The sequence below is a fragment of the Blastomyces gilchristii genome, assembly GCF_000003855.2.
Source record: "Blastomyces gilchristii SLH14081 genomic scaffold supercont1.2, whole genome shotgun sequence".
Taxonomy (NCBI): Eukaryota; Fungi; Ascomycota; class Eurotiomycetes; order Onygenales; family Ajellomycetaceae; genus Blastomyces; species Blastomyces gilchristii.
Genome location: NW_003101681.1, coordinates 4090954 through 4163042, shown reverse-complemented (window position 1 = coordinate 4163042; position 72089 = coordinate 4090954). Strand labels below are relative to the sequence as shown.

General features: G+C 30.3%; 4 protein-coding genes and 1 pseudogene across 5 annotated transcripts; 2 read left to right on the top strand and 3 right to left on the bottom strand.

The window, feature by feature from the left end:
- The first annotated feature begins 21848 nt into the window (after positions 1-21848).
- BDBG_16347 lies at positions 21849-21937 on the top strand (annotated as a pseudogene). Its single transcript has one exon. The product of its transcript is annotated as a tRNA-OTHER (tRNA).
- A 25075-nt stretch (positions 21938-47012) lies between these two features.
- Positions 47013-49749, top strand: BDBG_01274 (ubiquitin-conjugating enzyme E2-18 kDa). Its single transcript, XM_002628320.2, has 2 exons — positions 47013-47999; positions 48155-49749. Exons 1-2 carry the CDS (start codon positions 47750-47752, stop codon positions 48406-48408), a joined length of 504 nt encoding a protein of 167 aa, XP_002628366.1. The 5' UTR covers positions 47013-47749; the 3' UTR covers positions 48409-49749.
- BDBG_01273 (meiosis-specific topoisomerase Spo11) lies at positions 47523-50779 on the bottom strand. Its single transcript, XM_031720267.1, has 6 exons — positions 49982-50779; positions 49717-49892; positions 49557-49643; positions 49415-49495; positions 49266-49337; positions 47523-49187 (listed from the first exon to the last, which is right to left on the bottom strand). Exons 1-6 carry the CDS (start codon positions 50274-50276, stop codon positions 48687-48689), a joined length of 1212 nt encoding a protein of 403 aa, XP_031576373.1. The 5' UTR covers positions 50277-50779; the 3' UTR covers positions 47523-48686.
- A 5644-nt stretch (positions 50780-56423) lies between these two features.
- On the bottom strand, positions 56424-56999 carry BDBG_16346 (uncharacterized protein; the record flags this gene model as incomplete). The annotated part of the gene is made up of 3 exons (XM_031724314.1): positions 56424-56620; positions 56720-56892; positions 56995-56999. 3 exons carry the CDS (start codon positions 56997-56999, stop codon positions 56424-56426), a joined length of 375 nt encoding a protein of 124 aa, XP_031576372.1.
- A 102-nt stretch (positions 57000-57101) lies between these two features.
- BDBG_16345 (uncharacterized protein) lies at positions 57102-57287 on the bottom strand (the record flags this gene model as incomplete). Its single annotated transcript, XM_031724313.1, has 1 exon — positions 57102-57287. One exon carries the CDS (start codon positions 57285-57287, stop codon positions 57102-57104), a length of 186 nt encoding a protein of 61 aa, XP_031576371.1.
- Positions 57288-72089: the final 14802 nt, after the last annotated feature.

The window sequence follows — 72089 nt, the reverse complement described above, 5'->3', positions numbered from 1 at the left end:
AGTCAGTGCAAGTTCTCACTAATTATACAAATCTGTGTTACTTCTTAATAATAAAAAGCTTGATAGAATGTCAAGCCAGGTGAGCAGAGCTGCTTTCAGAGTATAATTTCTATATCTGATACTATTCAGATCAGTTTAATCTTACTGATATATTATCTAAACAGCCTGATTATAATATTGTTGATAAGAAGAAGAATTCTATAAAAGAATCTCTGTTATCACTGCAGAAGAAGCTGGCTGCAGAGAATTGAGATTCTCTGAAGCTCAGAAACAGTGCTGATAAGACAGCTGTGTAACTCAGTATAAAAGGTGAAAGAAAACTCAGATCTCTGCAGAGAACTGATACTGAATTATTATTATTATTATTATTATTATTATTATTCTTCAATTATAGATGTATGCAGTTAGAGACTATGACATCTACCTGAGAATCTTTAGATCTCAGGGTTTTTCCTATATCTATGAAGTCAACTATTATACATTTATCAATTTCAGATATGTAAAATTGGAAAATTCCAGCTCAGAATATAAAAACTATTTACAAATTACAGTATTTCAACACCTTCTGATACTTTGAAATCATTTGAAAATATCATGACAAAGGAAAAGAGAACATAGTCTTAAAGATAGACATATTAAATAGATAGATAGAAAAGAACAGAAAGAAACAAGTACAGTAAAGAGAGACTATAACAAAATAAAATTATTAAAAGATAGTATATAGCTGTTTTAACAGACTATATCTAATCAATTTCCACCTCTTCATATTCAGATACTTCTGAATTCAGCTATTTTCTTATAGCTGCTTGAGTTTCTGATAGAAAGTCTATTAAGTATTTAATTCCTGTCTCAGTTGAGAATAAGAACCTCATATTTAATTGATTTAAATCATACTTCTTCTTTAATCTAACTCTGAGACTATTGTATAATGCACAATGCATTGCAATATGCTCAGAATTTTCATTCACATTGCAGAATGAGCACTCTGTTAAATCAAATCTGTCATCAAATCTTTGTATATAGAATTTGAAATAACCATGTTCTAGTTTCAGCTGAATTATAGATGAGAATATTTTCTTTTTACATTTAATTGAACAAGATTTTTACTTTGATTTTATCTCAAATCTTGAATAATGTATACTCTTCTTTTGTTTCTGTCAGCTTTCATTTCACTTGTTTAAACAAGATTCTTTTATCTTTCTCTTTATGAAAGATCAGGACACTGTTTTTTGAATAAATCTGCTTAATTCTGAACTCTTTTTTACAGCTGAATCAGCCAATTCATTGCCATGAATATTCATATGAGCAGAAACTCAATGCAGATGAATTATTAGCTTTGATGTTCTTCTCTTTTGAATTTTCAAAACAGAGTTTAAAATCAGTTTAAGATTCATTTGATTATTATGAATCTGACTATTTCTAAGTCTTTTTAAAGCAGCTTGACTATCAGAGAATATTCATGCCTCTTTCAAACTATTTTCTCTTTTATAAGATTTTATTTCAATGAGTTTAAAAGCTTTCACTATTACAAATAGTTCAGTATTAAAGACTTCAGATTCACAGTCTAAATTTCAGAAATCTGAGATAAAATTAATATTATCTTTAGTATAAGCAATGCCTGCGCCTAATCTATTCAAATTCTCATTTTTTAAGTCATCTGAGTAAATCAGAATAGAGTCTTTTATATTAATTGTAGAGATCTTCTTCAAATGCTGTTCATATTCTCTCTCTTTAGATAGTATACTTATTTGTAAGTCTATGAGAGATTTCAGCTTTTCTCTTTAGAGAGATATCTTCTCATGATCAATTTTCTCAACATTTAATGAAGAAAATTGATTTTTAACAAGTGAACATAGTCTATACAGTTGAGAGAGGATTTTCTTTAAAGCATTATTCTCATTTCAATCAAGAAATCTATTTCAATTCAGTTCATTTTCTGAGTTAACTGATGAAAATGAAGAAGAGACTCTTTCTTTAATTATATGATTTGAGCTCATCTTCATGACTCTCAGAGCATAGTTCATACAGGCCTTTTCAAGTTGAATAGCAGAAGATGGAATTGAAGCTTCAATTTCTATTGCTTTAATAGAAGATGATTTGAATGCTCTCAGAATTCTTCTCAGAGCTCTGTTTTATAGACTTTGAAAGAGTTCAGTAAAGTTACCTTGTTTATTTCTCATAGTCTGAAAGAATAGACCTCTCTCAGTATTTGATAGTCTGATTATACTATTCAATAGTCTCTCTGCCTTGATGATTCTTTGTTGAATATGATATTTAAAATTCAACTTGAAGTTTAATCATACTTCTAGTCATTTGATATTCAAACTGGGTTTAATCTCTTTATTCAAAAGAGTTAGACTTAGTTCTTTCTCATTAAACCTGGGAAAAAAGTGAATTAACTCAGTTTTATTCATATTAAATTGAATTAGATTGATATCTGCTCTAATAAAGATTTTCTTTGCTACTTTCTTAATCACTTCTAAATTCTCTTTGATTGTCTTTGATCTGTAGAGTAGATATAGAATTTGAAATAACCATGTCCTAGTTTTAGCTGAATTATGAATGAGAATATTTTCTTTTTGCATTTAATTGAACAAGATTTCCACTTTGGTTTTGTCTCAAATCTTGAATAATGTATGCTCTTCTTTTGTTTCTGCCAGCTTTCATTCCACTTGTTTAAACGTATAATTCTTTTAGATATAAAACAATTAACTCATTTTATTAGAGAAAGTGACAGTTTTAACATCTTCAAAGTGTGAATCATCTTAGACTTTGAAACATGATCAAATGCATCTTTTATATCAATAAAAACTGCAGTTGAGATTAGGCCTTCATGCTTTGTTACTTGAATATCATGAATAACTAAAAGAACAGTGTCAATTACAGAACATTGTTTTCTATCTCTTATTTATTCATTAAATAGAAGAGAATCACTAATAGAGCTTATAAAAGATAATCTAGTAGCTATTATCTTTTCTAGAATTTTTTCTAAACAGTTCAACAGAGATATTACTCTATATAAATTAGAAATTGAAGCTTTTCTATTAGATTTTGTAAGAATTACTTCAGTAGCTTCTCTCCAGCATTCAGAGTGATAATTATTTTTTAAGAGATTGAAAAAGAGCTCAAAATATTCATTCTTCAAGTAGAAATATGTGTTTTGAATAATCAAGTGATTAATTGAATCAGGCTCTGCAGCAGTTTTAATTGAACTTGAGAATATTGCTGACTCTAGTTCATCACATATAAGCTCAGGCCATTCCCAGTTATTTTCATCAATATATTCATGAAATGACATATTCTTCTCTTCTAAATGTGATGAGTTTTGAAAGAGAATTCTTATAAAAGCTTGACATTTTTTCTCAAAAGAGTTTGCTGTATACAATTCATTCTGAAATTCATATTCTAAGGTTGAAAGCTTTGCTACACTTCTTGTTTTAGTATAGTTGAAGACTTTAAAAACTTCTTTTTCTTATGCTTCTTCAAGAAATTTGTTCCAGCAATCTGTTTTGACTCTTTTAATATCTGAAAAATATTCATTTTGAATAACTTTGAACTCTTCATCAGATATTAAGTTATTCTTTCAATCTCTCTTAGCAGTGACTAATTACTTTCTTTTAGAAGTGATATTCTTATTTCATCAAGGTTTAAAATACTCAGAAGACTTTTTCTTTGAAATATTTTCTTCAATACTTGTTAGAAGAATAGATGTAATCAATTTTACTCTATTCTTAAGCATTTCATTTGAGATATCTTGACTTTGATTTCAATAGAGCTCACTCTGTCTTTCAGATTTCAGCTGTTTTACTCTTTTCTCAACTACTTTTCAATCAGCTTTTTCAAAGTTATACTGATTAGAGAGAAGAGGATTTTCACTTCTTTGTTTTTCACTCAGTTCAATATCGAATTGAATGATCTCATAACCTGATTCTGAGATTTCATTTGAATCAATAAACCTGTTTATAAGTCTTTTTTTAATTAGATTTTATGATATGAAAGTTAGATTTATAATAGATTTCTGTTTCATGCCTTTTCTAAAGAATGTTTGTTAATCAGACTTGTTAACTAAATCTATTAAATGCTCAAAAGTTCATTTAATCAGTTTATCTGCTCTTACTGCTCTTATACACTCTGAGTTTCATTAGAGATGATGTGCATTGAAGTCTTCTGCAATTATAGAGTTTTTTAAGAGAGTTATATTCAAAAGTTCTCTGTCAATTATTCAGATATTATTGTTTTCTTTCAATGACTTTTCATTATAGATATTTATAAGTTGAATAGTATCAAACTTATTCTCTTTATCTATAATATCACTCACTAGAATATCAGTGTCAGATATGATATCAAATCTCAAATTAAATTAATATCTTAATCTTTTTCTCTCATAGATCACTACTCTTGATTTTATCTCAGATTTTTCAGGAAGAAAGCAGTAATAGCTTGAATGAGAAATGATGTACTTTTACTCAGTATCAAAGTTTGATTCTTGAAGAAGTACAAAGTCAACTTTTTATTCAAATACAATCTGAAGACAAGAATAAATACAATTTGAGTTTCTATTCACATTATTTTGAATAAATGTGATTTTTGAAGAGTTTTTAAACTTTTTTTATTATTTTTGTTGTATATTTATACTAAAAGAGAGTAGAGATAGAGTAGAATCTAATCACTATCATCAGATAGTAGATTATAACTATTTTGAAAAGTAGGAATCTCAACTGCTTGTATTATATCTAGTTTATCATCAGAGTCATTTCTCAATTCTCTAATCTTAACAGAAGTTTGAGAATTCAAATTCTGTTTACACTTAGCTGAAGAACTAAAGTTTGAAGATTTAGATAGTTGAGAATTTCTTCTTTTTAAGCTTACAGTTGTAGATTTACTAGCTTGACTTTTCTCTTCAGTTTTAGATTCACTTTGAGCTTCATCTTTTCTCTAGTTCTTCTGAGTTCTTGAAGTAAATACACATTCTTTTGAGCTAGATGCATGTTTTTCTTTGCAATTGAAGCACTTAAGTAGAGTATATTGACATATTTCACCTCTTTTTAAGCATGTTTCATATTTATGCTCACTAGTTTTGTGATCTCTAGCACAGAATGTGTATTTTGAGTCTCTGAAACAAGAGATTGTAAAGTGTTCATATCTTTGACAGTTTGAACACTGTGTTTGAGCTTTGAGATTCATTCTTGAGTCTTTGTATTCATGAACTCTCATTTTCAAATCTGCTACTCTTACTTCAGAGATTCTTGATTATTCAAGTATCTTTATATATATTAGAACAGAGGCATTTCTTCTGCTCTGTCTGAACTCAATTGAATTAAGTCATACAGACTCTTTTCTCAGTTGAATAGAATTGTATTCTTCTAATTCATTTTTAAGAAGTAGCATTTCTTCCTCACAGTCAAAGATTTCAACTGGAATATTATGAAGAATAAATTTATTTCACTTTTCATCTCTCTCAGATAGAATTATTGTGTTTAACAGAGATTCTACTGCTGAGTTTCAGAGATTCTCATTCTGAATAAGAAATTCTGCACTGAATTCAGACATTGTGATCAGAATGATGAAGTTTTCAAAGAAGAATGACTCAATTAAAGCTATAACTGATTTTTGAACTTTAATATCAGTCATTAACTGAGAAAAGAACTGCTGATTCATTTCATTTCTAATTCTGAAAATGAGATTTGAGTTTAGCTTATTTCTCTGCAAGATGTTCTGATTTGAGACTTTGAGAATAAGTCTTCTATTTCTGAAGATTTGAAGATTTTTCTCTTTTTGTATTTTTTTCTTCACTCTTCTATTAATAGAAGTATAAGCAGTATTCTTCTCAGTTTTCTCAGAATTTTGAGCAGGTTTTGAGACAGCAGATTTAGAGACAGTAGATTCAGCTGCTTAAGCATATATTTTCTTCTGATTTAAAGAAGAAGAAGAAGAAGAAGTAGAAAAGAAAGAAGAGCAAACTGAAGAGTCAGTGATTATATTAGAAATTTTCAAAGTTTTTAGAACTGTGTTTGAAATTCCAAGTTTGAACTTGATTACTTCCTGTAGTTGTCTAGTCTGAGTATGAAGAAGTAACAGAACTTCTTCATTTATCTCACTCAGATACTGCTTTTCAAGAATCTTACTTGCTTTTTTAAGTTTCTGTATTTTAAGAACTTGTTATTTCTCTATTTCTTCTTTCTTTCTTCTCTTCAGAATTTCAATCTTAGAAATAGCATTTGAGAAAGCATCTTTTTCTACATCAACTGAGTGTATTTTTGAACTCATTGTTCTTACTCAATGAAAAGTTGATCAGACTGTTTCAATTAAGAGATTTCTAAGTCTGTTTTCAATTGAAAAGTTGGTCAGACTGTTTCAAAAGAAGAATAAAAGACTTTTGTGTATAAAACACCTGATTTTTTTCACACTAGTTCAGTAACTAGGTTAGATTTTTGAAGATAATCTAATAAACTAAAATTAATTTTTAAGATAAATTAATAAAATCTTTACAATCTCTTTCTTGAGATACAGTGAGAAAAAGTATAATATCAATTGATAATAAATCAGATAATATGACAGTTTTTGAGAGAAAAACTGACAAAAAATAAATCAATTTTTTACAGAGAAATTGATTAAAACTATTCAATTTTATTCTAAATCATTCAATTCTTCTCACACAACAAGTGTGCAACTCAAATCAGTTAATAAAGAGTGTAAAAAAGAATTAAGTATTAATGAAAGCTGTGGCAGGCTGCGCCCAATCAATCATATAGACTATTTCATTCCACTTCATAGATTCTTCCGCTTCACTCTCAAACACGTACACTCTGATTCTCGGTCATTCTCGATCGCCGATCCTCGGCCATCACATATGTGTATAAATATTCATCTCAATCATCAATTTCTACACTTTCTCTTTCTTTCCTTCTCTAATGTTTTTCTCTTTGTTATATAAGACCTATAATATTATACCAATCTATTCAGTGTAGACCTCTTACACTAGAAAAATGTTCATCATCTTCTTATTAGAAATGATTATTCATGCATCATCTCCTTATTAGAGATGATTATTCATTGAGATATCTGAACACATAACAATGTATAAGAAATAGAGAAACAGTCAAACAGTTAAGCAGATACTGAATTCTCAGATAGAAGCTTGCTTGCCAGTTACTCTGACCTCACAACAAGATCTTATAAAGAGAGTAAAATCTTATAAGAGAATTTCAGTGAAAGACTTGAGAGTTCTGACATCTCAGATGTATGAGATATTCATATGATTATGATTTCACAGATATCATACATCTGACAATTAATATAATCATGTCTAATGATAGTATGAGAGAACTCTTAAACATAAGCATAGACACAGTGTCACAGTGACTCTGAGCAATGTTGAAATTATAATAATAACAAATAGCTGATATGCATGCAACTCAATAACATTAATATGAAGAAATTCAATGATTATCTTAATAAGAAATTCTTACACAGACAATTTCAACATCTACAGAATTAAATACAAAAGTACTGAAAGAATACTTAAATGCTTCTGTATATTTCAATACTTCTGATCTCACTCTCTACTCATCATGAAGAATGAAAGTGCTTATGAAACTAAGTATGAATGAAGATGTCATTGATTTGCTAATCAATCAAGGTTGATATATCAATGAATGATTGAAGAATCATGCAAAACAGAAGTTTCATTCATGAATGAAAGCATGTGAATCAGTATTACAAATGTCTGACAATATCATCAAACATCTTGATATTCTGTTTCAAGACACTGCTACGCAACAGAAAGTATTAGATTGATTACAGAGTGTCTGACAGAGAAACACTTCTCTTATAACATTCATCTCTGACTTCAACATCAAGATTCTAGAAGCAGATAATCAATCTTAAGAGAATTAAATGAAGATTAGCATGCTTAAGAAGACATTGACTTTCAAACTCTTACAGGCTCTTGTAAGTGTAGATGAAGATCAAACTTATAAAGACTTCTGCACATAGCTCTGAACATTGAACAACTGTCTTATCAAGCTCAAGAGTATACAAAACAGTGACAGAAGATATTACATTTCAGTCACTCACACATCTGCACTGAAGAATAATAACAATGATACAGATGTTAGGAACTGAGTAGACTTAAATATCTATACATAAGCAAGAGTCTCTGCTGTCTGAACAGACTTCTGAGTCTCTGAGATCACTCTCAAAGAAGTTGCTGATTAATGTGAATATGAAGTGTGTATCAACTGTAACTGATCAGAACACATCACTTTCAACTGCTGATTAATCTATATGTCTTCATACTTGAGAGAAAGATCAGTGTCTTCTTGTTCAAAGAATGAATCAGTGTCTGTTCATATCAATCACATTACATTAGAGGAAGATTCAGAAGATAACTATAAGAATGTCTCAGTAAAACAGAGAAAAGATTAGCTTCTGTTCAAATTCATAAACAGAAGCTTGAAGAGAACAGATAATAACAATTTAAAGACAAGATGATAATGAATGTGATTCTTGTATCTACTGTGATTGATAACATGTATAATATAAAAGCCATGATAGATAGTAATCTATGTCACTATGCAATGATAAAATCTTCAGTTGTAAGACATTATAATCTTCAGTGTATCTTTTTATCAAAATTCTGACTTCTCACAGAATTTGATGATCTGAAAGATGTTTGTATTCATTATATAATGAAACTAAATATAGATGTGAGAGAATATCAATATGAAGATGTCTATACATATGAAGTTGATAATCTCAATTATAATCTTATATTAGAACTTGTCTGACTATCTGAATAAGACATCTTACTGAATACTTGAAACAGAAGCTTGATATTCTCTAATGATAATAGAATTCACAAAGATGATATTCATAAGACTATGAATCTTACACAGATCTCTGTCAACACTTGTAAAATACTCTGAAAAAGAAGTCATCATCAAAATCACTGACAGAGTCACTGACAAGTTTACTGATAGCAGAGTCATGTATCAATCTATTCTGTCAGTCTGACTGATATTAAAAAGACTCTAGAAAAGTTATCTCATGTTACAATAACAGATTCTTGTATAAAACTCTCTCAATAATATCATGAATATCTAGATATCTTTTAACAAGATAATATTATAAACATATCTCTCTTATGAGGTCTCAGAATGAATCACAGTATCAAGTTAGAGAAAAGAATGATAAGAACTCTGAATTATCATGAGATTCTCTTTATAACATGTTCTGAGATGAACTTCTTCTTCTTTGAAAGACACTCAATAATCTGTTGAATAAAGAATTTATATGTATTAGTAAGTCTTTCACTGCAGCTTCTATTCTTTTTGCAAAGAAATCAGATGAAGAACTTCAGTTCTATATAAATTATCAAGAATTGAACAGATTAACAAAGAAAGACTGTTATTCTTTATCTCTTATCAATGAAACTCTAGCTTGCATTGAACAAGCTCAATGATTTACAAAGTTAGATATCATCACTGTGTTTCATAAGATCTGCATCACTGAAGAAGATGAGTAACTTACAGCATTTCAAATATGATATAATCTCTTTGAATAAGTAGTCACACTCTTTAAACTGATTAATGTCTTCAGTACATTTCAGAAGTATATCAACTGAGCACTCTGAGACTTTCTTAATGAATTTGTATCTACTTATCTAGATAACATTCTCATCTTCACTGATAAATTCAGAAAGAAACATCAAGAGCATGTGTAAAGAGTATTACAATAACTATGAGAAGCAGAACTATCAATTGATATTGATAAGTATGATTTTGAAGTCAAGAGTACTAAATACTTAGGTTTTATCGGCCCGGTGGCGTAGTGGTTAACTACGCTACCATGGAGCCTCAATTAGCGGCCTTCCCCCCGGGGAATGAATGTCAAGAGGGGGCAGGTTTGAACCCTGTGAGAGTCATCTTAACCACAGCTTTCACTGTTAAGTTATAAAACAGTATCAGGGGCCCCCGGATGCACTATAGTGAATCATTGTCAAGCTTAAGATGTTCATCCTGAGAGTTCCCAGGCACTAATTCTCACTGATCTTAGGGTTAACAGCCCCCCAGGCACTTCAAGTTAGATCAGTACTAGAGTGATTGAGGTCTAGAGTGTCTGCAGAATAGCAAATCATTGTCAAGCTTAACTGGCCAGGTCTCATCTCTCTCACTCTAGACACTCACTTTCAGGGAATGAGATTTAAAAACTATCTGATTAGAACACTCTGAGCCTAGCAAGAATCTAGATGAGACAAGACCTAGATACTCTTAATAAATGATTAGTGTAAGCAAGACTGTGACAGTCAATTGATAGACTGAAATGCTGAGATTGACAGCTGAAAGATTAGAGACTTAACTAGAATTGAGTAGCTCTGATATTATTCATAGTGAGAATCTCACTTATAAGTAAGCTAGTTACAGAAGCTAGCTGAGTAACAGCTCTTTAGAGAGAATGATAATTCCTGAAGTGAGCCTGAGAGAACAGAGATGGCAGTCAGTTATATAGAGTGTTAAAAGATGTATATAGCTTAAGATGTAAACTGCAGAGATCTTGTTCTGTAGCTTTCTTTACTGTACTTGTTTCTTTCTGTTCTTTTCTATCTATCTATTTAATATGCCTATCTTTAAGACTATATTCTCTTTTTCTTTGTTATGATATTTTCAAATGATTTCAAAGTATTAATAGGTGTTGAAATACTGTAATTTGTAAACAGTTTTTGTATTCTGAGCTGGAATTTTCTGATTTTACATATCTGAAATTGATAAGTGTATAATAGTTGACTCTATAGATATAGGAAAAACTCTGAGAATTAAAGATTCTCAGATAGATGTTATAGTCTCTGACTGTATATATCTATAATTGAAGAATAATAATAATAATAATAACTTAGGTTTTATCATAGAAGCTGATAAGAGAATTTGAATGAATTCTGAGAAGATCTCTGCTATTCTTGAATAAGAGGTCTTACACACTGTGAAAGATGTACAAAGCTTCATCAGATTTACTAACTTCTATCAGTGATTTATATAAAACTTCTCAGATATTGCAAGATCACTTACAGAACTTACTAAGAAAGACTCAGTATTTCAATGATTAGCAGATGCTGAAGCTGCATTTATATAGATAAAGAAGATGTTTATTAATATCTCTCTGCTGATAATATTTAATTCTGATTATAAGACAGTTGTTGAAGCTGATTTCTCTGACTATATAACAGAAGAAGTGATATTATAATATGATGATGAAGATGTTCTATAATCATATATCTTTATATTTAAGAAACTGAGTTCTGCTGAATGCAATTATAAGATCTATAATAAGAAACTTCTCACAATTGTACACTGTTTAGAAGAATGAAACTCTGAACTCTGAAGTATCTCTGAATTTAAAATAGTCATAGATTATAAGAATCTCAAATACTTCACAACTACCTGTAAACTCACTGAATAATAGATGTGATAATCTGAGTTCTTAAGTCACTTTCATTTTATAATACACTACTGTTCTGGCAGTCAGAACTTGATGACAGATGCCCTCTTACAATAAGAGTAAGACATGTCATTCAATGTAACAGATACTCACTGAATGAACTGAGAGCATCAGCTCTTGAATCTGAAGATGCTAGTTAATCAAGATGAAACAGCTCACAGCACTATACATACTTCTCTGATTAGAACTGTCACTGATATCTCCACTTCTCTTAAATCTATATTAGATGAGCTATGACATACAGCAGCTTAAACTAATGAACTTCTCTAAGCACTCACTGAAGCAGTACAATAAGAAGCACTCTGATTTTCTTCAGAATTATGTATAAGAATTAACATCTCAGAATGTTCAATTAATGATAATAACACTCTACAATTCTGTGAATGATGCTGAGTCTCTCACTTCAAACTCTTACATACTTGAATAATGTAAGAGATACATGATTTGTATATAACCGATCATTCAGGCTGTGAATAACTGTATAGAATGATCTTCTGAGAGTTCTATTGATCTGAGATATTAAACAGCATCAGATACTTTATTCAAAGCTGTAATCACTATTCTTTTATTATTTTATGAAAGAACTGTAGAAAAGATCTACTGAAATCACTTAATATTTCTAATAGAATCTGATAAGATGTAGTGATTGACTTCACTATTAATCTATCTGAGAGCAAGAGTTATAGAAACATTCTGATCATCATTGACTGACTAAGTAAAGATGTAATATTGAAACCTTGTAATAAGATAAATGCTGAACAAGTTATCAAAGTCTTCTTACAGAGTTTATTCTATTAAATACATGAGTTATCAAGATCAATAGTACTGAATTGAGATCATCAATTTATGAGCACTCTCTGAATAAGAATCTGTCAAGTTCTTAAGATTACATGCTATCTGTTAACTATCTATCATCTTAAGACTGATAATGCATCAGAATGAATAATTCAGACTGTAAAGAACTATCTTCATAAGTTCTGTAATTACTTATAAAATGATTAGCATGATCTGCTTCTACACACAGAGATTGCTATCAATGAATAAGATGTTATTTCAACAGATGTAAGTCTGTTCTTTCTTACACATGATTATCATATAAAGGTGTTGAATCTTCTAGAGATTACACAGTTCATATCAGACTCTCACAGTCTGATTCAGATTGCTGATAATATAGTAATGAAGCTCTGAGATGCCTGTGATTGAGCAGAGGCCTTCATGACAACTGTGAAACAAGATCAAGAGAATCAAATCAATATTTATCAAGACTTCATTGAACAATATAAGATAGAAGATCTGATATGATTGAATCTTAAGAATATACAAATCACATGTTTATCTTGTACACTAGATTACTATTACATCAGATATAAAGCGATAGAAGTTCTAGATAGTCACAACTACTGTCTTCACACATCATCAGAGATTCATGATGTATTTTATACAAGCTTGCTCTGTCACACTGTTACTGATCTATTCTCTTCTCAACTGACTTCTGACTGACAGTCATCAGACATCATAGAAGAAGATAATGAGCTTGAGTGAGAGATTGAGAATATTCTCAATGAGAGACTCTGCAGCTGCAGCTGATAATATCTTGTGAAATGAGTCAGCTATAATCAACTGACCTGAACTCTGAGTTCTGTATTATTCAAAACAGCAGTTCTTGACTGATGAAAACTGCTTCTGAAAGAAGGAGACTAATGTGATGAACTGCACTCAATCAATTATATAGATTATTTCATTTCACTTCATAGATTCTTTCACTTCACTCTCAAACATATACACTCTGATTCTCAGTCATTCTCAATCACTGATTCTCAGCCATTATATACATGTATAAATATTCATCTCAATCACTGATTTCTACACTTTCTCTTTCTTTCCTTCTCTAACATTTTTCTCTTTGTTATATATGACCTATAATATTATACTGATCTATTCAGCGTAGACCTCTTACAAAAGCTCTTCAGCTACTGAAAAAGTAATTCTTACTTAAAAGAATGTAAAATTATGACAGAAAATAACTCTGTTTTTAATTCTTTGTAAGAATATTGTGTAAAACCCAGAGAAAAACATCTTACTCTTTTAAGAGAAGTAAAAAACTATTTTTAAGATCTTTTTTTTTTGCAATAACTGCTGCAGAAGAATGAGATAGAAACTGCTAAGATATGCACTACTGTATACTCTTCACTAAGACTTTCTCTCTTCAGAGTCTTGATATATAGAGAATATAAGTCTGTTTCTATATAATAATATAAATATTGCCAGCAGGATGTAAAGAAACTGGTTATTTATATCTCAAAATAGAAGACTTTGTCAATGATTATATTAATACAGAGTTAATTCTCAACTTTAATAGAAATCTAGTGTTGCTGTTCTTCATCTCTTACAGAATCTATTGAATATTGAGATATTAAAACTAGATGTAATATATCTCACTGTACAGGAATCAAAGACTCAGTCAGATCTTGAAATATACTGAATTTATAGTTGTTGATGTGCTGTTGACTTGTTCTGTTGACTTGTTGTTCACTGATTATGTATTGAATACTGTTGCTGAGATATCTTTTTGTATTATTCTGCTGAGAATGAGCCAGATTGAGAGAGAGGCAGTATGAGAGTGAGACTTAGTGTTGATGTCTAGATACACTGAAGACAGATCACAGAGATTGCACTTCAGAAGTGTTTATTGATTATGTGCTTGATATTATCACCAAGGTATCTTTTTGTATTTTTCTGCCGGGGATAGGCTAGATTGGGAAGGGTGGTATGAGTGTGAGACTTGGTGTTGATGTTTTGGAACATCAAAGATGAACAGGGTTTTCACAGAGATCACTTCTCAGATATCTCCACAATTACAGATTGGAAATCTTTCAAAATCAAGAAGATTGATGCATATGGCTAGGTCTCTTCACCTTACAATTTGTATGGCAATTTGGCCCGGGGTTGTGGTGTGGTAGGGGAGAATGGGGGATAATCCCACACAGGAGTTTCGAACAACGTCTGGTTCACGTTTGGCTGGATAACTCCACCACCACACGGGGTATGCGGTCGGCGATGGGGTCAAAATGGAACTGATACTGAAGATTATAAGCTTCTCATATCATATCTTACTATCATTGAATTGATAAAGAATGAAACAGTCTACAATCTTTCAATCTGACTACTTTTGAAATTTATTAATAAGTTACAGAAGAGAAACATCTCTACTACAGCTTGAATTCAGAAGTTAAAGCAGAAAGAATCTGATTTAAACTTGAAAGAGACAGACTCTGAGCAGAGCAGTGCTGCTAAGAAATCAAGTTACTGATAACTAGAAAAATGTGAACTTCTACTGCTGAATAATTCAGTCTTTATCTCTTATAGCAGAGTGATGTGTCAGAAGTTATTAAGAATTCATTATAATAATTCTTATATAGAACACTTTAGATTAGAGAAGACTGAGAAGCTTCTAAAATATAAATATATTTAAGACAAGCTTCAGACAGATATTAAAGAGTATATTAAGACTTATAATATCTATTAAAGAATAAAGATCTTATAGTATAAGTAATACAGTGAGTTGATATTACTGTCTGTTTTAAAGAACTCATGATAGAATCTATTAATAAATTTCATAGTTAATCTGCTGAAGTTCACAAGAGTTAAAGAATATAACTCAATTTTAGTCATTATTAACTGCTTTATAAAGATCACTAAATATATTTCTACTTATAAAAAGATTAAAGCCTCTGAATTAACTGATCTATTTTTAAATATTATTATTTATAATCACAGTGCTTTGAGATTATTAATAACAGATTAAGAATCTCTCTTTATTAGTAAATACTGATCAGCTTTTTACTATCATCTTATAATAAGATATCTTCTCAGCACTGCATTTCATCTGCAGATAGATAATCAGACTGAATATTAGAATCAGACATTAGAACAGTATCTTTGAGTATTCTATTTATATTATTAGAATAATTAACTTAAATATCTTCTAACTGCTGAATTTGTATATAATAATGTAAAGAATACAATCTTAAAAGTATCTTCTTTCTATACTTATTATAGATACAATTCTTTATTATTCAGTGATATCACAGATAATATTTCAAAGAGAGAATAGATAGTTAGAATATTGAACAGATATAGAGAACAGAGTATGTCTCAGTATCAGAAGTAAAAGTGAGATTGAAACTTTTAAATAAAATTCATGAGAAGACAGTGAAAAGCATTCACTACACTCAGAAGTAGTAGATAAAATACTATAATTAAAAACATCTTTCAATGAAGTTCTTAATAGAGAATTAAGTATTACTTTCAGCAAAGAATATCAAGATAATAAAACTGTGTAAGAAGCTCAGTGAGTAGTGACTAGAATCTTTCTCAGTAATAGAAGTAATAAGTAAGCAGATATATGAATTAAAATTACTCTCAGAATTGAAATCAATTCATTTCATTTTTCATATTTTCTATTTGAAGCTCTATAAATAATACTTTGAGACAGAGTCATCTTAGCTAAATAATATTGAGATTAAGAGTGATACTGAATATCTTATGAAGAAAATATTGAATAAGTGAATATATTACAATAAGCTTTAATATCTTATAAAATAAGAAGATTATTTATTATCAGAGAATTCATGAGAACTGCTTAAGCATTTGAAAAATACTGAGAAAGAGATTATAAGCTATGAGATAGCTAGTAGAGACTGCTCTGTTACACATTAGAGATATTGAGTAAGAAATACTGTTTAAGACTTCTCATTTTTTTTCAAAGAATTTTTTTAGAGATAATCTCATAGTAATAAGCTGATATTTTATAAACTCTGTAACACTTTTCTTCTATTTTCTCTCAAAGAATTTTTAGAAGTTTAATAAGACTACACAAGTGTAAAATTCCTGAAGTGATTAGAGAAAAGAGATATTTAAAATTAATAAAAGATTAATATTATTAATCTGCAGACTACTGCTATTCTAATGAGATTACAGTCTGCTGAAAAAGTAAAAAGAGAGATCAGAGTCTACTCATCAATAATCACACTCTTATCAAACTTATTCTTCACTATTAAAGTCTCTGATACTGATATCTTTATCTGCTGAGAAGTTAGCACTGCAGTACAGCAGAGAAGTATACTGTAGAAGAGTATAAAAGATGCTTAAAGTATTAACTTATCAATTTATAAAGTATCTCAGTTATCTATTTCAATTGAAGTAAGATTCTCTTCAGTTAGTAATTAATCTCTGTAGTACTTTTAACAGCAGCATCAGCTGATCTCTTCTTAAGATCAGTTATTCTGAGATGTTTTTTTATCTTGAAGACTCATACTTTCATCTTCTTTTACAGATGAGTAAGAGAGATCTTCTCAGTCTTGATAGAATTCATTAATACTTAAAGCTCTGAGACTCTTACTCTGTACTGCTTGAGTATCTGAGCTTCTTATCAGAGCTGACATGACATCTTTCTGTGAGATAATACTTACAGAGAGACAGAAGTTGTTGTTACAGATATAACAGAAACAATGAAAGTGAGAGAAGAGATAGATATATAAGATCTCTTCTTTCTTCAGCTGCTTAGTACAGCATAGATATATAATAATATTAGTCAGAGACTGCACTGAAGCCTTCTCACAGAGAGAAGATAAAGAAACTGTAAGACTCTGTGAACTCAACTCAGTAGTATCTTGAGCAGGGCTTAGATATGTTATGAAAGAGAAACTATGAATTGAGCTTCTCAGAGCTACTATTCTCAGAATCAAGCTCTCTCTGAGATTCTTTTCAAATAATCACACAGAGTCATACATCACTGTGTTGACTGAGAGAGAGAACAGTATTACAATGACAGTGAAGAGAGCAGAGAAAGAACTGAATATAGATGAACTGATTAGCAGAAGAGATAACACTTCACTATAAGATACAGCTGCTACTGTCAGAGCTGTAAGAGATGCAGAAGAAGAAGAAGATGTGATAATAAGAGCAGTACTTCTGCAGCTTATTAACATCACTATCTTCATCTTCAATCTGGCTTTCTTGACAGTCACAGAGGTCACAGTTACATCACAAAGATATTTAATTACTAGAAAATGTCAGAATACATCTCTTATTATCTTACAAGAATGATGCTCTCATACACTCACTATTAAAGATAAAGAGAGAGAGGGAAATTGTGTTATAGAGAAGAAGAGCTCTTTTCAAAAAATTCTATTACTACTGTTAGCTTTGTCTCTAAAACACATCACTTTTGTAGAGAATTTCATATATAGAACAGAATATGATAAATGATCTGTAAAGTCACTTATTAACTATATTTTTCACATTTTAAATCAATATATAAGAAACTTACTTATCACATGTTTAATTTAAACAAAGATGAGAAAAGAAAGATCTACACAGTCAGCAGAAAAACTCATCTATTTCTTTGTATTATATACATCATATACACTGTCAATCAGTTGACAATCATTGCTATATAACAAAGATAACTTCTAATTCAGTAATCTTGAGAGAATCAGAACTATGCTCTTAAAGAGAAAAGTATTATTATACTTCTAACTATGTCAAGACTCTGTTACAGTTTCACACAGCTTATCACTTTTATATGAATGATTTTATTCTATCTAAACTGGTTTTCAATCACTCTATAACATTATTTGAATATATTATAGAAAGATTTAATTGATGAATATAAGAACTCTGCTTCTATATAAGATCAGCAGATTACTCTTTCATAACAGTGAGATACTGCTGAGATATCACTTTAGCTATTCTCACTTATGAAATGAAAGAAGAGTATTTACTCATTATTTATATAGAATAGCTAGATGCTGACTCTTCATCAAAGAAGTAAGTGATTTATTTTTTCTTCTACAGAAATATATACAAGAGTTACTGCATTTCTTATATAATCTTCATAGTATACTAAGTATTATATCTGTGATATTCTTGCAATAACTCTGTAGCTCATGAGCTTGCTATTTAAGTAAGATAGTCAAGCTCACTTATACAGCTTCTTAAATAACTATCTCTATGTGACACTGCTGACTAGTCACTGCTTCGGCTCTGTCATGTTACAATACTGTTAAAATCTTTCATTGAATTCACTATTAAATCTTTCATTGAATACACTATTGAAATCTTTTATTAAATTCACTATTAAATCTTTTATTAAATACATGTAAAAGGCCTACACTGAATAGATTAGTATGATATTGATAGGTCTTATATAATAAAGTGAAAAATATTAAAGAAGGAAAAGAAAGAGAAAGTGTAAGAGTCAGTGATTGAAGTGAATATTTATATGTGTATGTGATAGTATATGCAGTGAAGCTTCAGAGTGAGAGAATTTGTACACATTTATAGCAGCTGAGAATTGATGATTAAGAATGAAGTGGTAGAAATCTGTGAAGTGTAACAGAATAGTCTATATAATTGATCAGGCGCAGCCTGTCACATTAGCCTCTTTCTTCTCATCAGTCAAGAGCTACAGTATCAGACAATGCGGAACTCAGAGTTCAGATCAGGCAATCATAGCTAATTCATTTCACAAGATATTATCAGCTGCAGCTGCAGAGTCTCTCATTGAGAATATCTTTAATTTCTCACTCAAGTTCATTATCTTCTTCTATAATCTCTGGCAGCTGTCAGTCAGAAATCAGTTGTGAAGAGAATGAGTTGATAGCAGCATAGCAGAGCAAGCTTGTGTAAAAGACATTATAAATCTCTAATGATATGTCAAGACAGTAGTTGTAACTATCTAGAACTTCTATCACTTTATATCTGATATAATGATAATCTAGTATATGAGATGAATATGTGATCTGTATATTTTTAAGATTCAATCACACAAGATCTTCTATCTTATACTGCTCTGTGAAATCTTATCAGATATTGATTTAATTCTCTTGATCTTGTTTCACAGTTATTATAAAGATCTCTGCTCAGTCACAGATGTCTCAGAGCTTCATTACTATATTATCAGTAATCTGAATCAGACTGCAGAGATTCAGTATGAACTGTGTGATCTTTAGAAGATTCAACACTTTTATGTGATATTTATGTATAAGAAAGAATAAGCTTACATCTGTTAAAATAACATCTTGATTATTAATAGTGATCTCTGTATGTAGAAGAAGATTATATCAATCATCTTATAAGTAATTACAGAACTTATAAAGATAATTCTTCACAGTCTGAATTATTCATTTCAATACATCATCAGTCTCAGAGTGATAGACAGTTGATAGATAATATATAATCTTGAGAACTTAACAGATTCTTATGTAAAGAGTACTTATAAATTAATAACTCTGATCTGATACTATAGATCTCAGTAATTCATACATCTAATAGAACAGACTTTATAAAAAAGCTTCAGTGACTTATTCAGTATTCATCTTATCACAAGATTTTAATATTATATCTTTACTCAATTAATTTATAATAACTATGTAATTCAAAGATTGCTTGAGCCAGCGTACAATTACAGGCGTACGCCGGGTTCTTATATACTGTACACTAAATTAATTGGTGGCCGCTATGACCTCTTTACATTCATAAGCAAGTTCAGAAGCAGCCGTGTTATCATTCAGCAGTTATACATTCTTTCAAATCACATTCTCTCTCATCAGATTCAGTCACACTCATGTGACTATGACATCTGTTCTAGCTTCATGCAGATTAGTGTGTCACTAGTGTTTACAATTGTGTAATCTATCTCTGATTCAGCTAGCATTCTGTGTACACTCTTACAAAGAAACTTTCACTATATTATATCTCTCATTCACTAACTTTTCTCATTCTTCAATCATCTTCTTTATCATCATCATCATTGAACATTATTATCTTCTTCAAGATTTCTGTCTCTTCTTCTGTTTAACATCTTCTATCTATTTATCTATTATATTGTACATGTTTCTGGCAATGATCTCTTATTTTCATAACAAGTATTATTGTAGTACTTATATCAGATAGTTTGTTAGCAGTAAGTATAACACATTGTGAAATATAATCAGAACTTATTTATCTTCTAACAATTATCAGAATATACTATCATGAATGACATATCTTCTTTATCTTCTTATATATCTCTAACTCTCTTTTCTTCAGCAGATATCTAATTATGTTTTTCTGATTATGTTTTCTGATCATTTTATGTGACTGCAGATACTGATATATTTATTTTAATTTATATAGAATCTTTATATATTGACAGATCTGTGTTCACTGATAATTATAATCTCAATATTGAATTGTTAGTTGAGAACTTAAGAGATATAATAATGAAGAAATTGTCTGTATTATATATAACTGAGTCTTTCATATCTCTCTCTGCTTTCTCTGTTTCTTTCTCTGCTGCTCTCTCTCAATCTTCTATATTTATTTGTGACGGGCTGCGCCTGATCAATTATATAGACTATTTCATTACACTTCATAGATTCTTCCATTCTCAATCGCCGATCCTCGGCCGCTACGAACGCGCGTAATGTATGCTCTGATTCTCAGTCATTTTCAATTGATGATCCTCGGCCGCTACAAACACGCGTATATTCTTCCATCTCAAAGCTCCACTGTGTACACCACCACATACACATATAAATATTCATCTCAATTGCTGATTCTTGCACTTTCTCTTTCTTTTCTTCTTTAACATTTTTATCTTTGTTACATAAGACCTATAATATTATATCAATCTATTCAGTGTAGGCCTCTTATACTATAAAAATATTCATCATCTTCTTATTAGAAAATGATTATTCACACATTGTCTTCTCATTAGAAATGATTATTCATTGAGAGATATCTGAACATGTAACAACATGTAAGAAATAGAGAAATAGTTAAACAGTTAAGTGAATACCGAGTTCTCAGATAGAAGCTTACTTATCAGTTACTCTGATTCTGTAATAAGATTTTACAAAGAGAGTAAGATCTTATAAGAGAATGTCAGTGAAAGATCTGAGAGTTCTGACACTCAGATATATGAGAATATGATTACATATTTAACAATCAATATAATCATGTCTAATAATAATATGGAACTCATGAGTGTGAGTATAGAGATAATATCACAGTGACTCTGAGCAATGTTGAAATTACAACAGCAACAGATAGCAGACATGCACACAACTCAATAACTTCAATATGAAGAGATTCAATAATTAACTCACACAATTTCAATACCTATAGAATCAAATACAAAAGTGCTGAAAGAATGCTTAGATACTTCTATGTATTTTAATACTTTCAATCTCACTCTCTACTCATTATGAAGAATGAAAATGCTCATGAAACTGAGTGTAGATAAAGATTTCATCAGTTCATTAATCAATCAAGATTGATATATCAATGAACAATTGAAGAATTACATGGCCTCAGTGGCCGAATGGTTAATGCGGCCACCCGGTAGCGCCTTGGCGTGGGAAACCAAGGCGCGTGGGTTCGAAACCCGTAGGGGATACATTAAATTCAGAACTCAAGCACCTCAGGTTTCTAATAAATACAGAGGTGTACAAATCACTTTAATGAATCACTCTATGTTTCTGAGCTGGGAAGTTATTATCACATGTATCTAATTGTCACTTCTTTGTATTTTTCTATGTTCTTGTTATCTTAGCGTGGTCTCAACACCTGTATTTCCTCCTGTATAATCAACACTTGACCTGTATTTAACATCACGCAAGGACTCATCATAAGCTCCGCTTGCATATGAGTATAATGAAAGAATAATAATAATAATAATAATAATAATGAAGAATCACATGAAACAGAAGTTTCATTCATGAATAAAAGCATGTGAATCAGTGTTGAGAATATCTGATAATATTATGAAATATCTTGATATTCTGTTCTGAGACACTGTCATGTAACAGAAAGTATTAGATTGATTACAGAGTATCTGACAGAGAAACACTTCTCTTACAACATTCATTTCTGATTTCAATATCAAGATTCTAGAAGCAGATGATCAATCTTGAGAGAATTGAATAAAGATTAGCATGCTTAAGAAGACATTAACTTTTGAACTCTTACAGACTCTTGTAAGTGTAGACAAAGACTAGACTTATAAAGACTTCTGCACACAGCTCTGAACATTGAATGACTGTCTTATCAAGCTTAAGAGTATACAGAACAGTGACAGAAGATGTTATATCTCAGTTACTTATACATTCACACTGAAGAACAATGATGCAGAGATCATGAACTGAATAGATTTAAATGTCTATACACAAGCAAGAGTTTCTGTTGTTCAAACAGGCTTCTGAGTCCCTGGAATCACTTCTGAAGAAGTCACTGATTGACATCAATGTGAAGTGTGTATCAACTGCAACTGATCAGAACACATTGCTTTTAACTGCTGATCAATCTATATATCTTCATACTTAAGAGAAAGATCAGTGCCTGTCCACATCAATCACATTACATTAGAGAAAGATTCAGAGAATAACTATAAGAATATCTTAGTGAAACAGAGAAAAGATTAGCTTCTGTTCAAATTTATAAACAGAAGCTTGAAGAGATTGAATAATAACAATTTGAAGAGAAGATAACAATGAATATGATTCTTGTATCTACTGTGATTGATAATATATATAATATGAAAGCCATGATAGACAGCAGTCTATATTACTATACAATGATTAAATCTTCAGTCATAAGACATTATAATCTTCAGCATATTCTCTTATCAAAACCTCAACTTCTTGCAGAATTTGATGATTCAAAAGATGTTTGCATCTGTTACATGATGAAACTAAATATAGATGTTGAAGAATATCAGCATGAAGACATCTACACATATAAAGTTAATAATCTTGATTATAATCTTATATTAGAACTTGTCTGACTATCTGAATAAGGCATCTTATTAAACACTTGAAACAGGAGTTTAATATTCTCTAACAAAGATAGGGTTCACAAGAATGATATTCACAAGACTATGAATCTGACACAGATCTCTGTCAATATCTATGAAATGCTCAGAAAAAGAAGTCACTGAAAGAATCACTGATAGCAGAATCATATGTCAATCTATTCTATCAGTCTGACTGATATTAAAAAGACTCTAGAAAAATTATTCTGTGTTATAATAACAGATTCTTATACAAAACTCTCTTAATAATATCATGAATATCTAGATGTCTTCTGATAAGATAATAATGCTACAAATCTACCTCTCTTACAAGGTTCAGAAGTGAATTACAGTATCAAGTTAAAAAAGAAGAACAGCAGAGATTCTGAATCATTATGAGACTCTCTTTATAATATATTCTGAGATAAACTTCTTCTTCTTCAAAAGACACTCAATAATCTGTTAAATAAAGAATTCATATATATTAGTAACTCTTTCACTGCAGCCTCTATTCTCTTTGCAAAGAAACTAGATGAAGAACTTCAGTTCTGTATGAATTATTAAGAATTGAATAGATTAATAAAGAAGAACTGTTATTCTTTATCTCTTATCAATGAAACTCTAGCTCATATTGAACAAGCTTAATAATTTACAAAGTTAGATATCATCATCATATTTCATAAGATCTGTATTATTAAAGAAGATGAGTGACTTATAGCATTCTGAACATGATATGATCTCTTTGAATGAGTAGTCACACTCTTTGAACTGACTAATACTCTCAGTACATTTCAGAAGTATATTAACTGAGCACTCTGAGATTTTCTTAATAAATTCATATCTGTATATCTTGATGACATTCTCATCTTCACTGATGAATTCAGAAAAGAATATCAAGAACATGTGCAAAAGATATTACAATAGCTACAAGAAGCAGAACTATCAATAGATATTGATAAGTGTGATTTTGAAGTCAAGAGTATCAAGTATCTAAGTTTTATTATAGAAGCTGATAAGAGAATTCAAATGAATTCTGAGAAAGTCTCTATTATTCTTGAATGAAAAGCTCTGTGTACTGTGAAAGATGTACAAAGCTTTATCAGATTTACTAACTTCTATCAGTGATTTATATGACACTTCTCAGATATCATGAGATCACTTACAGATCTCACTAAGAAAGACTCAGTATTTCAATAGTCAGCAGACACTGAAGCTGCATTTATATAGATGAAGAAGATATTCATTAATATCTCTCTGCTGATAACATTCAATCCTGATCATAAGACAGTTATTGAGACTGATTTCTCTGACTATGTGATAGAAGAAGTGATACTGCAGTATGATGATAAAGATGTTCTACAATCATATGTCTTCATATCTAAGAAACTGAGTCTTATTAAATACAATTATGAGATCTATGACAAGAAACTTCTCACAATTATATACTGTTTAGAAGAATGAGACTCTGAACTCTGAAGTATCTCTGAATTTGAAATAGTCACAGATCATAAGAATCTTAAATACTTCACAACTATCTGTAAACTTACTGAATAACAGATGTGATGATCTGAGTTTCTAAGTCACTTTCATTTTATAATACACTATTATTCTGGTAGTCAGAACTTGATAACAGATGTTCTCTTATAACAAGAGCAAGATATGTCATTCAATGTAACAGATACTCACTGAATGAATCAAGAGTACTGACTCTTGAATCTGAAGATACTAGTTGATCAAGATGAAACAGCTCACAGCATTATATATACTTCTCTGATTAGAACTGACATTGATATCTTCACTTTCTCTACACTGAATAAACTATAACATATGATAGCTCAGACTGATGAACTTCTTCAGACTCTCACTGAAGCAGTATATCAAGAAGTACTCTGATTCTTCTCAGAACTACATATAAGAACTGATATCTCAGAATGTTTAATCAATGATAATAATGCTCTACAATTCTGTGAATAATGCTGAGTCTCTTACTCTGAATCCTTACACCCTCAGATAATATAAGAGATACATAATTTGCATATAATCAGTTATTCAGGCTGTGAATAACTGTATAGAATAATGTTCTGAGAATTCTACTGATCTGAGATATTAAATAGTATCAGATACTTCATCTGAAACTGCAATTACTGTTCTTCTATTATCTTATAAAAGAACTGTAGAAAAGATTTACTGAAATCACTCAATATCTCTGATAGAATCTGATAAGATGTAGTAATTAACTTCACTGTTAATCTATCTGAGAGTAAGAGTTGTAGAAACATTCTGATCATTATTGACTGACTAAGTAAGAGTATAATATTAAAATCTTGTAATAAGATGAATACTGAACAAGTTACTGAAGCCTTCTTATAAAGTTTATTCTATCAGATATATGAGTTGCTGAGATCAATAGTATCAGATCAGAGCTGTTAATTCATAAGTACTCTCTGAACAAGAATCTGTCAAGTTCTCAAGATTATACACTGTCTGTTAATAGTCTATCACTCTGAGACTGATGATGCATTAGAATGAATAATTCAGACTGTAAAGAATTATCTCTGCAAGTTCTATAATCACTTATAAGATAATTGACATGATCTGCTTCTACATACAGAGATTGCTATCAATGAATGAGATGCTGTTTTAACAGATATAAGCTCATTCTTTCTTATACACAGTTATCACATGAAAGTGTTGAATTTTCTAGAGATCACACAGTTCACACTGAATCTCTGCAGTTCAATTCAGATTGCTGATAATATAGTAATAAAGCTTTGAGATGCTTATAATTGAGCAGAGGTCTTCATAACAACTGTAAAATAAGATCAAGAGAATTAAATTAATATTCACTGAGATCTCACTGAACAATATAAGATAGAAGATCTGATATGATTGAATCTTAAGAACATATAAATCACATATTCATCTTATACACTAGATTATCACCACATCAGATATAAAGTGATAGAAGTTCTAGATAGTCACAACTATTATCTTAACACATCATCAGAAATTCATAATGTATTTCACACAAGCTTGCTACACTGTATTGTCACTAATTCATTCCCTTCTCAGCTGACTTCTGACTGACAGTCACCAGGCATCATAGAAGAAGATAATAAGCTTTAGTGAGAGATTGAGAATATTCTCAATGAGAGACTCTGCAGCTGTGGCTGATAATATCTCATGAAATGAGTCAGCTATAATCAACTGATCTGAACTCTGAGTTCTGTGTTATCTGAAACAGTAGCTCTTGATCAATGAGAACTGCTTCTGGAAGAAGAGAGCTAATGTGACAGGCTGTGCCTGATCAATCATATAGACTATTCTATTACACTTCATAGATTCTTTCATTCTCAATCACTGATCCTCAGCTGCTACAAACATGCATAATATATGCTCTGATTCTCAGTCATTTTCAATCATCAATTCTCAGCTGCTACAAACACATGTATATTCTTCCACCCCGAAGCTCCACCGCGTACACCATCACATACATGTATAAATATCCACCTTAATTGCTGATTCTCACACTTTCTCTTTCTTTTCTTCTTTAACATTTTTATCTTTGTTACATAAGACCTATAATATTATACTGATCTATTCAGCGTAGACCTCTTACATTATTTCTGCGTCTGATTCTCTCACTTCTGCTATCTCTGTTTCTGTAATTCTCACTTCTGCTACTTCTGCTTTCTCTGCTTCTGCTGTCTCTGCTTTTATTATCAGCTCTTCTCATTTCAAGAAGATGTTGTATAGACTTAATAAATTATATTTCTCAGTATATACACTCTCACTCTTCTTATTAACTTCTAAAACAATTTATTGTATAAAGACTGCATATAATACAACTATCTAAAGCTTAGTCACAGATACTGATTATTACATTTATTTTAAATATTTATAATAAGACAATTATTTATTTATATCAGAGAATCATTTCTCTTCTTAACAGTATTAAAATTATAAGTCTTTCTTTTTTCATCTTCTCTTTCTGATACTGATTTTCCTGTTCTTAGAAGAAATCATTATGAGTTTTATTATATATAAAGTCATGATATTTACAGATACTAAGAAACTTTTTATAACTGTAAAGTTCAATATTACAGAGACATTCACTCTGATGAATTTCTTCAGAATGATAAATCTGTATCAGTCTATTCTCTGATATCTGTTATCTGACTTCATAATGCAGGTAAAAGATATCTGTGTTTTTAGAAACAGAAACATGAATGTTGTACTCTTTTACACTTACAGATATAAGACTTATACATCTTGTCTGAGATATCATTGTGAGAATGAGCTGTTCATACACTGTGTTCTGCTTTCTATATTTCTCTGTGTTTCTCTCTCCCTTTCTGAGAAGTCTCATGCATGTTGTAATTACACATACAATTCTAAGATCAGCAGGTGTTTATTCAGTAATTATTATCTCTATTTTTATAATTTTATATGCTAATAATAGTTCTTAATTACTTCAGTATCAGAGATCATTTTAATTGAAGATGATAATGTTATCAAGACTACTCTCTCTCACTCTCAAGCTTCTCTCATCACTTTCTCTTCCTCTTCTGTGAGAAAGGTTATGCACACACTGAGTTATAAGTATTCAATCTCAGATGACTTCTGTTGTTATTTATTCAGTTCTGCACTCTCTTCTTCTTCTGTTTCTTCTGTCTTCATCTTCTCTATTTTGACTTCTGATTCTGCAGGTCTCACATTCTTCTTCAATTTTTCTACACATACGCATACACATTTCTATCTTGGCATTCCAGTTAATCTTGCTATAAATGATATTAATGTTGTACACAGAGTGATAGAGGAATCAGAGATGTGTATAGTATTATTATAAGAGCAGCTTACAGTTCTTGAATTTCTTACAGATCTTGAGTTTTGAGATTTCCTTTATTTTTAACATTTTTCAGATGACATGATATTGAAAATAGATTAAACATGTGATGTATGAAAATGAATGAAATGTGTATGATAATATTTGTCTTTTTACAGTCAACTCTTATGATTGATAATCAATTCATTATCTCTTCTCTTTTCTTATGCTTTTCTTTGTCTGCTAGTCACTACTCTTACACAATCTCTATATAATACAGTGTTTAATAACTAGGTTCAGCAGCTTTCATCTCTTGTGATTCTGTCTTATGCATTATACTGTCTCTCTTCACCTGCTCAGATCACTACAGTGAACAGCTCATTGAAACTAATCTCATTCAATCTCTGAGCATTTTCAGAAATTAAGATAACTTAATCTCACATATTCATGAATGTTTCAGATGATTCATTCTCTGTGATCTCTGCAATTGAACTGATATAAACAGTTGAATTCAACTTCAGATCTCTTTTTTTTCTGTGATCTGACTCATGTATAAGTCTGCTGCTTTGAGACTGCTTTTTACTGTGTTACACTTACTGTCTGTGATATATTATTATATAATCAGCTACAGTCTCATCACTTATTGAAGTGTGATGTTTATTTGATTTCTTCATTACTTCTCATTCTTTCCTTATAATTATGAAAAGATTGAAATAAGTGAGATTATCTGATTTATAAGCATCTATGATTTCTCTTACTTTGCAAGACTTTTCAATTATAAGTCTCTTCTTTTTCAATACTGATGATAGTGCTGCAGATAATCATAATCTGCTTGAGTCTTATATCTTTGTCTTTATAAGATATGAATCATTTATTAAGTTGTGTAAAACTCATCTCTCTGATTCTTTCAATGTGTATGTTCTCAGAGAATGTGATTTGAGTATTTTATATGACTCAAATCATCTAGGTTGAAACTTCTCAGGACTCTCATTGTGTACAAGAACTCATATTCTTATCTTGAGACTTGATTTCTTAACTAGTGAGTCTTGTATTCTTTTCAATTGAATTACTTAATTCAGGAGTAACTTGTTAGCTTTTATATGTGCATGACTGATCTCTTTCAATCTTAGTTTCATGTCTGCAACTGTTGCATATGTGACTATTGTATTCACAACTATTGTTTCTACTGCATCTGCAACTGATGCATTCACAATCACTATTCTCTCTCTCATCTTTTCTGAAGCATTCTCTGGAATGCGAGGATGCAATTCATACAACAGGTAGAATGATGAATGCTTGAAGACTGCATGCTGCTGAATTCATATAATTAATAGCATCTGACTGAGATATTTATCTCATAATCTTGTAGACTTACTCATTAGATATTTCATCAGTATATTGTTCAAGATTTCATTCAAGTGTTTCACTTTTCTGTTCATCTGCTGATAATATAACATTGTTCTATGATGTCTTATCTGTAACTGACTTATGAAATGCCTCATCACTTCTTCTACAAGGTTCACACTGTTATCAGTTAGAATCTCACACAGTATTTCATAGTTAATATAGATCTCATTGTGTAGAAACTTCATCACTATCTTCTCTATCATCTCTGAAACTGCTTTCACAACTGATCAGTCAGTAGCATAGTCAATAGCAGTGATTATTCAATGATTTTCATTTGATATTCACAGTAATATATCTATGAGATTCATTCTTCATTATTTAAATAATTATATTGTACACTTTATCTGATGTTGCACTTTCTCACATTCTAATCCTTTCTTAGATTCTTTCACAACCTGATAATTCAGGCACTCATGAGTGTATGTCTGAATGTTCTCAGCCATGCTTGGCTAGTATACTCTTAATTTGAGTACACTCATGAGTTCAGAGCTTTCTAAGTGACTGAATTTCTTATGTATACAAGTCATCAAGTCATGTCTAAATAAATGTTTTAAATAGAGAGCTTCTGTGTATTCTAGATTGCAGTAAAGTATAACATCATTTTTCAATTTTCTCAGCTTAAAGTTCAGAAGCATCTCTTCTATTACTTTTATAAGATGCTTATTATCTAACATCTTGCTGTTCTTTAAGTAAGAGATTATTATGTTCACTCATTCTGATTTCTTGTATCTTCTCAGTGTGTTTAATACAAACTTTTTTTATATCTGGTTTACAGAACTCTCACTCATGAAATCAGATCTATGACTGATTGCATCAGATATCACAGTGTCTGACCTCTTTTAATATTTGATATTAAGATTATACACTTAGAACTCTGAGATTCAATATACTAAGTGTTTGAAAGATTTCATTATTGATTGTAGATAGATAAGACTTTCATCATTTATAATTATCATTGTTATATATCTGTTGTCAATATATCTATTTCATAACATCAGTGTGTACTTAATTGCTAGCAATTTCTTTTCATATACTGAGTAATTGAGCTTGATGCCTGATAGTTTTCTACTATCATATGCTATCAGATGCAGCTTGCTGTTCTTATTCATCTGTAGAAGAGTATCTCTGATAGCTCATTTAAATGTATCTGTTTCAATGTAGAAAGGTTTATTATAATCTGATTGAATAAGCACTGAGAATATTATTATATATTCTCTCAGTGTGAGAAAAGCCTTCTCACACACAGTATTTCAGATAATTGAATGAAACTTCTTCTTTCACAGATTTGTATCTATTTCTCTTAAGAGATCTGAGAGTGATACAGATATTTATACAAAATTCTTGATGAATCTGTGATAATATGAGATTAATTCAAGAAACTGTCATACATGATGTACATTTCTCAGCTGCAGTCAATTTGCTATAACATTCAATTTCTTCAGAATGAGGTGTATACAGTCATCACTTACTACATATTCTATGAACTTCAACTCTTTTCATTTCAAACACATACTTTGTTGATTTGATATAGAGCTTATACTCTGTCAGAGTTATAAGCACTTCATCAAGATACTTCAGATGTTCATTATATGAGTTTGAAAAGACTAGAATATTATCAAGATATACAAGATATGAGATTTCATTCTGTTTATAAAGAATTATATTCATCATTGTTTAGAAGATAATAGATACATTTATCAGACTGAATAACATTATCAGGAATTTGAACTTCTCTCATTGTGTATTAAATGCAGTTCACAGTACTGACAGTTCATCTACACAGGTCTGTCAGTATTCTGAGAGAAGATCAATCTTCAATAGATATCAGGTGTTTTCAACTGTATTTAACTGTTATTGAATTCATAGCAGTGAATATTCATTCTTGATTGTAAGCTTATTAAGTGCTTGATAATCAATATATATCTGTCACTTCTCACTCATCTTTTTTATAAATAGAACTGGAAAGTCTCATGCACTTGATAAGAATTGTATGAGATCATGTTCTAGAAGGTTTGTGATCTGATGCTTCTGTTCTTTGAGATGTGTTTATGACAGGGAATATGCATTCTGATTGACTGATTTCATGTTTCTCATGTCAATCTCATGTATAAATTCTCATTCTGGCAGCAATTCTGATGAAAGATCTGTTTGAAAGATCTTTTCATACTTCTTCAGAAGCTTCTACATACACCTGTTCTCTCACATATTCTTTATCTTAGTTTTCTCTTCTTTCAGGTTCTGTATGATATACAGAATGCTTTTGAATAAGATCTTGCAAATCATTCTCTTTGCTTATTAATATATAAGCAGATTTAACTCTTCTATATCAGAGACATGAAATGTCCTTCTTATATCAGTTGATAGAATTATATGAATCATTTTCTTCTTATCAGTCAACTGTATATGACATGTACATCATTGAATCTGTGAATTGAACCTTTAAAATTAATCAAGTCTGAGAATAAGACTGTATTTCACATTCTGCAGCTCTTGCACTCAAATATAGTAAGATCATTCTTCAAAGTACAGGGGAATGCTTACTCTTGCAGATGATATCAAATATTAATTATCATACAATCTTATATATTAGAGATTCTTCACTCAGCAGATCTCTTTTAGTCTTTAGATTATATAATCATTAATATATTATATAGACACTTCTGTATCTGCTAACACTTTTACAGTCATCTCTCAATTCTTACTCAAGTGCTCTTTATACATTAACATTTCAGGTCTCAAGACATTGAGATGAGTGTTTACTTCATTCTTACTTACATCTCAGTCAGAAGCCTGCTTTCTCTTAACATTTACAGAATTCAGAGAATTATCTAACACAGACATCTCTTTCACTTTGAAGACTTTTCATAGAATATCAGTGAGTGTCTCTGAGCTCACTGATTCTGCTAGTTTTTTAACTCTCTTGCTTCTCTTGACTATGCATGCTGTGTGCAATTCTTTGTAACATGATTTTAGCATCTGCAGTTGAAGCAAGCTTGATACTCACAATATCAAGATTTTCACTCAGAGAATCTCTTTTTTGAGAGATTCAGCACTTTAGTAATGATATTCAAATCTAGATTTATTATATCTGAGTATGTGACTTGTGTTGTAAAAGTCTGATTATTCATTCTTTACTGAGATATACTTAATTACAGTATTTTCTATTACAGTTGACTCACTTGTTTCTATATAATAAGAATATTATATGCTTTCTTCACTATATCTGACTATGAGATTAAGCATTTTCATTTCACTCTTAACTCAGATATAAGATCATGAATGAAGATCTGTAAATAGAAAGATATTAAAAGCTCTTCATTCAATGCAAGATAGTGTAAACTGAAGTGTGTAAAGTATAATATAAGATTACTTATTTATCTACACTTAGTAAAGTGTTCATAACACTTATCTTATACATTCACTTTCTCAAAGTTATGCAAGATTCATTTGAAAAACTCATTTCATATTTATAAGAATGAATATTATTTCAGATCTGTGAGATTCATCTTTTCATCAGTTATTCATAATGACTTTGCTTTTTTATATAGAAATATAACAGATCTTGAGACTTGTTGAAATTCTGTTAACTATCTGTCTGTGAGTTTATATTTAATCTGAGAATATAATTACATCTGACTTAGCTAGCTGATTGCAGCATTATTTTTTCAGTTGTTATTAAAGCTTAATAACTTCAGCAGATCTTCTGACTTGATATATTTCATGCTCAGATTCTCATTCTGCACAGCAGTCTCAGATAATGTGTACACTTCTAATAAGATTGTGAATAATCATGATGAGATCTTCAGATTCAGTGTGATTATCTATCTATGTAAATGTTCAATCTCTCACTGCAGGTTTATGACCTGGTTTTCCCTATTCTTATTAATGATAATAATTGTGTCAGTGAAGCTCTTTATAGTGAATGCTTGATTCACAGTGAATGTCAATTATTGCTTGACTTTCATCTCAGTCTGTCACTGTGTATGCAAGGCTTTGATCTCATTTAGAATTCTTGTACATATATAAAGCTTCAATTTCAGTTCAGTGATATTGACTGCTTTTCTTACTACTTTGAGTAAATTCTCTGAGAGGTTCTGCATATCTTCTGATTCAGATAGCAGAGAAGAGTGTTTGTATTAACTAGAAGAGATATTTATTTTAGTAATTTCTTATTGATTGTATAATATCTATTATTATATTACTATATTGTTATATTACTATATTATTATATCACTATATTATTATATAATTTTTGTTATCATTATAAAACTCTGATGATGGCCACTTCTCTCTTTTTATTCTTCTTTTGAGTAGAGAGCAGACTTCTTTGAATCTAGTTCATCACTCTTATCTTCTTTCTCACACCTCATCTGTTCGCATACATGGCATTTATCTGAGTGTGAAGTTTTTCCTCAATAAGTGAAGCAGCATCAATTGAATGCTCTTTCACTCATCACTCTTCATACACTATCTTTTGAGATGTTATAGAATCACACTGACATGATAACTACAAATCACTTTATAGATAGAATTCTCACACTCTGAAGAAGTCTGCACTTCTTATCAGTTTTTAGACAGGCTATCAGATGTGATTCAAAGGTTGCTTAAGTCAGTGTACAATTACAGATGTACACCAGCTTCTTATATACTGTACACTAAATTAATTAATGGCCGCTATGACTTCTTTACATTCGTAAGCAAGTTCAGAAGCAGCCGCGTTATCATTCAGCAGTCGTACGTTCTTCCGAACCATAACTAGAATATTTCTACAATTCTTACTCTCAGATAGATTAATAGTGAAGTCAATTACTATATCTTACTAGATTCTATCAGAGATATTGAGTGATTTTAATAAATCTTTTCTATAATTTTTTTATAAGATAATAGAAGAATAGTGATTACAGTTTCAGATAAAGTATCTGATACTATTTAATATCTCAGATTAGTAGAACTCTCAGAAGATTATTCTATACAGTTGTTCATATTCTGAATAATCAGTTATATATAAATGATACATCTCTTGCATTATCTGAGTGTGTAAGAGTTCAGAGTGAGAGACTCAGTATCATTCACAGAATTATAGAGTGTTATTATTATTGATTGAATATTCTGAGATATCAGTTCTTATATGTAGTTCTGAGAAAAATCAGAGTGTTTCTTAATATACTGTTTTGATGAGAATCTGAAGAAGTTCATCAGCCTGAGCTGCTGTATGCCACAGTTCATTCAGTGTAGAGAAAGTGAAGATATTGATATCAGTGTCAGTTCAGAGAGAGAGTGTTCTAATTAAAGAAGTATGTATAGTGTTATAAGTTATTCTATCTTGATTAATCAATATCTTTGAATCTAAAAGCTGATACTCTCAGTTCATTCAGTGTATATCTGTTATATCAGACAGTATATCTTATTCTCATCATGAGAGAGCATCTATTATTGAGTTCTGACTGCTGAGACAGTAGTGTATTATAAAATGAAAGTGACTTAGAAATTCAGATTATTATATCTGTTATTCAGTGAGTTTACAGATGATTATAAAGTACTTGAGATTCTTATAATCTATGATTATCTTAAATTCAGAGATACTTCAGAGTTCAGAGTCTTATTCTTCTAGACAGTGTATAATTATGAGAAGTTTCTTATTATAGATCTCATAATTGCATTCAGCAGAACTCAGTTTCTTAGATATAAAGATATATAATCATAGAATATCTTCATCATTATATTACAATATCACTTCTTCTATTATATAGTCAGAGAAATCAGCTTTAATAACTATTTCATAATCAGAGTTAAATATTATTAGTAGAGAGATATTGATGAACATCTTCTTTATCTGTATAAATGTAGCTTCAGTATCTGCTGATCACTGAAATACTGAGTTCTTCTTGATAAGTTTTATAAGTGATTTTATAATATCTGAGAAGTTTTGTATAAATCACCGATAGAAGTTAGTAAATTCAATGAAGCTTTGTATATCTTTCATAGTATACAGAGCTTCTTATTCAAGAATGATGAAGACTTTCTCAGAATTCATTTGAATCTTCTTATCAGCTTCTATAATAAAACCCAGATATTTGATACTCTTGACTTTAAAATTACACTTGTTAATATCTATCAATAGTTCTGCTTCTCATAGTTATTGTAATATCTTCTATACATATTCTTGATATTCTTTTCTAAACTCATCAGTGAAGATGAGGATGTTATCAAGATATACAGATATGAATTTATTAAGAAAATCTCAGAGTACTCAGTTGATATACTTCTGAAATATACTGAGAGTATTAGCCAGTCTGAAGAGAGTAACTACTTATTCAAAGAGACTATATTATATTTGAAATACTATAAGTCACTCATCTTCTTCAGTGATGCAGATCTTATGAAATGTGATAATAATATCTAGTTTTATAAACTATTGAGCTTGTTCAATGTGAGCTAGAGTTTCATTGATAAGAGATAGTAGATAGTAGTCTTTTTTTATTATTCTGTTCAGTTCTTGATAGTTTATACAGAATCAGAGTTCTTCACCTGATTTCTTTGTAAAGAGAATAGAGACTATAGCAGAAGAATTACTAATATATATGAATTCTTTATTCAATAGATCATTGAGTGTCTTTTGAAGAAGAAGAAGTTCATCTCAGAACATGTTATAAAGAGAGTCTCATAATAATTCAGAGTTCTTATCATTCTTCTTCTCTAACTTGATACTGTGATTCACTTCAGAATCTTGTAAGAGAGATATATTTATAATATTATCTTATTAAAAGATATCTAGATATTCATGATATTATTAAGAGAGTTTCATATGGGAATCTATTATTATAATATAAGATAACTTTTCTAGAGTCTTTTTGATATTGATCAGACTGATAGAATAGATTGTCACATAATTCTACTATCAGTGACTTCTTTTACAAAGCATTTTATACACATTGACAGAGATCTGTGTCAGATTCATGATCTTGTGAATATTATCTTTGTGAATTCTATCATTGTTAGAGAATATCAAGCTTCTGTTTCAAGTGTTCAATAAGATGCCTTGTTCAGATAGTCAGACAAGTTCTAATATAAGATTATAATCAAGATTATCAACTTCATATATATAGACATCTTTACATTGATATTCTTTCACATCTATGATTAACTTCATCATGTAACAGATATAAATATCTTTTAAGTTATTAAATTCTGTGAGAAGTTGAGGTTTTAATAAGAGAATACACTGAAGATTGTAATATCTTACAACTGAAGATTTAATCATTGTATAATAATATAGATTACTGTCTATCATGACATTCATATTATACATGTTATCAACTAAAGTAGATACAAGAATTGCATTCATTGTTATTTTCTCTTTAAATCATTGTTATCTAATCTCTTCAAGCTTCTATTTGTAAATTTGAACAGAAGCTAATCTTTTCTCTATTTCATTGAGATATTCTTATAGTCATCTTCTGAATCTTTCTTCACTGCAATGTGATTGATGTGAACAGACACTGATTCATTCTTTAAGTGAGAAGGCACATAGACTGATTAGTAGTTAAAAGTAATGTGTTCTGATCAGTTACAGTTGATACACACTTCTTATTAATGTTAATTGATGACTTCTTTAAGAGTGATCTCAGGAACTTGAGAGCCTGTTCAGACAGCAGAGACTCTTGCTTATACATAGATATTTAAGTCTACTCAATTTATAATATCTGCATCATTGTTATTCTTCAGCATGAGTGTATAAGTGACTGAGTTATTTCTCAGTGCAGGTCTATAAGTATAACATCTTCTGTCACTATTCTGTATACTCTTAAGCTTGATAAGATGATCATTCAATGTCTGAAGTTGTATGTAGAAATCTTCATAAGTCTGGTCTTTGTCTACACTTGTCACGCCCCCGGCCGCGTCAAGGCCCCGCTGCGGTTCCACACGGCTCATCACTTCCATGCGGATGATTCCATTCTGTCTGAACTGGTTTCCAACTACTCTATGACATTATTCAAATATATCATAGAAAGATTCAATTGATGAATATAAGAACCTCACTTCTATACAAGGTCAGCAGATTACTCTTTCTTGACAGTGAGGCACTGCTGAGATATCACTCCAGCTATTCTTACTCATAGAATAGAAGAAGAGTATTCACTCATTATCTATATAGAATAGCTAGATACTGACTTCTTATCAAAGAAGTCAGTAATTCATTTTTCTTCTACTGAAATATATACAAGAGTTACTGCATTTCTTATATAATCTTCATAGTATACTAAGTATTATATCTGTGATATTCTTGCAATAACTCTGTAGCTCATGAGCTTGCTATTTAAGTAAGATAGTTAAGCTCAGTTATATAACTTCTTAAACAACTACTTCTATATAATATCACTGACTAGTCACTGCTTCAGTTCTGTTATATTATAATTTAAATTACTTAATCTGATTATAAGTTTAAATCAGTTAAGCTCTAATAGACTGATATAATCTCATGTATCTGTACTGAAACTGCTCTGATCTCACTCTCTGAGAGAAACTCTACATTATTTTCTAGAGTGTGTACATCTCTATCTCAGCAGAAATCTGAGATTTCTGAACTCACTGTATACTTTAGTATAAGTTTTTCAATCACTCTGTTATCACTGTGACCTCTACACATTTACATCTATTATGAAGATAGAGAGATTAAGATCAGAGATTCTCTGAAATATAAGAAAAATATATTATCTGAATTTCACAGCTTTATCTGTACTCTTGAATGAAAAATTTCATCTTAATCTGAGTTAGTATAATACTTATAAGATATAAGTAATATACATTATTAACCTTCTTGAAGACATCTCTGCAACTACTTGAGTTATTAAGAAGAGAGAGCTTGAGCATACTGATACTGCAATAACTTAAGAAGAATTCAAGAACTTTCTACTAGATCAAATTAAAGATCACTGTAATTACAGCTTCACAGCAGTACAGTGATTCAACTCATTATATTAATAAGATAATAAGAATTCTTTCAATTTCAATACAAGATTTAAAGAATATTAAGAGAAATTAATCAATGATTTAAATTAATTAAAGACACAGCTTTATCTCACAAAGCTGACTCATAAGATGCAGACAATGATATCACAGTATCAGAGTTCATTAATCAATCACACTAAGCTTGTCAATCTAGCTTTTCAGATTTATTTAAATAATCAATTCTCTGAGAAAAAGATTAATAAGATCTCTTCTAAGTAAATAATAATAGAATCTAAACAGTGCTGTGACAGCTTCAGTATAAAGAAAGTAAAGAAGAATTCTAAGTATTCTGATTCTTCACTCACTGTGAAAAAATATTAAAAAAGATTTGATAAAGATCTCTATTTTAACTGTGAAGCTAATAATCACTATATCAGTGATTGTAAGAAGCTGAAGAAGAAAAGAAACTGAGAAGATATCTTCTTAAAGTTAACTTCTCTTCTGACAAATGTATCTGTGAAAGATAAAGAAGAGAAAGAAATGAAGAATTGATAATTCTCATATCTTTAAGTTTATATTATAATCACAATACATACTCTGAATAAGAAGATACTAGTAAGATATCTACTCAACTTCAGAATAGATACTAACTTCATATTCTATTTCTTTTCTTTGATAAAGAGTTGAAAGAAGATAGATCTGTCAGATTATATGAAATTTACTGATGAAATGAAATGTCATTATTTTAGTGTAATTCAAGTGAAGTATGTGATCACAGACTCAGAAGAAATCTTTAAGAAGAGCAGTCTGCTTCTTCACATAGTCAATATTATAGATAAGAATATTATTTTAGATCTCTTATAATTGAGAGAAAACAATTCTCTCATTGACTGAGTTACTTAGATATGATAGTATCATCTCACTGATGAAGAGACAGTGATAGAGAAATCTGAAGAGTTTTATCAGAAGAATCTTGAGAAAAAGATAGAGTTGATATACTATATAGCAGATGACTGAGACTTGAGAATAGGTGAAAAAGTCATCACTCTCACTGCAAGATTAGCAGCAGTATTCATCATTGAAGACAGATATATATAACATCTCTTTACAGATTATAAGAATGTCTTTTTAGAAAGAGAAGCAGTGAAGTTTTCTGACATTAAGATATAATATAAGATTTATCTTGAAGACAGTGTAACAGTACTGTACAGATCTCTTTACAACTTATCTATAAAGAAATTGAATGTTCTGCATAAATATCTTGAAGAAGCATAATCAAAGAACTGAATATATTCATCAAAGAGTTTAACAGAGACATTTATACTCTTTATACTTAAGAAAGATGATAGACTACATCTATACATAGACTACAGAGGCCTTAATAAGATGACAGTTAAGAATTACTATTCATTACTATTAATTAATGAGATGATCAATTGATTATCTGAAGTAAAGATGTTCACAAAGATTGATATACAGAATATCTATCATAGAATCAGAGTTAATAAAGACAACATTTGAAAAATGACTTTTCATACTAAGTACAGTAATTTTAAATATCTTGTTTTATCTTTTAATATTTGTAACACTTCAGTCATCTTTCAGACCTATATAAATGAGATATAACAGGGCCTTATCAATATCTTCTACATAGTATATCTGAATAACATTCTAATCTTCTTAAAAACAGAGAAAGAATATGATACTCATGTTTAAGAAGTGTTGAGTCACTTGAGACAGTATCAACTCTATATAAACACTGAAAAATACTCATTCTACATGCAGGAGATTGATTTCTTAAATTATATTATTGAGATGAACAGCATTTCAATGAACAGAAGCTGAATCTCTGTCATTAAGAACTGATCAGCACTGTGAATGTACTGTGAGATGCAGATGTTTCTAGAATTTGCAAATTTCTACAGATAATTCATCTATACATATTCACAGATTACTGTCTCTCTTACAGATCTGTTAAAGAAAAGTATGAAAGACAGAAAAATAAGACTATTTATTCTTACTCAAGACACTGTGCAGATGTTTGCAGAATTGAAACAAGCTTTTACAGATATCACAATACTGAATCACTTTAATCTCAACTTACTCAGTCAATGTGAGACTGATATATCTAAGAATGAAATCTGTGAAATCTTTTCACAGTTAATACTGAAGACCTTTCAACATTGAAAGAATTAGAGAATAATTATCTCTGAGAATACAGATAATGAAATGTCTGTGAGAGAAGACTTTTTCATAGAGTCTATAAGACACTGTGAATAAAGATCAGTGATCTTCTTCTTCAAGAAGTTATCACTTATGTAGAGAAGATATAATACTTATAATCAAGAGATGTTAGTAATTATCAAATTCTTTAAGATCTAGTGATATTATCTTCAGAGTAGTAAGTACTCAGTGCAAGTTCTCACTGATTATACAAATCTATGTTACTTCTTAATAATAAAGAGCTTGATAGAATGTTAAGTCAGATGAGCAGAGCTGCTTTCAAAGTATGATTTCTATATTTAATACTGTTCAGATCAGCTTAACTCTACTGATACACTGTCTAAGCAGTCTGATTATAATATCATTAATGCAGAGAAGAATTCTATAAAAGAATCTCTATTATCACTATAGAAGAAGCTGACTGCAGAGAATTGAGATTCTCTGAAGCTTAGAAACAGCACTGATAAGACAGCTGTGTGACTCAGTATAGAAGATGAAAGAAAATCTGAGTCTCTGTAAAGAACTGATACTGAAGATCATAAGCTTCTTATATTATATCTTACAATTATTAAATTAACAAAGAATGAAATAATCTACAATCTTTCAATCTGACTACTTTTGAAATTTATTAATAAGTTACAGAAGAGGGACATCTCTACTGCAGCTTAAATTCAGAAGTTAAAGAAGAAAGAATTCAGTTTAAACTTGAAAGAGACAGATTCTGAGCAGAGCAGTGCTGCTAAGAAATTAAGTTACTGATAACTAGAAAAATATGAACTTCTACTACTGAATGATTCAGTCTTCATTTCTTATAGCAGAGCAGTGTGTCAGAAGTTATTGAGAATTCATTATAATAATTCTCATACAGAGCACTTCAGGTTAGAGAAGACTGAGAAGCTTTTAAAATATAAATATATTTAAGACAAGCTCTGAACAGATGTCAAAGAGTATATTAAGACTTACAATATCTATTAAAGAATAAAGATTTCATGATATAAGTAATACAGTAAGTTGATATCACTATCTGTTTCAAAGAGCTTATAACAAAATCTATTGATGAATTTCATAATTAATCTACTGAAGTTAATAAGAGTCAAAGAATATGACTCAATTTTAATCATTATTAATCATTTTACAAAGATAATCAAATATATCTCTACTTATAAAAAGATTAAAGTCTCTGAATTGACTGATCTATTCTTAGATATCATTATTCATAATTACAGTGCTTTAAAATTGTTAATAACAGATCAAGAATCCCTCTTTATCAGCAAATACTGATCAGCTTTTTACTATCATCTTATGATAAGATATCTTCTCAGTACTGTATTTCATCTACAGACAGATAATCAGACTGAACATCAGTATCAGATACTAGAACAGCATCTTTAAGTATTCTATTTATATTATTAGAATGATTAACTCAAACCTCTTCTGATCACTGAATTTATATATAATAATGTAAAGAATGCAATCTTAAAGATATCTTCTTTCTATACTTATTATAAATATAATTCTTTGTTACTCAGTGACATTGCAGATGACATTTCAAAGAAGAAAATAGATAGTCAGAATATTAAATAGATACAGAGAACAGAGTATCTCTCAGTATCAGAAGTAAAAGTGAGATTGAAACTTTTAAATAAAATTCATGAGAAGACAGTAAAAAGTATTCACTGCACTTAGAAGTAGTAGATAAAATACTATAATTGAAAATATCTTTCAATGAAGTTCTTGATAGAGAAGCAAGTACTACTTTCAGCAAAGAATATCAAGATAATAAGACTGTATAAGAAGCTCAGTGAGTGATGACTAGAATCTTTCTCAGTAATAAGAGTAATAAGTAAGCAGATATATGAGTTGAAATTACTCACAGAATTGAAATCAATTCATTCTGTTTTTCATATTTTCTATTTAAAGCTCTATAAGTAATATCTCAGAGCAGAGTCATCTCAGCTGAATAATATTAAGATTAAGAGTAATACTGAATATCTTATGAAGAAAATATTGAATAAGTAAATATATTATAATAAGCTTCAATATCTTATTAAATGAGAAGATTATTTATTATCAGAGAATTTATAAGAACTGCTTGAGCATTTGAAGAATACTGAGAAAGAGATTGTAAGCTATGAGACAGCTAGTAGAGATTACTCTGTTATATATCAGAGATATTGAGTAAGAAATACTGCTAAGACTTCTTATTTTTTCTTAAAGAATTTTTTTAGAGATAATCTTATAGTGATAAGCTGATATCTTATAAGCTCTGTAACACTCTTCTTCTATTTTCTCTCAAAGAATTTTTTAGAAGTTTAATGAGACTACACAAGTATAAAATTCCTGAAGTGATTAGAGAAAAGAAATATTTGAAATTAATAAAAAAATTAATATTATTGATCTGCAGATCACTGCTATTTTAATGAGATCACAGCTCACTGAAAAAGTAAAAAGAGAGAATCTCAGAGTCTACTTATTAATAACTACATTCTCACTAAACTTATTCTTCACTGTTGAAGTCTTCAGCACTGATATCTTTATCTGCTGAGAAGTTAGTACTGTGACACTATAGAGAAGCATGCTGCAGAAGAGTATGCATACTGTAGAAGAGTATAAAAGATACTGAAATTATCAACTTATGAACTTATAAAGCATCTCAGTTATCTGTTTTAACTAAAGTGAGATTCTCTTCAATTAGTGATTAATCTCTGTGATACTTTCAACAGTGATACTAGCTGACTTCTTCTTAAGATCAGTCATTCTGAGATGTTTTTTCATCTCAGAGACTTATGCTTTTATCTTCTTTTATAGATGAGTAAGAGAGATCTTCTCAGTCTTGATAAAATCTATCAATACTTAAAGCTTTAAGACTCTAACTCTGTACTGCTTGAGCATCTGAGCTTCTTGTCAGAGCTGATATGATATCTTCTTGTAGAGTAGATAATACTTACAGAAAGACAGAAGTCATTATTGCAGATACAATGAAAATAACAGAAGTGAGAGAAGAGATAGATATATAAGATATCTCTTTTCTTCAGCTGCTTAGTACAGTGTAGATAAGTAACAGTGCTGATCAGAGATCATACTGAAGCCTTCTTATAGAGAGAAGACAAAGAAACTGTAAGACTCTGCAGACTCAACTCAGTAGTATTCTAAGTAGAGCTCAGATATACTGTGAAAGAGGAACTACAGATTAAGCTTCTCAGAGTCACTATTTCTAAAATCAAGCTCTTCTCAGATTTCTCTCTAAATGACTACACAGAGTCATACATCACTGTGTTAACTGAGGGAGAAAGCAGTGTCACAACAGTAGTAGAAGAGACAGAGAAAGAACTGAACATAGACACACTAATCAGCAGAAGAGATGACATCTTACTACAAGACACAGTGACTATCATCACAGCTGTAAGAGAAGTAGAAGAAGAAGAAGAAAAAGATATAACAATGAGAGCAGTGCTTCTGCAGTCTGTTGACACTGTTATCTTTATCTTCAACTGAGCTTTCTTGACAGTCACAGAGATCACAGCTACATTATAAAGATATTTACTTACTAAAAAACATCAGAATAAGTTCTTTATTATTCTTCAAGAATGATACTCTTATACACTCACTGTTACAATTGAGAAGAAGAGAAAGAAAAATATATCATAGAAGAGAAGAATCTTTTTGAAAAATTCTATCACTACTGTTAACTTTGTCTCTGAAATACATCACTTTTACAGAGAATTTCATATATAGAATGAAATATGATGAGAGATCTGTAAGTCACTTATTAACTACATTTTTCACATTTCAAATTAATATATAAGAAACTCACTTATCACATGTTTAATTTGAATGAAGATGAAAAAAGAAAGATCTATGCAGTTAGCAGAAAAACTCATCTATTTCTTTATATCACACACAGTATATACACTATCAATTAATTGATAACTATTGCTATATAACAAAGATAACTCTCAATTCAGTAATCTTAAGAGCATCAGAACTATACTTTTAAAGAGAAGAGTATTATTATACTCTCAGCCATGTCAAGACCTTGCTGCAGTTTCACACAGCTTATTACTTTTATACAGATGATTTCATCTCATCTGAACTAGTTTTCAATCACTCTATGACATCATTCAGATATATCATAGAAAGATCTGATTAATGAATATAAGAATCTCACTTCTATATAAGATCAGTAGATTACTCTTTCTTAACAGTGAGATATCACTGAGATATCACTGCAGCTATTCTCACTTGTAGAATAGAAGAAGAGTATCTGCTTATTATCTATATAGAATAGCTAGATACTGACTTCTCATTAAAGAAGTCAGTGATTCATTTTTCTTCTACTGAAATATATATAAGAGTTACTATGTTTCTTATATAATTTTCTTAGTATACTAAGTATTATATCTGTGATATTCTCACAATAACTCTGTAGCCTATGAGCTCACTATTCAAGCAAGATAGTCAAGCTCATTTATATGACTTCTTAAACAACTATCTCTACATGACATCACTGACTAGTCACTGCTTCAGTTTCATCACGTTACAATACTTACAAGAGTCTATAAGAGTTCAAAAGTTAATATCTTCTTCAGTATGCTAATCTTTATTCAATTCTCTCAAGATTGATCACCTGCTTCTAGAATCTTGATATTGAAGTCAGAGATAAATGTTGTAGAAGAAGTATTTCTCTGTCAGATACTCTGTAATTAATCTAATACTTTCTGTTGCATAGCAGTATCTCAGAACAGAATATCAAGATGTTTAATAATATTATCAGATATTTACAATGCTGATTTACATACTTTCATTTATGAATAGAACTTCTGTTTCACACAATTCTTCAATTATTCATTGATATATCAATCTTAATTGATTAGTGAACTGATGATATCTTAATTTATACTCAGTTTTACAAGCATTTTCATTCTTCATGATGAGTAGAGAGTGAGATTAAAAGTATTAAAATATGTGAGAGTATCTAAGTATTCTTTCAGCACTTTTATATTTGATTCTGTAGATGTTGAAATTGCATGAGTTTCTTATTGAGTTAATTGTTAAATTTCCTTGTATTGAAGTTGTTGAGTTACATGCATATCAGCTATCTGTTGCTGTTGTAATTTCAACATTACTCAGAGTCACTGTGATACTGTGTCTATACTTGTATTCGATAGTTCTTTCATACTATTATTAGACATGATTAGATCAATCATCAGATATGTGATATCTGTGAAATTGAAAGAAGAGTAATTATATAAATATCTTATACATCTGTAGTATCAGAACTCTTAAGTCTTTTACTGACATTCTCTTTATAAGATCTTATTACAGAGTTAGAGTGACTGATAAGTAAGCTTCTATCTGAGAACTCAGTATCTGATTAACTATTTAACTGTTTCTTTATTTCTTACATGTTATTATGTGTTTGAATATCTCAGTGAGTAATTGTTTCTAATAAGAAGATGATATGTGAATAATTATTTTTAATAAGAAGATGATAAATGTTTTTCAAGTGTAAGAGACCTACACTGAATAGATTGATATGATATTGATAGATCTTATATAACAAAGTGAAAAATGTTAAAGAAGGAAAAGAAAGAGAAAGTGTGAGAGTCAGTAATTAAAGTGAATATTTATACACATATGTGATAATGTACATAGTGAAGCTTTGAGCCGGGAGAATTTGTACATATTTATGATAACTGAGAATTGACAATTGAGAATAAAGCAGTAGAAATCTGTGAAGTGTAATAAAATAGTCTATATAATTAATCAGACACAGTCTGTTATAATACACTATTGAAATCTTTCATTGAATTCATTATTAAATCTTTTATTAAATACACTATTAAAATCTTTCATTGAATTCACTATTGAAATCTTTCATTGAATTCACTATTAAATCTTTTATTAAATCTATTATTAAATCTTTCATTGAATCTGTCATTAAATCTTTTATTAAATACACTATTAAAATTCTTTATTAAATCTACTATTGAAATCTTTTATTAAATTCACTATTAAATCTTTTATTAAATTTACTATTGAACTATTTTATTGAATACACTATTGAAATCTTTTATTGAATTTATTATTGAATCTTTTATTAAATTCACTGTTTTATCTTTAATTTAAAGTAGTTTAATATCTTAATTTGATGAATACTTTAATTAATTAATAAGAAAACAGTTGCTTCATATAAATATTAATAAGAGTATATTTCAAATTATAAGAGATGAATTAAAAAGTTCACTATAATAGATAAAATTACAGAAATTCAAAGTATCTTTATTTACTATTTATAGTGATAAGAACAGATCTTGTACTACTTTTACTTTTAAATTTATATTATAATAAATTGTAATCTGAATCTTTCTAATTATTATAATATTATTCTATATAAGTACATCTGAAATATTCTTTTATATCTTTTTCTCTTATGAAGTTCTTAACTGTATAATATAAAAAAGCTTTAAAATCTTTATTAAATCTCTTCAGAATTAAAGAGATATCTGATATAATCTTTAACTTTATATTATATATTGAACAGAGTTCTCTAGCAGTTTCAAAATAGTGAAGATTTCATTGAATTTAATATATATAAATAATAATTAATACTTCATATAATCTTAGTAAGTTAGTAGATATATAATTATTCTTAAGAAGATATACAATCTTATTAATTGAAATCACAGAGTTGAGATGACATATTGATGATAAAGAGAAGAAAGATGTATATTTGAATGATATTTGATTGAAAAAGACATGTATTGAATGATATTGAATGATTCTAGAGAAATGCAGATATTTTGATTTTTTGGTGGTGTTTTGCTACTAATTTTCAGAGGGGGCTGGGAAAATTCTGTTTTCGCAAGTAATATGTCCGCCACAATACCCCAAAACGCCAGCCGCCGCCACTTTCACTATCAGCACATCACACATCGCCAAAAACTTCCCCCGCAATCCGCAAAACCCCTTCTCAGGGCCTAAAGAGCGACTTACACTACGAAAACTATACAATCATGGCCACCTCCGTCGCCCAGAAGCGCCTTTTTCACGAATACAAGCTCCTCTCCACCAGCCCACCAGACGGCATAACAGCCGGGCCCGTCAGTGAAGATGACATGTTTCACTGGGAGGCGCTGATCCAGGGTCCCGAGGGCACACCTTTTGAGGGCGGCGTGTTCGCTGCTGAACTCAAGTTCCCCAGGGATTACCCGCTCAGCCCGCCCACGATGAAGTTTCTGGGTGGTGGGGTTTGGCATCCGAATGGTATGTGAAATATATATAATATCCGGTGGCTGTGCTTCTGTGCTTGGATGATGATGGCGCGCGCTGTAGTGATCACCCTGGATATTTATTACATGTTCATGTATAGCACATTACAAGCGACTAACTATGTTTTCCCTTGTACTCTTTACACGTAGTATACCCCAACGGCACCGTGTGCATCTCCATCCTGCATCCGCCAGGGGACGACCCGAACCACTACGAGCATGCGTCGGAGCGCTGGAGCCCCATCCAATCAGTCGAGAAGATTCTTATTTCCGTCATGAGTATGCTTGCGGAGCCAAATGATGAGAGCCCGGCAAATGTCGAGGCGGCCAAGATGTGGCGGGATCAGAGGAGCGAGTATGAGAAGAGGGTGCGTAGTGAGGTTAGGAGGAGTTTAGGGCTTTGAGTTTTGGATACGAGGGGGGGGAATTGGAGGAGCAAGGGTTCATAGAGCGTTGTTTTTCTTTTATATAATGTGAGTTATCGGCGTTTTTGTGTCTTGTTTTCGAGCGGGGTAGGGGTTAGGTTAGTGGATACATGATTTGCTTTGATTGAGAGATTCATTAGTTTTAGTTCATTGGGCGTGGAGTTTTTATGGACTGGTTTTGTTCTTATACAGCGATTTTTATACGATCACCGTTGCCTTCTTCCTTGTATCTCTCGCCAGCGCTCCCCTGAAACGGCTTAGAACACCCTCTTGATCAATGTCTGCAACTTCCTGTCCAGCCATCTCTCAATACCCCACTCCCGTTCATACAATATCTCAATCTCCGCTTTCACATTTGACATGAGCATATGCTGCAGTTCCCCTCTCCAGGCCGGCTCTGGCCCATCCTCTGCGAAAACAGGGCTTCGGGACAACATGTCCTGAGCCTTCTTCCGGTCACGCGAAGTCAGGGGAATTAGAACGTCATCATCCTGCTGATATACTTCAATTCTAGAAGCAACTTCGGAGGATTGAAGGCCAAGCCACTGCATTTTATTAACGGTAAGGTTGGGATTGTCATGTGCCTGCGCCCTCGAGCCGTATTTATAAGTAGACATGATAGCAATGCCGTCTGGGTCGCTGTCAACTAGCATGAAAATAGGAGGTTGGTTGGAGCGCAATGCTCCTGATACTGATCCTGGGGTTCTGGATAATAAGTGGAGGAATGCACGGGTGCAGATGTCTGGGTACCCCTTCGCCTGAACATTATTGCGATTTTAGAATACTCACGATTGATTGGAATATGAAGGGGAAATTATAAAGGGGATTGTCCTTACCGTGATAAGGATCCCTGGGCCGGCAGCAGAAGTTTTGTGGTAGTTAGCAGTTGCCAACCTGTGGAATGTCGCCTTTCATGTTTGATTTGTCAGTGTCGAGACCCGGCTATAAACTTGTTGTTACATTTGTATGTACATTGTTATCTTACCTCTTTCTCGATAACCAGAATCCATCGAACAGCTGAGATGTCGAAGTTCCTGACCGTTTCAGCCCGAGGAACGAGCATGCCCTATATATATATATACGTCAATAACCCGTGCAAACGAGCCTCCTGGACTAGCAAAGGCAACCTCAGAATGAACGCCCGGGTCTACCACGGAGTCATCGTTAAGTGTGATGTTGAAGCTTCCCACAAGAAGTCCTTTGGCTGCTGCTGCCTTGTATAATTCACAAGTTAGCAAGAACAAGATCCCATCATCGGAGGCAATGGGATATTCCGGTTAATAATACCACGTGCAACGCTGTCCTATCGACACCAATCGTACAGGCAATGTCGTCAATGCATCGGTCTACTACACTCTGGGATCCAAAGTAAACAGGATCAAGATAGTAGATATCCCGCTTCGAGCTAACGAAATCACCCCGAATGGCCTCTGATATATGTCCAAGGATTCGCAACAGGACCGCTGGATGATATAAGAAGAACAATGAGATCAATTCAAGCCCAAGGAATACGCTAAAACATAGCATCGCACTGGGTTGGGGCGTAACCTACCGAAACGCCAACCTTCTAACACGGTTTTCCCTGGCCATGAATAGGTGCAGGAAAGGTCAGCAGTGTCACATTGTAAAGCGCATGTTTCCGGATTTACCGAGAATTGGGCATGATTTGAGCGCCGTCTTAGAGTGATTGACGGGCATCCGTCAGCTCTCGTTAGGCCATCTATGAGCGAATCCAGGAGTTCTGTAATAAACTTGCGAACCTTGTCCTCTGGGGATCCATTTCCAGGGTGCGGGTTAGGGTCAGGGTGAGGGGCTGGAATCCCCAACGCTGATGGCTCCGACGTCATTGGGACCAAATGATATATATATCTTGATAGGTATATTCTTGGAACTGGGAGGTATCAGTTGACTTTAAAATGGAAGATTTGCCAGGAGTAATGGAAGAAGGGCTGCCTGGTGGCTGTTACCAGCTCTCAGGTAGAGTTGTAGCCTCTGAAGGCAGGTTCTAACTTAAATGAATGTGATGTTGAAACAGAAATGAAATTAATTATGTGGTTTGAAAACAACACGCAAAAAGAGCCAATAGAGGTATTCTCTTGCGCAAGATCGAAAGAGAAGATATATGTCATGAACAATTGTAGTTTCGAAGATGTAATTAGAGATTCAGAGCAGCAAGAACTCCGCAAATACGGGCGTTTAAGAGTGTGGCAACAGAGATATTCTCTTGATAAGTCGAAATACAGATAACAAATTGACTAGAATCTTGAGATAAATCCCGGAGGATTGTCTCCCACAAAACTGAAAGACAAGAAGAGGGTTTAAAGATGAAAAGATGAAGTTAGCGTTGACGTTGATAAGGAGAGATATATACCTGATTACATAATCAGCCTCTCTTGCTTGAATCTGTTGGCTCAGACTCTTGGAGGATAACGTTGTTGTGTTGTGTGTGTAATCTATCTACGCGAGTTACACTAAATGGATAGGTTGGGGTGGCACGTGACTAGGGTAGGTGTAGTAATCACCAACACCCCCCCTGCTACACTGTGGCCTATAAGCCGCCACCCGGGGCCTCCCTCATCCTCAAATCTTTCAAAAATGCAATAATAATTAATTACATCAATCAGACCCTGATTTCCTCATTAGAAAAGACATTCATACAGCAATAACTGTAAAAATCAAGAAATATATGCAAAATTCATTGATTCACTGTATTATTATTATCATTCAATCATTCCTTCTTCTCAATTTCCTGAATATCAACTCTTTTGATAAAATCTTCAAATGCAGGCTTCATCAGTGACTTGATAAGACTGTCAGCTATGTTCACTGTAGAATTAATATATTTCATCATAATTTTCTCTTTTTTAATCAAATCACAGAGAATATGATATCTAATCTCAATGTAATATGATCTTTGTATTAAGAATTCTCTCTTTACTAGATCAATTGCTCTCTTATTATTAACTTATAGATATAAGCATATTTTCACTTTTTCATCATTTATTAATTCAGTATTATATAACATATCATTTAATCAGATTATCTCACAAGCTATTTTACTAGCTATAATATACTCAGCTTCTGTGATTGATTTAATAATAGATATCTATCTCTGCAACTATCATAAGATCAGTGACCTGTTAATTAATATAACATAGTCAGCAGTTGATTTGTATTAAGAATTCATCTTTGTTCAGTCTGAATCACAGTATGTTACAGAACTCAGATTCTCATTATCAATCTTCTTTCTATATAATATATCATGATTTTTCATCTTCTTAACATAATGTAGAACATGGTTCAACACTGCTTAACATGCTTTGTATAAACATGAGTTAAAATATGAGAGATAGTTGACTGTGAATGCCAGATCTGATCAGCTGCTTAAGACTAAATACTGCAATGATTTCAATTCTTGATAATATCTTATAGCTGTAAAGTTATTATTTAATTTATCATTCTCATCAGATGAGAATTCCAGTTGTATACTAGCTATTATCAGAATGTTAGCTGAATTTATCTTATTCATACTGAAATTTTCAAGAATCTTCTTAATATAACAGCTCTATGTAATCACTAGATCATCATTTCTCTGATATTTAATCTTTATTTTAAGATATAACTTAATCTCTTTAACATTCTTTGTCTCAAATCTCTTTATAATCTCTCTTAATACTCAGTCTAATTACTGTTCTTGAGATTCTGTCATTTAATAATCATTAATATGCAATGTTAGATAGATCTTATGAATAGAGTGATATAGAAATTCATCATCATAAGATAATATCTTGAATTTCAATATAGTCAGATACTCTGTTATAAGAAAATATCATACTCTTACAGCTTGCTTCATTTTATATAGACTCTGATAAAATAATCTTATCAAGCTCTCTCTGCTGTACTTAACATCTGTGAGTAGTTACATATAGATTATCTCATTTTGAGGTAATATATTATTTAAAAACATGAATATATAGTTAATCAATTTAATCTTTCATTCTTTGACAGTTGATATAGTGAATAGACTACATGATATAGACTCTGATATCACTGCAGTATACAATCTTATATAATAAATACTCTGCTATTGCAAGAACTCTTTAATCACTTAGTAAGCTCTAAAATAGATGATTTCTTTCTTATTATTAAACTTCTGATTATATACTTATTTATCTGTAAGAATATTTATTTTCAGAGTCTTCTTAATAATAATATATATCTTCTTCTATTCAAATATCTTAATCTTCTTTTTCATTGTCTCATACTAATAGTCTTAGTCTGAGCTTCTCTTGACTTCTGTCAGTATAGTTGATCAGTCTGTCAGAACACTTAGAACAGAATTATTCTTATTAACAGAGTCTTCAGACTCTTCATTTATAACAAGCTGTGTCTTATTATCTAGAAGATAGATTGAATTAATTACACTCTCTAAATTCTTATTAGTAATCATCTTCAAAACATCTGACTTTTTCTTCACTAGATATTATAGTAAGTAGTGCTGTCATTCTTCTCTGATATTCAGAATATTCAATTTATTAGACAATTTATTGAAGTCTCTCACTGTATTTATAGATGTATTTGCACTCATGTCAAGAGCTTTATTAAATATGATATTTCATACAATCTCAAGATGACATGCAACAGAATCTCACACATGATATTGATGTAATTATTGATATTCAATCAGCTGTTATTTCTTACTATCAGTTCTATCTATGAGCTTATTCAACACTTTAAAATTCTTCTTGTAGATCTTACACTCTCATCTTCATATTCAATGAATAGAAGATTGCACTTCAGTTCAAGCTTTAAAAGATATAAATGATGTTTCTTTCTTACATTCAAATATTTTTATTGATATTGAGAATGTGTTGATCATTATAATCATAGCTTATATTACTTCATCTCAAAGTTCTCTTTCTAATTTACTATTAAAGTGTAGGCTTTGTATCTTTTCTGCAACTATTCAATTCATGTGTTTCACTAAGTCATTCAATTGTGATGTATCAGATGTAGTTATTTCATACACTATTTCTTTACTCTGATAGTAGGTTTTAAGTTCTTGACTCTTGAACTCTTCTTCATCATTTCAGTGTAGAGGTTCAACTTAATATTGTGTAGTTATCTCAATATCTGTGATAAAATTCATTAATCTTGCAGTAGATTCTCTCTTTCTCACTATAAGAATCTCAACTGCAGTTTTTATTGATATAAAGAATGCATTTGATCATGTTTCAAAGTCTAAGATGATTCAAACTTTGAAGATGTTAAAACTGCCACTTTCTCTAATAAAATGAGTTAATTGTTTCATGTCTAAAAGAATTATACAACTATTCTTTGATGGAAGAAAACAAGATAAAACTGAGATAAAAATAGAAGTACCACAAGGATCTTCAATCTCACCTGTTTTATTTGCAATATACACGGCATATCTATTCAAGAATAAAGGGATGAAAATAGTGAGATCTTCAAGTTATGTAGATGATATTGATCTACTCTACAGTTCAAAGACAATCAAAGAGAATTTAGAAGTGATTGAGAAAGCAGCAAAGAAAATCTTTGTTAGAGCAGATATCAATCTAATTCAATTTGATATGAATAAAACTGAGTTAATTCACTTTTTTCCCAGGTTTAATGAGAAAGAACTAAGTCTAACTCTTTTAAATAAAGAGATTAAACCCAGTTTGAATATCAAATGACTAGAAGTATGATTAAACTCCAAGTTGAATTTTAAATATTATATTCAACAAAGAATCATCAAGGCAGAGAGACTACTGAATAGTATAATCAGACTATTGAATACTGAGAGAGGTCTATTCTTTCAGGCTATGAGACAGTTATACATAGCCTGTATTACCTCAGTAGCTGATTATGAAGTTCAAGTTTGATGAAACAATCAAGATAACTTCACTGAACTCTTTCAAAGTCTATAAAACAGAGCTTTGAGAAGAATTCTGAGAGCATTCAAATCATCTTCTATTAAAGCAATGGAAATTGAAGCTTCAATTCCACCTCCTGCTATTCAATTTGAAAAGGCCTGTATAAACTATGCTCTGAGAGTCATGAAGATGCGCTTAAATCATATAATCAGAGGAAGAGTCTCTTCTTCATTTCCATCAGTTAACTCAGGAAATGAACTGAATTAAAATAGATTTCTTGATTGAAATGAGAATAATGCTTTAAAGAAAATACTCTCTCAACTGTATAAACTATGTTCCCTTATTAAGAATCAATTTTCTTCATTAAATGTTGAGAAAATTGATCATGAGAAGATATCTCTCTGAAGAGAAAAGCATGAATCTCTCATAGACTTACAAATAAATGAACTATCTAAAGAGAGAGAATATGAACAGCATTTGAAAAAGATCTCTACAATCAATATAAAAGACTCTATTCTGATTTACTCAGATGACTCAAAAAATGAGAATTTGAATAGATTAGGCACAGGCATTGCTTATACTGAAGATAATATCAATTTTATCTCAGATTTCTGGAATTTAGGCTGTGAATTTGAAGTCTTTGATGCTGAACTATTTACAATAGTGAAAGCTTTCAAACTTATTGAAATAAAATCTCATAAAAGAGGAAATAGTTTGAAAGAGATATGAATATTCTCTGATAGTCAAGCTGCTTTAAAAAGACTTAGAAATAGTCAGATTCATAATAATCAAATGAATCTTGAACTGATTTTAAACCCTGTTTTGAAAATTCAAAAGAGAAGAATATTAAAACTGATAATTTATCTGCATTGAGTTCCTGCTCATATAAATATTCATGGCAATGAATTGACTGATTCAGCTGCAAAAAAGGGTTCAGAATTAAGCAGATCTATTCAAAAATCAGTATTTTAATCTTTTATAAAGAGAAAGATAAAAGAATCTTGTTTAAATAAGTGAAATGAAAGCTGGTAGAAACAAAAGAAGAGCATACATTATTCAAGATTTGAGACAAAATCAAAGTGAAAATCATGTTTCATTAAATGTAAAAAGAAAATATTCTCATTCATAATTCAGCTGAAACTAGAACATGATTATTTTGAATTCTATATACAAAGATTTGATGATAGATTTGATTCAACAGAGTGCTCATTCTGCAATGTGAATGAAAATCCTGAGTATATTGTAATGCATTGTGCATTATACAATAGTCTCAGAGTCAGATTAAAGAAGAAGTATGATTTAAATCAATTAAATATGAGGTTCTTATTCTCAACTGAGACAGGAATTAAATACTTAATAGACTTTCTATCAGAAACTCAAGCAGCTACAAGAAAATGGCTGAATTCAGAAGTGTCTGAATATGAAGAGACAGAAATTGATTAGATATAGTTTATTAAAACAGCTATACACTATCTTTTAATAATTTTATTTTGTTATAGTCTCTCTTTACTGTACTTGTTTCTTTCTGTTCTTTTCTATCTATCTATTTAATATGTCTATTTTTAAGACTATGTTCTCTTTTCCTTTGTCATGATATTTTCAAATAATTTCAAAGTATCAGAAGGTGTTGAAATACTGTAATTTGTAAACAGTTTTTATATTCTGAGCTGGAATTTTCTGATTTTGCATATCTGAAATTGATAAATGTATAATAGTTGACTCTATAGATATAGGAAAAACTCTGAGAACTAAAGGTTCTCAGGTAGATGTCATAGTCTCTGACTGCATACATCTATAATTGAAGAATAATAATAATAATCTTTATAAGAATTGTTCATCTCTAACAGATTATATTATCTATTATACTCAATTAGTAGCTTGCACTCTCTCTAGTGAGAGTATCATTCTCATTGAAAAGTGTTTTTTCACCCTCTGTCAGATTGATGAAGAATCTCATTATCAGCTTAACAGCTCATGTTATAGATGCAAGGATTGAATATGTTATTCTTATCTGAATACAGATCTTACAGAATGATAAATCTCTGTTACTCTTTATTCTCATTTCTAGATATAAATCTGCTGTCATTTTTACAATATCTGCAGAATTCACATATTCTAGCTTTTAATGTCTTGCATCATCATAAGTTCTATAACCTTTGTATCATTTCTATCAGATAGTGTCAATATTGTGTCATCTTTTATCTGTAATATATTCACAGGTTCAAAATCATCATTAAGTATAGCAAACCAGATCAAGTCTCTGTATATAATCAGCCTTTTCATCTCATAGATATCATTCTTATTTAATCTTGCTGTAAATGAGAACATGCAGTCAGAAGATATAATCAATATAGTATGATTATTCTCATATATCAACTGCTTATAGGTATAACTCTGATGTATAAGCTTACTCATACTCATGAGATTCACTTCTAACTTCAGAATATAGTAGACATTATTTAACAGCATATTCATCTCTTTCACTGAAATCTTTGTATCTTCTATAGCTGCAGCAGAAATCACTATTTCATCTGTCATTTTCAACATCACTTTCATCTTCTGAGGTTTTGCCATGATAAGATCTCTGTGAGATGTGACATAAGTGCTCAATTCAGAATCTAGAATTCAGATATCTTTTCCTGTCTGATTACCTACATAGGTCTTTTCTTTCATGCAAAATACTTACTTCATGATATTGTAAACAGAAACAGCACCTGTATTTTTCACATTCTTGTCTTTTTCCTTGTTTCTATAGATATTGAAGTTTGAAAAATGTTTCTCAGAGTATTTCTTTCAACAGTCAGTCTGAATATGATCAATCTTTTGACAATGATAGTAGGTTCTTGCATCATTATCTCTATGTTCAGACTTGAATTCAGTGTTCTTGTCCTTGTCATTGTCTTTGTCCTTGCCTTTCTTATTCTTGTCTTGAGTATTATTCGCAGGATTTTTCATGAATTCAGTACTACTGTTTTCCATAGTAGAAAGGTGTAGAAGTATGTCACAGTATAATCGTATGAAGTCTTCTTCTAAAGGTCTCAAATTGTTCTTATCAATCTAGTTCATTCTATTCTTTATGAAGAATGCTCAATCTCTATTGACTTCTATCAGTAATCTATTGAAAAACACAACATCTGTAATCTTATATCTCAGACAGATATAATTAGTTCTGATAATAATTAATTATTTAATGAAAGCTCTGTCAGATTCTTTGCTTTTGAAGATTATTTTAATAAGCTCTTCAAACAAACAAGTTCTGTGTATAGCAGATCTCTTGAAAAAGTTATCCTCTATGATAGTCTATAGAGTATAAGCTGATAATTTGAACTTCTTAAGTATCGTGAAATGAGTCTTGACCTGCAGAACAATTGCAGATCATATATAATTATATAATCAAAGATTGCATTCTTTTCAGAAACATTGCATATTCATAGTAGTATTCTTATCAAGACTATTATCTTTAAGAATATCATCAGTTTCAGACTGTTCTGTAGTTAAAAGAATTTCCTCTCTTTATATTGAGTAGTTAATGAATTCAGTGAGAATCATTGATCTTTTGATAAGTCTTACTTAACTTCTGAATTCTTCAAGAACTTTTGTTATAACAGATATCTTCTCTTTCTATTAAAGATATTCTGTCAGATTCACTCTTATCTTATTACTTACAAGAGTCTCACTTTTACTGATCTTTATTCACTCAATCTCATGCTGAAGTCTTGCAATTTTAAGTCTTATATAAGTCTTCTTACTTACTGAGCTATTGTTGTTCTAGTCACTTAAGTCTCTCACATTATCTAATATCTTACTGATATCTTTAACTGAGTCTTTATATTTATTGTTAAACTTATCAGATTATTCTTTCATAATCATATTATTCATCTCATAAGTCTCTGAGACAGTCACTTTTCAGTTCATTACAGGTGTTAATAAGCTCACACTCAATTCTTCTTATGCTTCAGATATTTGTGAATTTCTTCTTCTATATGTTAACATGTAATTCTTCATTAAGTCAGGCTTTCTACCTGATCTCAGGTTCATCATGAGTTCAATTAATTAATAAATTATCTAAGCACACTTATAATGACATGTGAAGATGTCAATTTAGCACATTATTACAGTTATTCATTGCCTATGAAGAGCTTCATAATCTCTTGAAGAATAACATTGTTGTGTTGTATGTGTAATCTATCTACGCGAGTTACACTAAATGAATAGATTGAGGTGGCACGTGATTAGAGTAGGTGTAGTAATTATTAACACAGACCAGACTAGACTGGCTGATGAGACTATTACATTTCTTAGCGTGAATCCTGCTGAGACTAGTCATTGAAAAAACATGCAAAGTAACTATTAATCAGATCTCAAAATGAGACTATGACTTAGAAGAATTAAGAAAGTAATCTCATTTAATTTCATTTAGTCTCATTCTTGACATAAAGTTACTATTTTAGAGATTTTAAAGTGTTTTTTAGACTATTTTTAATTTTTTAAAAAGTAATAATATTTGATAATACTTAAATAAGATTTAAAGTTATTTTGTAAGAAGTCTACACTGAATAGATCAGTATAATATTTATAGATCTTATAATACAAAAGTAGAAAATATTAGAGAAGGAAAAAAGAGAAAGTGCAGAAATTAGTAATTAGAGTGAATATTTATATACATATATAGTAAAGTTTTGAAGTAGAAGAATAGAAATTTCATGAGTTTTTTAGTCACGAATTAACCACTTCATCACAAACTCGCTCGATTTTTCAAATAAGACCTCATTAATAGATTCATCAAAAAGCTCTTAATTATACATAGACTGACCGTGTGACCGTGTCTGAGATCAGAATCAAACTTTACAGTTATTATATTATCTAAAAGTATTACTTCTGATTATAATTTATATTCATTACATTAATTTCAAATCACATTATTTCAAATATTAAAGATCTCAGATTCACTTTTTAAATAACAATCTAGTCTCAGATAAAGAATATATTTGAATTCTTAGTCACATTTTCATTCTGATTTCATTATTGAGAATGATATTAAATGAGACTATAAAATCACTTCTGACTTATATAATATTATAACATAGTACTCATTTATTGAAAATTCAATAGAGAGTATTATTAAATATTATTACTTTTCTAAATATAGATTATAATTCATATAATTTTAATTATGAAAAAAATATAAAATATAAAAAAAAAATGAAAAATGAAAAATAAAATAAAAACAAGAAAAAATTACAATGAAAAAAAAAGAGAAAGAAAAAAAAGAAAAAAAAGAAAAAATAAAAACAAAAAAAATCAAGATCACAGAACTGTAGTACTTTTAAAATACTTACTTCTCAGAGTTTTTATAATATTTATTATCAATTATATATCTCTTATAGTAAGAGTAATATAGCTGTAATAAGTTATTATTTTAATATTATCTAATAAATAATCAGTATATATCTGTATAAATGTGAATATTTAGAAAATATATACTTAAAAAGTGTGATCAGAGTGAACTCTGCTATCACTTGAATAATATTAAGAATAGAATACTGAAATTAATAATATCTTCTTAAAGTTAACTTCTCTTCTGATAAATATATCTGTGAAAGATAAAGAAGAGAAAGAAATAAAGAATTAATAATTCTTATATCTCTGAGTTCATATTATAATCATAATATATACTCTGAATGAGAAGATATCAGTGAGATGTCTACTTAACTTTAAGATGAATATTAACTTCATATTCTATTTGTTTTCTTTGATGAAGAGTTGAAAGAAGATAGACTTATCAGATTATATGAAATTTACTGATAAAATAAAGTATCACTATTTTAGCATAATTCAAGTGAAGTATATAATTACAGACTTAGAAGAAATCTTCAAGAAGAGCAGTCTACTTCTTCATACTGTTAATATTATAAATGAGAATGTTATTCTAGATCTTCTATGATTGAGAGAAAACAATTCTCTCATTGACTAAGTCACTCAGATGTGGCAGTACTAGAACTGGCCGCTGAAACCATTAATTTCATGTTTGGTCTCATTTGGTCTGGTCTCATACATTTCTTGGCGTGAATCCCGCTGGAACTAGCCATTAAAAAAACATGCAAAGTGACTATATATTAGATCTTAAAATGAAACCATGACCTGAACAAAATGAGAAAGTAGTCTCATTTAATCTCATTTAGTTTCATTCTTGGCATAAAGTGACTATTTTTAGACATTTTAAGGTTTTTTTTAGACTATTTTTAATTTTTTAAAAAGTAACGCTTTTTGGTAACACTCAAATGAGATTTAAAGTCATTTAAAGCAATAAAAATAATTTAAATTGAGAAGTGGAAATCATGATCTCATTTGAAAAATATGACAAGAGTAGACAGTAAGTTTCACTGAGACAGTATGAGACTACTATCTAATGTTAAAACCGTGTAATGAGATCAGTTGAATTGATAATGAGACTATCAAAAAATCTGGTCCTGGTCTCAGACACGGTCACACGGTCAGTCTATGCCTTACTAATAAAGAGATAGTGATAGAGAAATCTGAAGAGTTTCATCAGAAGAATCTTGAGAAAAAGATAGAGTCAATATACTATGTAATGAATAACTGAGACTTGAAAATAGATGAAGAAGTTATTATTCTCACTGTAAGATTAGCAGTGATATTCATTATTAAAGATAAATGAACATAATATCTCTTTACAGATTATAAGAATGTCTTTGCAGAAAGAGAAGCAGTGAAGTTTTCTGACATTAAGATATGATATAAGATCTGTCTTGAAGATGATATAATAGCACTGTACAGATCTCTTTATAACTTATCTATAAAGAAATTGAATATTCTGTACAAGTATCTTGAGAAAGTGTAATTGAAGAACTGAATACACTTATCAAAGAGTCTGACAGAAGCATCTATACTCTTTATACTCAAGAAGAACAGTAGACTATATCTATGTGTAGACTATAGAGGTCTTAATAAGAATGATAGTTAAGAATCACTATTTATTACTATTAATTGATGAGATGATTGATTAATTATCTGAAGCAAAGATGTTCTCAAAGATTAATATATAAGATGTCTATCATAGAATCAGAGTTAATAAAGATAATATTTGAAAAACAGCTTTTCATATCAAATACAGTAATTTTAAATATCTTGTTTTATCTTTTAATCTTTGTAATACTTCAGTCATCTTTCAGATCTATATAAATGAGACACTGTGAGGCCTTGTCAATGTGTTCTGCATAGTATACTTAGACAACATTCTAATCTTCTTGAAAATAGAGAAAGAACATGATACTCATGTTCAAGAAGTGTTGAGTCACTTGAGACAGTATCAACTTTATACAAATACTGAAAAATGCTTATTCTACATGCAGAAGATTGATTTCTTAGATTATATTATTGAGATTAATAGCATCTTAATAAACAGAAGCTGAGTCTCTGCTATTAATAACTGATCAGTGCTGTGAATATACTGCAAGATGCAGATGTTTCTAGAATTTATAAATTTCTATAGATAATTCATCTATGCATATTCACAGATTACTGTTTCTCTTACAGATCTGTTAAAGAGAAGTGTGAAAGACAGAAAAATAAGACTGTTTATTCTCACTCAAGATACTGTGCAGATATTTGTAGACTTAAAATAAGCTTTTACAAATATTACAATACTGAATCACTTTAACTCTGACTTATTCAGTCAGTGTGAGACTGATATATCTGAGAATAAGATCTGTGAAATCTTTTCACAGTTGACACTGAAGATCTTTCAACATTGAAAGAATCAGAGAATAATAAACTCTGAAAATACAGATAATAAAATGTCTGTAAGAGAAGACTTTTTCACAGAGTCTATAAGACACTGTGAATAGAGATCAGTGATCTTCTTCTTCAAGAAGTCATTACTTATACAGAGAAGGTATGATACTCATAATTAAGAGATATTAGTAATTATTGAATTTTTTAAGATTTGGTGATATTATCTTCAGAATAGTAAGTACTCAGTACAAGTTATCACTGATTATACAAATTTGCATTATTTCTTGACAACAAAGAGCTTGACAGAATATTAAGTCAGATAAGTGAAGCTGCTTTCAGAGTATGATTTCTATATTCAATACTATTCACATTAGCTTAACTCTATTAATATGCTGTCTAAATAACCTGATTATAATATCATTGATACAGAGAAGAATTCTCTAAAAGAATCTCTGTCATCACTGCAGAAGAAGCTAACTGCAGAGGATTAAGATTCTCTAAAGCTTGAAAACAGTGCTGATAAGACAGCTGTATAACTCAGTATAGAAGGTGAAAGAAAACTCAGATTCTCACAGAGAACTGACACTGAAGATCATAAGCTTCTTATATCATATCATACTATGATTGAATTGATAAAGAGTGAAATGATCTACAATCTTTCAATCTGATTACTTTTAAAATTTATTGATAAATTATAGAAGAAGAATATCTCTACTGCAGCTTGAATTCAGAAGTTGAAGAAGAAAGAATTCAGTTTAAACTTGAAAGAGACAGACTCTGAGTGAGATGATATTACTAAGAAATCAAGTCACTGATAACTAGAAGAATGTGAACTTCTACTGCTGAATAGTTCAGTCTTCATTTCTCATAGCAGAGCAGTGTGTCAGAAGTTATTAAGAATTTATTATAATAATTCTCATACAGAATACTTCAGATTAGAGAAGACTGAGAAGCTTTTAAAATATAAATATGTTTAAGACAAGCTTCAGACAGATGTCAAAGAGTATATTAAAACTTATAATATCTGTCAAAGAATAAAGATTCTGCAGTATAAGTAATATAATGAGTTAATATCACTGTCTGTTTCAAAGAACTTATAACAGAATCTATTGATGAATTTCATAGTTAATCTATCAAAGTCAACAAGAGTCAAAGAATATGACTTAATTTTGATCATTATCAACTGTTTCATGAAGATGATAAAATATATCTCTACTTATAAAAAGATTAAAGCCTCTGAATTAATCAATCTATTTTTAGATATCATTATTCATGATTATAATGCTCTGAAATCATTGATAACAGATCAAGAATTTCTCTTCATGAGCAAATACTGATCAGTCTTTTATTATCATCTTATAATAAGACATCTTCTCAGTACTGCATTTCATTTATAAACAGATGATCAGACTAAATATCAGAATCAGATATTAAAATAACATCTTTAAGCATTCTATTTATATTATTAGAATGATTGACTTAAACATCTTCTAATCACTGAATTTGTATATAATAATATAAAGAATACAATCTTAAAGATATCTTCTTTCTATACTTATTATGAATATAATTCTGTATTATTCAGTGACATTATGAATGATGTTTCAAAGAGAAGAATAGACAGTCAGAATGTTAAACAGATACAGAAAACAGAGTATTTCTCAGTATCAGAAGTAAAAGTGAGATTAAAACTTTTGAATAAAATTCATAAGAAGACAGTGAAAAGCATTTCATTATATTCAGAAGCAGTAGATGAAATACTATAATTAAAAACATCTTTCAATGAAGTTCTTGATAGAGAATTAAGTGCTACTTTAGTAAAGAATATCAAGATAATAAAACTGTGTAAGAAGCTCAGTGAGTGATGACTAGAATCTTTCTCAGTAATAAGAGTAATAAATAAGCAGATATATGAGTTAAAATTACTCTCAGAATTGAAATCAATTCATTCTGTTTTTCACATTTTCTATTTGAAGCTCTATAAGCAATGCTCTGAAGTGAAGCTATCTCAGCTAAATAATATTAAGATTAAGAGTGATGCTGAATATCTTATGAAGAAAATATTAAATAAGTGAATGCATTATAACAAGCTTCAATATCTTATTAAATGAAAGAATTATTCATTATCAGAGAATTCATGAGAATTGCTTAAGTATTTGAAAAATGCTGAGAAAGAGATTGCAAGCTATGAGATAACTAGTAGAGATTACTCTGTTACACATCAGAGATATTGAATAAGAAATATTATCTGAGACTTCTCATTTTTTCTCAAAGAGTTTTTTTTTAGAGATAATCTTATGATGAAGAGCTGATGTCTTATAAACTCTGTAACACTCTTCTTCTATTTTCTCTCAAAGAATTTTTAGAAGTTTAATAAGACTATACAAGTGTAAAATTCCTGAAGTGATTAGAGAAAAGAAATATTTGCGTGGCGGGCTGCGCCTGATCAATCATATAGACTGTTCTGTTACACTTCACAGATTTCTACCACTTCATTCTCAAACGCGTACACTCCGATTCTCGGCCATTCTCAATCACCGATCCTCGGCCGCTACGAACACATGTAAATTCTTCCACCTCAAAGCTCCACTGTGTACACCATCACATACATGTATAAATATTCACTTCAATCACTGATTCTTGTACTTTCTCTTTCTTTTCCTTCTTTAACATTTTTCTCTTTATTATATAAGACTTATATATTATACTGATCTAGTCAGTGTAGGTCTCTTATACTAGAAAAACATTCATTATCTTCTTATTAGAAATGATTATTCATATATTGTCTTCTCATTAGAAATGATTACTCACTGAGATATCTGAACATGTAATGACATGTAAGAAATAGAGAAACAGTTAAACAGTTAAGTGAATACTGAGTTCTTAAATAGAAGCTTACTTATCAGTCACTCTGACTCTGTAACAAGATCTTATGAAGAGAACAAGATCTTATAAAGAGAATATCAGTGAAGGATCTGAGAGTTCTGATACTATAGATATATAAGATATTCATACGATTATACTTCTTTCAATTTAACAGATATCACACATTTCATGATTGATATAACCATGTCTAATGATAGTATGAGAGAACTCTTGAACATAAGTATAGATGCAGTGTCACAGTGGCTCTGAGCAATGTTAAAACTATAACAACAATAAATAGCTGATATACATGCAACTTAATAACATCAATATAAAGAGATTCAATGACTATCTCAACAAGAAACTCATACAATTTCAACATCTACAGAATTAAATACAAAAGCACTGAAAGAATGCTTAGATACTTCTGTGTATTTTAATACTTTCAATCTCACTCTCTACTCATTATGAAGAATGGAAATACTTGTGAAACTGAGTGTAGATGAAGATATCATTGATTCACTAATCAATCAAGATTGATATATTAATGAATGATTGAAGAATTGTATGAAATAGCAGTTTTATTCATGAATAAAAGCATGTGAACTTGTGTTGTAAATGTGTGATAATATCATCAAATATCTTGATATTCTGTTTCAAGACACTGCTGTGCAACAGAAAGCATTAGATTGATTATAGAGTGTCTGACAGAGAAACACTGCTCTTATAACATTCATCTCTGACTTCAATACTTAAGTCTTAGAAGCAGGTGATCAATCTTGAAAGAATTGAATGAAGATTAGCATGTTTAAAAAGATATTGACTTTTGAACTCTTACAGACTCTTGTAAGTGTAAATAAAGACCTGATTTATGAAGACTTCTACACACAGCTCTGAATATTGAATGACTGTCTTATCAAGCTCAAGAGTATACAGAACAGTAACAGAAGACATTACATCTCAAACACTCATACATCTATATCTGCACTGAAGAATAATAACAATGATGCAGATGCTATGAACTGAGTAGACTTAAATATCTACATATAAGTAAGAGTCTCTGCTGTTCAAACAGACTTCTGAGTTTCTGAGATCACTTCTGAAGAGGTTGCTGATCAATGTTAACATGAAATATGCATCAACTGCAACTGATCAAAACACATTGCTTTCAACTGCTGATTGGCCTATGTATCTCCTCATTTAAGAGAAAGATCAGCACTTTCTCACTCAAGAGAAAGATCAGTATCTTCTCACTTAAAGAATGAATCAGTGCCTGTCTGCATCAATCACATTGCAGTGAAGAAAGATTCAGAAGATAACTATGAGAACACTTCAATGAAATAGAGAAAAGATTAGCTTCTGTTCAAATTTGCAAACAGAAGCTTAAAGAGGTCAGACAACAATGATTTGAAGAGAAAATAATAATAAATATAATTCTTGTATCTACTGTGTTCAATAACATGTATAATATGAAAGCCATGATAGACAGTGATCTATGTCACTATACAATGATTAAATCTTCAGTTATAAGACATCATAACTTTCAGTGTCTTCTCTTAACAAAACTCTGACTTCTTGCAGAATTTAATAATTCAAAAGATGTTTACATTCATTACATAATGAAACTAAATATAGATGTCAGAGAACATTAGTGTGAAGATGCCTATGTATATGAAGTTGATAATCTTGATTATAATCTTATATTAGAACTTGTCTGACTATCTGAACAAGGTATCTTATTGAACACTTGAAATAGAAGTTTAATATTCTCTAACAATGATAGAATTCATGAAGATGACATTCACAAGATCATGAATCTGACACAGATCTCTGTCAACACCTATAAAATGCTCAGAAATAGAAGTCATTAAAAGAATCATTAATAGCAGAACTATATATCAATCTAATTCATCAGTCTAGTCAATATCAAAAAGACTCTAGAAAAGTTATCTCATACTACAACAATAGATTCTTATATAAAACTCTCGTAACAATATTATGAATATCTGAATGTCTTCTGACAAGACAATAATGTTACAAATCTATCTCTCTTATGAGGTTCAGAAGTGAATCACAGTATCAAGTTGAAAAAGAAGAATAATAAGAACGCTGAATCATCATGAGACTGTCTTTATAACATGTCTCAAGATGAAGTTCTTCTCTTTCAAAAGACACTCAATAATCTATTAAATAAGAGATTCATACATGTTAGTAATTTCTCTGCTGCAGCTTCTATTCTCTTTGCAAAGAAATCAGGCAGAGGACTCTGATTCTGCATAGATTATTGAGAATTGAATAGATTAATTAAGAAGAACTGCTATTCTTTATCCCTTATCAATGAAACTCTAGCTCACATTGAACACGCTTAATGATTTATAAAACTAGATATCATCACTGTATTTCATAAGATCTGTATCACTGAAGAAGATGAATGACTTACAGTGTTTCAGATATATTATAATCTCTTTAAATGAGTGATTATCTTCTTTGAACTGGCTAACATCTCTAGTACATTTCAAAAGTATATCAACTGAGCACTTCAGAATTTCCTTGATGAATTCACATCTACATATTATGAACAGCATTTGAAGAGAATTTTCACAATCAATATAGAAGACTCTATTCTGATTTATTTAGATAGCTTCAAAAATGAGAATTTGAATAGATTAGACGCAGGCATTGCTTATACTGAAAATAATATCAATTTTATCTCAGATTTCTGGAATTTAGGCTGTGAATCTGAAGTCTTTGATGCTGAACTATTTGCAATAGTGAATGCTTTCAAACTCATTGAAATAAAATCTCATAAAAGGGGAAATAGTTTGAAAGAGGCATGAATATTCTCTGATAGTCAAGCTGCTTTGAAAAGACTTAGAAATAGTCAGATTCATAATGATTAAATGAATCTTGAACTGATCTTAAACTCTGTTTTGAAAATTCAAAAGAGAAGAACATCAAAGCTGATAATTCATCTGCACTGAGTTCCTGCTCATATGAATATTCATGGCAATGAATTGACTGATTCAGCTGTAATAAAGAGTGCAGAATTAAGCAGATCTATTCAAAAAATTATGTTCTGATCTTTTATAAAGAGAAAAATAAAAGAATCTTGTTTAGACAAGTGAAATGAAAGCTGGTAGAAACAAAAGAAGAGTATACATTATTCAAGATTTGAAACAAAACCCAAGTGAAAATCTTGTTCAATTAAATGTAAGAAGAAAATATTCTCATCTATAATACAGCTGAAACTAGGACATGGCTATTTCAAATCTTATATACAAAGATTTGATGATAGATTTGATTCAATAGAATGCTCATTCTGCAATGCAAATGAGAATCCTGAGCATATTATAATGTACTGTGCATTATACAATAGTCTCAGAGTCAGATTGAAAGAGAAGTATGATCTAAATCAATTAAATATGTGATTCTTATTCTCAACTGAGACAGAAATTAAATACTTAATAGACTTTCTATCAGAAACTCAAGCAGCTACAAGAAAATAGCTAAATTCAGAAATATCTGAATATGAAGAGAAGGAAATCAATCAGATATAGTCTGTTAAAACAGCTATATACTATCTTTTAATAATTTGTTTTGTTACAGTCTCTCTTTACTTTATTTTTTTCTTTCAATTCCTTTCTATCTATCTATTTAATGTGTCTATCTTTAAGACTGTGTTCTCTTTTCCTTTGTCATGATATTGTCAAATGGTTTCAAAGTATCAGAAGATGTTAAGACACTGCAATTTGTACACAGTTTTTGTATTCTGAGCTGGAATTTTCTGATTTTGCATATCTGAAATTGGTGAATGTATAATAGTTAACTTTACAGATATAGGAAAAACCCTGAGAACTAAAAGTTCTCAGGTAGATGTCATAGTCTCTGACTGCATACATCTATAATTGAAGAATAATAATAATAATAACATCTACATATTTTAATAACATTCTTATCTTCACTGATAAGTTCAGAAAAGAATATCAAGAACATGTGTGAAGAGTATTACAATGATTATAAGAAGCAGAACTATCAATAAATATTGATAGGTATGATTTTAAAGTCAAGAGTATTAAATATCTGGGTTTTATTATAGAAGCTGGTAAGAGAATTTGAATGAATTCTGAGAAAGTCTCTGTCATTCTTGAATGAGAAGCTCTGTGTACTGTGAAAGATGTATAAAGCTTTATCAGATTTGCTAACTTCTATCAGTGATTTATACAAAACTTCTCAGATATTACAAGATTACTTATAGAACTTATTAAGAAGAACTCAGTGTTTCAGTAATCAGTGAATACTGAAGCTGTATTCATACAGATGAAGAAGATGTTTATTAATACTTCTTCACTTATAATATTTGATTCTGATTATGAAATAGTTGTTGAAGCTGATTTCTCTGACTATATCACAGAAGAAGCTATATTACAATATAATAATAAAGATGTCTTACAATCATACATTTTTATATCTAACAAACTGAGTTCTGCTGAATGCAATTATGAGATCTATGATAAGAAACTTCTTACAATTATACACTGTCTAGAAGAATGAGACTCTGAACTCTGAAGTGTCTCTGAATTTGAGATAATCACAGATCATAAGAATCTCAAGTACTTCATAACAATCTATAAACTCACTGAATGATAGATATAGTGATCTGAGTTCTTAAGCTGCTTTCATTTTATAATACATTACTGCTCTGATAGTCAGAACTCAATAACAGATACTCTCTTATGATGAGAGTAAGATATGTCTTCTGATATAACAGATACCTGTTGAATGAACTGAGAGCATCAGCTCTTAGATCTGAAGATATTAATTAATTAAGATAGAACAACTCATGACACTATACACATTTCTCTGATTAGAATACTCTCTCTTCAAACTGATACTGATACTGATATCTTTACTTCTTCTACACTGAATAAACTGTGATATACAGCAGCTCAGACTGATGAACTTCTTCAGATTCTTACTGAAGCAGTATGTCAAGAAGCATCTCAATTTTTCTCAGAACTATGTATAAGAAATGATATCTCAGAATGTTCAATCAATGATAATAATACTCTATGATTCTGCAAATGATGCTGAGTCTCTCACTCTGAACTCTTATACACCTGAATAATGCAAGAAATGTATAATTTGTGTATAATCAGTCATTCAGACTGTGAACAACTGTACTGAATAATCTCTTAAGAATTCTACTGATCTGAGATATTAAACAGTATTAGATATTTTATCTGAAATCACAACTGTTGTTCTTTCATTATCTTGTAAAAGAACTGTAGAAAAGATCTGCTGAAACTGCTCAATATCTCTGATAGAATCTGATAAGATGTAATAATTGACTTCACTGTTGATCTCTCTGAGAGTAAGAGTTATAGAAATATTCTGATTATTGTGAATTAATTGAGCAAAGATATAATATTGAAATCTTGTAATAAGATGAATGCTGAATAAGTTATTAAAGCTTTTCTATAAAGCTTATTCTATCAGATGTATGAATTACTGAGATTTATAATATTAAATTAAGACTGTTAATTCATGAGCACTCTCTGAACAAGAATCTGTCAAGTTCTTAAGATTATACACTGTCTGTCAACTGTCTATCACTCTGAGACTGATAATGCATCAGAATAGATAATTCAGACTGTAAAGAATTATCTCTGTAAGTTCTGCAATCACTTATAAGATAATTGACATGATCTGCTTCTACATGCAGAGATCACTATTAATGAATGAGATGCTGTTTCAGCAGATATAAGCTCATTCTTTCTTACACACAGTTATTATATGAAGGTATTGAATCTTCTAGAGATTATACAGTTCACACTGAATCTCTGCAGTCTGATTCAGATTACTGATAATATAGTAATAAAGCTCTGAGATATCTGTGACTGAGCAGAGATCTTCATAACTGTGAAACAAGATTAAGAGAATTAAATCAATATTCACTGAGACTCTGCTGAACAATATAAGATAGAAGACTTGATATGATTGAATCTTAAGAATATACAGATCACATGTTCATCTTATATACTAGATTATCATCATGTTAAGTATAAAGTGATAGAAGTTCTAGATAATCATAACTATTATCTTAACAAATTATTAGAAATTCATGATATCTTTTACACAAGCTTACTCTGCTGCACTGCTACTGATTCATTCTCTTCTTAAGTGACTTCTGACTGACAGCTGTCAGGCATCATAGAACAAGATAATGAGCTTGACTGAGAGATTAAGAATATTCTTGATAAGAGACTCTGCAGCCGCAGCTGATAATATCTTGTGAAATGAGTTAACTATGATCAACTGATCTGAACTCTGAGTTCTGTGTTATCTGAAACAGCAGTTCTTGACTGATGAGAACTGCTTCTGAAAGAGAGAAGCTAATGTGGCGGGCTGCACTCAATCAATTATATAGACTATTTCATTACACTTCACAGATTTCTACTGCTTCATTCTTGAATGTGTATACTCTGATTCTCAGCCATTCTTGATCACTGATTCTCAGCTGCTATGAACGCGTGTAAATTCTTCCACCCTGAAGTTCCACTGCGTACATCATCACATACATGTATAAATATTCACTTCAATCACTGATTCTTGTACTTTCTCTTTCTTTTCCTTCTTTAACATTGTTCTCTTTGTTATATAAGACCTATATATTATACCGATCTAGTCGGCGTAGGCCTCTTACAATTTGAAATTAACAAAGATTGATATTATCAATCTGTGAGCTGCTGCTATTCTAATAGAGCTGCAGTCTGTAGAAAAAGTAAAAAGAGAGAACTTCAGAGCTTACTTATCAATAATTACATCTTTATTAAACTCATTCTTCACTGTTGAAGTCTCTGATACTGATATCTTTATCTGCTGAGAAGTTAGTGCTGCAGTACTGCAGAGAAGCATACTGCAGAAGAGTATAAGAGACACTTAAAATATTAACTTATTAATTTGTAAAGCATCTCAGTCATCTGTTTCAATTGAAGTGACATTCTCTTTAATCAGTGATTGATCTCTGTGATGCTTTCAACAGTGATATCAGCTAATCTCTTCTTAAGATTAGTTATTCTGAGGTGTTTTTTCATCTTAAAGATTCACATCTTCATCTTCTTTTACAGATGAGTAAGAGAAATCTCTTCAGTCTTGATAGAA

What these genes read in the sequence shown, in the direction of transcription:
- BDBG_01273 (XM_031720267.1), bottom strand. Translation starts at nt 50,276, where the DNA reads ATGACGTCGGAGCCATCAGCGTTGGGGATTCCAGCCCCTCACCCTGAC. An exon ending in ACCCGGGCGTTCATTCTGAG is followed by an intron (nt 49,496 to 49,556) that starts GTTGCCTTTGCT and finishes ATATATATATAG; the next exon opens with GGCATGCTCGTTCCTCGGGC. An exon ending in TTCTGGTTATCGAGAAAGAG is followed by an intron (nt 49,338 to 49,414) that starts GTAAGATAACAA and finishes CAAACATGAAAG; the next exon opens with GCGACATTCCACAGGTTGGC.
- BDBG_01274 (XM_002628320.2), top strand. Translation starts at nt 47,750, where the DNA reads ATGGCCACCTCCGTCGCCCAGAAGCGCCTTTTTCACGAATACAAGCTC. An exon ending in TGGGGTTTGGCATCCGAATG is followed by an intron (nt 48,000 to 48,154) that starts GTATGTGAAATA and finishes CTTTACACGTAG; the next exon opens with TATACCCCAACGGCACCGTG.